At 47.6% G+C, this 57,679-nt stretch overlaps 1 protein-coding gene across 1 annotated transcript; it reads left to right on the top strand.

Annotated features, from left to right (window-relative positions):
• Positions 1-1,265: 1,265 nt before the first annotated feature.
• On the top strand, positions 1,266-43,349 carry LOC122899579 (non-compact myelin associated protein). Its single transcript, XM_044237444.1, has 4 exons — positions 1,266-1,296; positions 34,769-34,857; positions 37,774-37,858; positions 40,552-43,349. The coding sequence occupies exons 2-4, from the start codon at positions 34,776-34,778 to the stop codon at positions 40,691-40,693; spliced, it is 309 nt and encodes a 102-aa protein (XP_044093379.1). The 5' UTR covers positions 1,266-1,296; positions 34,769-34,775; the 3' UTR covers positions 40,694-43,349.
• The last annotated feature ends 14,330 nt before the right edge of the window (positions 43,350-57,679 follow it).

Genomic DNA, 57,679 nt, shown 5'->3' on the forward strand with positions numbered 1-57,679 from the left:
GAGTATGTTATCTTCATCCGACCAAAGGAAATGGAGTCTCAGAGAGGTTTAAAAAACCGATTCTGTCTTGCAATGGAGTCAGGATAGGAACCTGAGACCACTGACTGCTGAGCCTTGACCCCAAGCAGATTCCAGCAAGAGCTTCTAGTAGCATCTGGAAGTAGCCCCAGAGATTTCAGATCTCAGAGCCTGAGCGATCTCTCCCTGGGCTCCCCTCCTTTCTTCATGGCCCCTGCTTCATGGACAGGTCCACCTCTCCCATCACATGGAAAGCTATTTGAAGCCAAGGATTGTCTTATGTCTTTGGTGAGGAAGTAGAATCCCAGAATTACACTTCTTAATCTCTGTTAATAAATACTACCATGGAGTTTCCCGTGAAAACACGGTAGACTCTTCGTTCTCAGGCAACTTGGGAGGACACTGTCAAGGTATGGACAGCATCTCATAGGGGGCCCATGGCAACACATGGCCCAGAACCTTACACTTTCAGGAAATCACTTGAAAACAGAATGAGGAAATCTGACTGTGTTCCTGGTTCTGTTACTGACGTTCTGTGTGACTTTGGGCAACTCACCTCTGCTTCCCAGGCCTCAATTGCCCTGCTTATATAAGGATAGGGCTTGGGATTCTTCTAAGACCCCTTCCCTCTTTCTGTACATATTGGTTGAAGACCTATGATGTGCTGGCTTAGTGTGCGGGTGGGATGAGGGAGGGATGGGGGGTTGGGGTTTCAGGAGGAAATATACAGCAATGAACCACACAGTCCTATAGAGGAGATGGGCCTTGATTCCCCAGGGCAGAGTTTTTGACCCCTTTGAGCTATCAAACCTGGTGTAACACCTTGCAACAGGTCTAAACCCTAACCTGCCCCCAAATCTTTCAATCAGATTAACGAAGTCCCACTTTAAAGACACCTACCTCATCTGCCCTGGGGTATCTCCAAGGTCCTTTCTCCCTTTTGGCCCTTGAAGAAGTCTGACCTGGCATAAGTGGCCTGCGGGACGGAGCGTCCCCGTGGTGCCCCACCTGGGATCCCAAAAAGGACCCAGGTCCGGGAGAGGCTCGAGGACACCACGGGGAGGCGCCGCCACTCCAGTGTCCCGACCCTGGCGCCCCCGGGGCGGTCCCCAAGGCCCTGGGACCGAGGGGCGAGCTCGGCCTCTCCCCAGGATCACCTGCGCCGGGTGGGGCGGGGCCGGGGGCGGGATCCCCGGCGGGTAGAGCCTGGGCGGCCGCGGTGGCGCCGGCGGGAGGGCGAGCGGGCGGCTGCGCAGGGCGGGCGGCTGGCCCCGGCAGGTAAGAGGTCGCGGGACTCCGGGACGCCCGAGGCTGCAGGGAGCGCGGGCGGCTCGGCTTGGGCGCTGCTGCTCGAGGTCCACCTGCCGGCCGCGCCTGGTGCAGGAGAGCCCGGGCGTGGGGTATGAGGGCTCCCCGAGTTGCTCCACTTTCGTGGGAGGAAGGGCCAGCGGTGGGCACGCGATGGCAGCGATCGGAGCCGGTGGGAGGAAAGTTGATCATCTCGCGTTGGCACTCTGGAAACGCCTAAGGTGCCCAGAGTGCCGAACACGCTCAGCCAAGCGCGGAGAAGCGCCCCGAGAACTAACCTGCCTTTGGGGGGTTGATATTCCGGGTATCCAGTAGGCAGGTCATACCCTTGTCCCGCCCTCCTCCCCCACCAAGCCTCGGTCTGAGAGCTTGAGACTCCCCGGAAGAAAGGGGAGCTGACCTGGTCAGCAAGGAGGTAGAAGGGACTTGCAACCATTCAGGACCTGTGTTTGCTTCATCTGTGAAATGGGCGTCTTGATGGGTGGGCCTCATGGGGCGACCTCTTCCGGAGGAAGATCAGTGATTCTGTGAGATGAAAAGCCACACCAGGGGGAGGAACCCAAGGGCTGGGTCAGATCAGCAAATTGAGTAGACACGTTGGAGCAGCTGCTCCAGAGGAAAGACGTAGGGACAGCTACTATTCTGTGGTGTGGGTCCCTAATGGGACAAGGAGATGGGTGAGTTAAATACTAGGTCTCCTTTAGAGGGACCAAGGAAGTCCTCTAGTCTGGGAGGAGGATCTGGAAAGCTTCTTGGAGGAGATGGGATTGAGTGGAGCTGGGGAAAAAAAAAAAAAAAAAGCTCTGTGCTTAAGGAAGGGTGGTTTGGCATTAATCAACCTAGGCATTGGAATCTTGCCTTGCCCCTTAGCCTGTGGCTAACTTAACCTTTATTCCTCTATGGCCCCGTTTGATGTACTCCCTAAAAGAAGCAGTTTCTCTGAAAGGTTAAATCAGATAATCCGTGTAAAGTACTTAGTACAGAGTCTGTATGTAGTAGGCGCTCAACAAACATAAACTATTAATTTCCACTAGACTGTAGCTCCTTGGGGGCGGGGACAATGTCTGTTTGGTTCGCCATTAAATTCCCAGCACCAACCAGTATGGTGCCTGGCATATAGTAGGTCTCACTACATAGTTGTTGAATGAATGAACAAGTACTCAACAAATAAGTGAATTTAGAGATGGCTAGATGCTAACAGATGGATGTAGCTGACGGTGGTCCAGGTGGATGAGACAGTGTAAACGTAAGCCCAAAGTAACAGATCGGGGTACCTCTGTCGTATGGGGCAGAAGGCTAACAGGAGCATATCCAGAGCATAGAGGTAAGGAAGGGCACTCAAACTCCTGGGATCCTGAAGCCCAGCAGCCATACAGGGGTAGGGGAAGGAGCTGGAAGTACAGGTAGGTCAGATAGCCTTTGCACATCCTGTAAGTGTCCATCTCAAAGTTACATGGCTAAGGGGAGGATGGGGTGCTGGGTACCTGATGGGAGCAGAATATGACAAGAGAAGAGCCCCGGGCCCCCTTTGTGGGGGTGAGGCATTCCTCACCTTGTCCCTCCAGGTCTCCAGGCAGGGTCATGGTGAGGTGGCCGAAAGGGGCAGCATGGTGCCGCCAAGGGAGCCAGCCCCTGGGTGTGTGTGATGAGCCAGGCAGAGAATGAACCAGGTCAGAGGAAGGTGCTCCACATTTTGAGGAATCTGCTGTAATAGTTTTATATCACCAGCAAATCCTCATGGGGGGCTCCCGCACTCCCGATCCCACTATGGACTGTGGCCACTCCAGCCTCAGGCCACAAGCGAGCTGTGTGTTTGGGGGTAGAACCATCCTCTAAGCTAAGTGAGGGACCTTTCTCTTTTCTGAAGTCCCAGAAAGGCAGCGTGTGTTGGGTTTTTCTGTCCCCGGGGTGACCAGGAAGGTGTGAGGAGCAAAGACGTCAGGTGAAGGTGAGGGGTTGGGGGAACATATCCACAGAAGACAGGAGGCCTAGCCCTCAAAAAAGTCTGGCTCAAACTGTCTCCTCATGGCACTTCCCATAGTTGCTCATAATCGTTGGTTTAATTTGCCATTTGCCCTGGATCCGTCAGTGCCCTAGAGACCCTCGCGGCTCTGAAGAACGTCCCCGCTGATCCCCGTCCTCCTGCTCCTGGTGCACAGGGTCATAGGGTGTAAGGGCTACAGGGACCCTGGGCAGTAAGAGAGGGCACTCGCCGTTGACAGGTGCGGAATCGGGTGAGATGTGCTCAGCCGTGGAGCGTTGTGGGGCAGGGGAGGACCCCAAGTCTCCTGTTGTATGTGCTGTCTCGCTACAGAGGGCCCTGAAACTCTCTGGGAATTGACAATGCTGCCACACTTGCCTTCGTTTTCGGATCTTCCAATAAAATGGGATGAAAAGTTAGAAAAAAAGAAAGGTAAAGTGGATTTTAAGTGGCTCAGTGAAACCTTTTAGTTAAACAAGACGGAAAGTCACGTACGTTCACTTTGTCTTTTTAAAGATCCATATTGATCTTAAAGAGAAATCATTAGAATAGGGACCTCTCTATCCTAGGCTGAACTCTTGCTGTCAGAAGCGCCTGTGTCCAGATGCACACTCTGCAGGCCTCCCCAGAAAGGCCCCCAGAGGCCGCCTGGAGACAGTGACATGTTTAGTTGTCCTGGACAGCCACCAGGCCCCACGCAGCCTGTGCCCATCACCTTCCCCACCTGATGCAGTTGTCAGTCGTGGGCATCTTGGCTTCTGGCATCCAGCTCTTTGCTTTGGGATCCGGCAGGAGGGATCCCTCTTTGTTTTCTCTCGAACCAATGCCTTATCAGAATTCTAGATCCTAGGCAGCCAGGAGGAGGCAGGAAGAAAGGAAGGGGGGAAAGCGATCAGCTGTGGATTCCTGAGCAGGGCTGGGGTGTAGGTAAAGCTGGGGAATGTGGCCCTGGGGCTGGAACTTGTGTGGTTTGAACCTCCCCGGGGGTGGTGGCTGCAGTTGGGCCTAAGGAAGGAAAAGAGGGTGTGCCAGTCTCTAAGACAGAGCGGTCTGGTCTTCTGCCAGCGGGAAGGCTGGCTGCGGGGCCTCCTGTCTGGGCTGGCTGCCCCTGAGCTGCGGGGGCCCTCGGCGGGGCTGCTGGGTCCTGTGGTAGCCGCTGGGGGCCTTGAGGAGGTGGAGCAGGTGATGGTAGAGACCTGGCATCTCAAGGTCAGTGCTGACACCAGAGGACCAGTGGGCCCTGCCCCAGGGTAGCCTCGGGCAGAAGTCAGCAGCAAGCCTAGGCCAGGAGCAGGGACTTGGGCCTCTGCTTTGGACTTGTGGGATCTTGTTCAAGCCACAACACCTCTCTGGCCTCCGTTTTGTAATATATTAGAGAGGATACTAGCTATAGAAGCCACAGCAGTCATTTAATGGGTATTAGTTCCCCTTCCCCTTGAGAGAAGCTTGTGTCTTGGGAACTGTTGAGCCAACCTCTTGGGCAAACAGCATCAGAATTTTTTAATTCCTCTGCAAATCACACTTTATTCACTCATTCCGCTCAGGGCTAACACCTGCCCCTGGCCTGCGCTGGGGATTCAGACTTTGCTTTCTTTGCTGCTGGGTGCAAAGAGAGTTTGCAGCCCCCCAGCACGGCACCATGGGCTGGCTCCGAAGATTCCATCTGTGGCGGGCCCTGCAGTTGGCATGGAGGGAGACAAAGGATCACTCCTCTTTGCCAAGTGCTTGCTGGTGTGTATACACGCTGCTAAACGCTCCACATGCCTCGTGGCCTGTAACACCCACAGGATCCCAGGAAGACAGCAGTCATGTCCCCTAGTTCTGTGCCAAGGCTCAGAGACAGAAGTCACTCACTGGTTGTCACAGACACAACCAGGGTTGCATTCAGACTTTCCTGGGCCTGAGGCAACTTTGCCTTCAAGGGCCCCTTACTCCATAAAAAAATATTAAAAAGTTATATTTCTGGCTGCCTTGGTATATTAAAGCATTTTCTTTGGGGAGCCTGGATGGCTCAGTCGATTGAGCACCTGACTCACGTTCATGATCAGGTCTTGATCTCAGGGTCACCAGACTGAGCCCTTTGTGAGGAGCCACGCCCAGTAGGGGCGTCTGCTTGATATTCTCCCTCTCCCTCTGCCCCTTCCCCACTTGTGCTTGCTCTCTCTCTCTCGAATAAATAATTCTTTTTTTTTTTTTTAAATGATTTTCTTCAACCTTAAAGTTTCTTTTCTGATTTGGAAAAAAATGAAAAAATTTTCGTAGGCTCTGGGCATTTTGTCCCTTGTGCCTGATGGCAGCATGGGCCCGGGAGCTGGCAGGGCTGGGATTCCAGCAGAAGCCCGCTGCTGTGGGAATCCTAGTCTCCTCACTGCACTGCTGTTAGCAGCTTAGAAAAAAAGAAAGAGGGGCGCCTGGGTGGCTCAGTGGGTTGGGCCTCTGCCTTTGGCTCAGGTGGTCATCCCAGGGTCCTGGGATCGAGTGCCGCATCGGGCTCTCTGCTCAGCAGGGAGCCTGCTTCCTCCTTTCTCTCTGCCTGCCTCTCTGCCTACCTGTGATCTCTGTCTGTCAAATAAATAAATAAAATCTTAAAAAAAAAAAAAAAGAAAGGAAAGAAAGAAAAAAGGTTATTTGAAATCTTAGCACCTAGAGCGGCATTAATAGTTCTCTGTGGAAAAGGGAACTTGATTTGTTTATCTTCCCACTCTCTGCCTTGCTGTTTTTTGACGTAAACATTTGAAGGGTCAAAATCACTGGATCCTCTTTCTTCAAAGCTCTAGATGCTCCACACGGGCCATCTCTCTAATCACAGACCCTAAGGAGAACTTGTTTGCCCAGAAGACAAAGAGGATCCATTTATTTTTTTTAGAAATAGCTTCGGGTTCCTACCTGGTCCCCTGTATCAGTATCCTTGGCAAAAATAATAATAATAATTATTATTATTAATAATAATTAAATAATAAATTACTGTTGTTATTATTAACACATTTGCATCCTCTGAGGGTTTGGGGTTGGACACTGTGCCACTCCTTTGGCATGCACTGTCAGTATGAATAGATACTGTGATCATTTCCGTTTTGCAGATGAAGACACTGAGGCTTAGGAAGACACTGAGAGTCACCCAAGTGGCAGTGCCAGGATTGGGACTGGGGTCGGCTAGCTGATTGTCAGAGCCTAACCTCCATGAAGGCAGGGACCGTTTCCCACCATCCCGCCATCACCTGGCACAATGGCTTGGTAGGTATGAGCCTTCAAAGCAGAATGAATGAATGTTTGGCTGACCCCAGAGCCTGACCTCTTAAAAAATCTCCTCTGTCCTGCTCTTTAAGGAAGCTTACTGGCTTCCAGCCCTGCCCCAGCGGCAAAAATTGGCTGCTGCCCCCCAAGGTAGTCTGGGACAGCTCAGAGCTGGAGTGAGGAATTGGACAGGTGGAGGCCCAGGCATTCCCTGTCCCATCCACACCCCACCTACCACCCCCACCCCCAGCCTGTGGAGTCCCACTTGGAGAGTCCATCCCCTGCCCAGGCTGCTGCCCGTCTAGGAACTCGAAGGTGCAGCCTGATAGTCACAGACAGAGTGCCAGCCAGAAGGGGGTGGCCAAGGGTGTCTGTGTGGCTCTCCATCTTTTTCGTCTCTGGTTATGCCTTTGGCACCTCCCCAGGGTACAGTACAGTACCAGAGAGATAGCTGGTATCCCCAGAGGAACTTGAACTCACCTGACACTGTAATTAGACACCTAAGAAATATAGATACTGGGGCGCCTGGGTAGTTCAGTCGGTTGAGCATCTCCCTTCGGCTCAGGTCACGATCCCAGGGTCCAGGGGTAGAGCCCCGAGTTCGGCTTCCCGCTCAGCTGAGAATCTGCTTCTCCCTCTCCCTCCCCTCCTCCAAGATCATGCATGCTCTCGCTTGCTCTCGCTCACTCAAATGAGTGAATAAATCTTTAACAGAATATTTATCAGTTTATTTGAAACAGAAAATTTCCATCACTTCTGAATATAGAAACAAAACAATGTCAATTGCCGTCGACAGAAGATAACCAAAGAAGCAGATCGGTGTCATTAAATTCTAGCTAGACAGTTACCCCGCGTCTGAGCCCAAGGCTGGCCCTCTCTTGGTTGAAGAGATGAACAAGGGTGCTGCTAACACTGGAGCCAGATTCCAAGTTCCAAGATCACGCAGGGACAGCCAGTCAGCTTCCAGATCCTGATCACACAGTCCTGGCCACTGTGTTCTTAAATTTGACAGTTTGGAGCAGCTTCGGGATTCTCCCGCTTTCCTGATTTTGGCAGGTGCCATCCACAGCTCCCCAGTCTGGCCAGTTCTGCAGCGTTGTGGAATTCTCCAGCCTTTCTAGTACGATGTATAAACCAGGTGTATAAACCCCTTCATACCTCAACTGCCAAATACTGTTTTCCATGGCTTGCGTTGAGCCTTGCCTGAAATGCCCGTTTCCCTTAGTTCTTGCAATCTCCTAGATTTCTTTTATTGTCTAAGTATTTCCTCCAAGAGGATCTTCAGTGTGGGCCTGTGTCTTCGACCTTCTGCAGCTTTATTTGCCTCAGAATATTTTTATTATGGGAACTCTTGGAATGACACCGTGGCTGGCTTTAAGATGCTGGACTGAAAGTGTCTTCTTTTCAATTCTTAATTACTTTATGACTTCTTTTGTTACCCAGGAATAGAATGGCAGTCTGCTTCTTGTTCCTTTGTAAGGAATGTTACTATGTTACTTCTCTTTCTCCCTGCTCTTCCTCTCTGTCTTTCGTTGTCTCAATGTCACCCCGGATCCGTGTGGATTTTTCCCTTATTTCGACTTCTGGCTAGTCTAGGAGCCCCTTCAATCTGAGTCCATCCATGTTTGTTTAATTCTGGAACATTTGATCTCTAATGATTCATTCCTTATTTCCTCTCTCCAGCTCTCCAGTTTTATTTTCCTTTCCTTTTGGGATCCCTACTTGTGCCATCCCTCTCAGCTTTTCGTTCCTTTTTTTTTTTTTTATGATTTTATTTATTTAGTTGATAGAGAGAGATCACAAAGTAGGCAGAGAGGCAAGCGAAGGCCTGGGGGTGGGGGGTGGGGGGAGGGAGGAGGTTCCCCACTGAGCAGAGAGCCCGAGGAGGGACTTGATCCCAGGACCCTGGGATCATAACCTGAGCCCAAGGCAGAGGCTCTAACCCACTGAGCCACGTAGTCACTCCGCCTCTTGGCTTTTCTTTTTCCTTTTTTACCTCTTTATCTTTTCCTGCTTTGGGGGAACAGTCCTAATCTGACTTTGCACTAAACTAATGAATTCTTCAAGTGTATGCATCTTGATATTTACATAGCTGTTGTGCCCTTTATTTTAAATGTTCTGTTTTTCATAGCTCATGTTTTGACTTTGTTCTCACCTATGACTTCTTGTTCCTGCATTGTTTTACACTTGTTCGCTCTAATCTCCTTAATATGATTATCATGTTTTACTTTAAACTCTTGGTCCCCCTGGTTCAGTAATTTCACTTCAGATAGAATGTAGCTTGATTTATTGTCTTTCTTTTATAGTAGCTGCATTTCTTTTTTTTTTTTTTTAAGATTTTATTTATTTCAGAGAGTGAGTGGGAGAGAGAGAGAGAAGGATCAGGGGGAGGGGCAGAGGGAGAGGGAGAAGCAGACTCCCTGCTGAGTAGAGAGTCCGATGGGAGGCTCAATTCTAGGACCCTGGGATCATGACGGGAGCCAAAGGCAGATGCTTAACTGCCTGAGCCACCCAGGTACCCTATTTTTTTAGGTACTTCATTTTTTTTTTTTTTTAAGATTTTATTTACTTATTTGACAGAGAGAGATCACAAGTAGGCAGAGAGGCAGGCAGAGAGAGAGAGGAGGAAGCAGGCTCCCTGCCGAGCAGAGAGCCCGATGCGGGACTCGATCCCAGGACCCTGAGATCATGACCTGAGCCGAAGGCAGCGGCTTAACCCACTGAGCCACCCAGGCACCCAGGTACTTCATTTTTTAAAAGATTTATTTATTTGAGAGAGAGAGAGAAGGGAGAATAGGAGATAGTCTTGAGCAGACTCTGTGCTGAGCGTGGAGCCCGATGCAGGGCTGGATATCATGACTCGGAGATCACGACCTAAGCTGAAACCAAGAGTTGAGGCCTACCCAACTGGGCAACCCAGGTGCCTAAACTGATAAATATTTTTTTTTAAAGATTTTATTTATTTATTTGACAGGCAAAGATCACAAGTAGGCAGAGAGGCAGGCAGAGAGAGAGGAAGAAGCAGGCTCCCTACTGAGCAGAGAACCCGACATGGGGCTCGATCCCAGGACCCTGGGATCATGACCTGAGCCAAAGGCAGAGGCTTTAACCCACCGAGCCACCCAGGCGCCCCTAAACTGATAAATATTTTAAAGGAAAAGTGGGTCCAGGAATCTCAGTACAAAGTCATCATGATTGGTGCAAACAGTTATTAAAAGTGATCAGAGGGGTGCCTGGTTGGCCCAGTCCTTACGCGTCTGCCTTCAGCTCAGGTCGTGATCCCAGAGTTCCAGGATCAAACTCCACATCAGGCTCCCTGCTCAGCGGGAAGCCTGCTTCTCCCTTTCCCACTCCCCATGCTTGTGTTCCCCCTCTCCCTGTGTCTCTCTCTGTCAAATAAAAAAATACAATCTTAAAAAAAAAGTGATCTGAGGTGGCCGAGGTTACCTGGGGAGGAGGGGACAGTTAGGCCTCACGATCGAGGCAGGTTTAGCTTGGTAAAGGTGGGAACACAGTCTTGGAGTCATGGGCTGGTTCTGTGTTGCTGGGGACCCGACCACTCCAATCCTTAGGCGTTTCTAACAACCATTTATTATTTTTTGTTCATCGCTCTTTAGGTGGGCCAGGTTCAGCTGGGAGGTTCTCCCTTGGGGTCTCACCTGGTTTCAGTGACATATTCAGACACCTGAAGATGCAGCTGGCATCTGTCCTTGGGTGTCCAAGGTGGCTCACTCCCATGGCCGCCCACTGACACTGGTTGACAGCTGGAGCTGTCCACTAGAGCATCTACCTGTGGCCTCCCCACAGGTCTGGGGCTTCTCAGGGCATGGCAGCTGGGTTCCAAGAGGGAACTCTCTAGGAGCAAGCACCCAGGAAGCAGAAGCTGCCACTTAAGGGCTGTCCCCCAAATTCTGGTGAACCTAGCAGTCCAGCGTTCACCTAGATTCAAGGCAGTGAAGAAGTAGACACTGCCTCTTGGTGGGCGGAGTGACAGGGACACACCGCTGAGAATCACATGGGGGATGGAAGATTCTGTGCAGCCAGCTTCCCAGGAAGGGAAGCACTGGTGAGTTTGGGAGAAAGGAATTAGCTCCCTTTGCCTGGGATGGAAGGAAGGGAGGAGACAGGTATTGGTGAAGAAGACTAAGAAAAGTTCATGGAAGATATTGATTGCCAAGACCAAGTCAGGGAGAGATACCTAGCAGAAAATTAGGTCTTAGCGTCTCCATACTTAGAATTACTTTTGCAACAAGTGAGTCCCCAGGGAAGAGGCTGGTGGCTTCTGTCCCTTCACCATAGCATATCCCTACCCCACTTCCCCCAATCCACTGAGCCGTTGGACAGTTACTATATGCTGGGTGTGTGCCCAGGCCAGGTACCATGCAAGTAAGTCTACGGGAAGCCCCTGGAATACCCTAGAAATCCCAGAATTTCTTCCTTCCTTCTGATGCTGACAGGCCAGGTCTAGGGACCCGGAGGAGGTCGCACAGGACCAAGAGAGAGGGTCCTTGACTTCACAAAGGTTAGAAATAAAACACGAGCCAGTAGGAAGTGAAAACAGTTTCTGGAAGATGTAGAGAGAGCAGTTATAGACGGACTGTCTGGGAGACTCAGAAAAGAAAGGAGGGGGTCTCGTCTTTGTTCGGGGTCTGGGGGTTTTCACTGAGGACAGTGGTCTGGTGTATGTGTCCTGTCAGGCATCCGGGAACCTATTAGAACAAAGACAAGAGCCCAGGGGTTAACTCCTTGGAGCCAGAGGGTCTTGGCATCCAGATGTCTTCCAGCACCAGTGGTCTGGGATACGGACAAGAGCTTTTGTCTCCATCATTCTCACTTGGTCCTTCCTTATGTGTTGTCTCTTCTAGAATAATCCTTAACTCCTTGTCCCTTACAAGGAGGAAGTATGCTATTTGCATTACAAAATGTGTAAAGGGAGGTGGGATGCTGGTCCTAGCAAGAAAAGAAGCAGGAAGAGGAGTGAAAGCAGATTTTTAGGGAGTCTTTCAGTTTCCCCATCTCTGTGCGGTGGCTTCCAGATCCCCTCTTGGACTCTTCATGGCCCCCAAATATTTTGTGAGGCCAAGCATCCTGGGTTTTTTACTAGTAAAATCGGGTCCAAGTGGAAGCAGCGGAGGAAGAGCGTGGAGGTGAGCAGGGGCTCCGATCGCCATCTCTGGGGCTCAGGGAGCCAGAGTCTGGAGATTTCAGTGCACATTCAGAGCTGACCCATCCTTGGCATTTGCGTAAGCACCTCTCTTCCATGAAGCCTCCCTGTGCGCGCATACTCATTCATTGATTCATTCAGGTGTCTTCTTCCATGGCAGGCCCCCTCCCCAAGGGCTGAGTGCGGGCAGTATGGCTCCAAGGCAGGCTTTGTCCCCCAGGGAGCACCTAGAATAGAAGGGAACAGAGATCTGTCCACCATTTACACTTCGGTGTGCTGAGTGCTCTAACCCAGGTCTCTGTCAGAGGCCTCGAAGATTCTCAGAAGAGACCAACCTACTTGAGATCAATGGGGAGGCTTTGGGCTGGTCTCGGAGGATAAGGAAGCCAGTATCTCTGGTGCCCACTCTTCAGGCTCTCTGCTAGGGTTTGTGCACTGCTAAGTGACTTTTGTAGGCAGAACCCTTCCACAGGCCTGGTTTAATCAGCGAGGCTAAGTGATTGGCGTTTACTAGAAGCAGTTCTCATCCCCTAACATCCATGTCCTCTGAGGCAGAGCTGGGCTGGGCACAACGGTCTCCTGACTCCCAGCCCAGAGCTCGCTCCTCACCCGCCTTCCTCCATGGCTGTGGGGGCAGGCTGTGGTGTTTGCTCAGAACCTGAGCCCGGGGGCAGAGAGCACAGAAATATTTATTTATGTCACGGCCAACCCTGCCTCCTGGAGGCCCCTAATGGGTAGCTCACAGAGAGGTTCAGTTATATAATCCCCAGTTGACACAGCAGGAAGGAGAAGGAACTGCATTATAATTATTCCTTTTTTTCTCAGCACTGGACACATTCTGAAGCTGGATAGCTTGACCTTTTCCTCTCTGCTTCTTCCTTCCTCATCTTACTGACCTGGGATCTCCAGGGATCTTGGTGGTTCTAGATCATTCATTGGTTTTGGCCTCGATTCTGGTGAGACTGGAGGTGTGGGGAGATCTTCTGGAAGGTGGGGGGTGGGGAGAGAAGGGAATATATTCAAGGGCTGCTTCCTGCCACACACTACACCAGAGGCTTTATAGTCATGATCTCTCTCTTTTTATTTTATTTTTTTATTTTTTTTATTTATTTTTATTTTTTTTTCCAATTTATTTATTTTCAGAAAGATCTCTCTCTTTTTAATTTAAATTTTAATTAATATATAGTGCAATATTGATTTCTGGAGTAGAATTCAGGGTTTTCATCACTTAATATCCAATACCAATGCACATCACAAATGCTTTCTTTAATACCTATCCCCCATCGAGCCGTTCCCCCACCCACCTCCCTCCATCAACCCTCAGTTTATTCTGTCTCTGTTAAGAGTCTCTTACGGCCCGTTTCCCTGTCTCCTCTTTTTTCTTTTCTCCCTTCCCCATATGTGCACTGCTAAGTGACTTTTGTCTTCTTTCTTAATTTCCCCATATGTGTGAGATCATAGGGTAATTGTCTTTCTCTGACTTATTTCACTTAGCATAATACCCTCTAGCCTCATCCACGTCATTGCGAATGGCAAGATTTCATTTTTTCTAATGGCTGAGTAATATTCCATCCCACACACACACACACACACACATACACCATATCTTTTTTATCCATTCATAAGTCGATGGACATCTGGGCTCTCTACCCAAACAGCAACCCTAGAGGGAAGTTCCATTTATTACCTGGATTTTACAGAAAGGAATGGAGGTACAGAGAGGTTAAGTAACTTTCCCAAGGGCACCCAGCAGAGCCAGGTCGGCCTGGCTTTGGTGCTTCTAGTTTTCAGATGCCTCACTCTGATCTGTAGCAGGGATTCTTGAGAGAGCAGGGGTGCTGGCTTCTCCCTGTGGAGCAAGTTCCTCTGTCGCTGAGTCCCAGCCGTTCCCTCACATCTCATCTCCTCTCTGGCCTTCCCTAGACTCAGCTCCACTGCTCCGGGACCTTCACCATCCCATCCCCTCACCAAATCGTACACTTCCCTTCCTGAATGTGCTCATCCCCACCCCTGCCCGACCCCCATCTCCCCTCCTGCTGTTCCTCCCAGCTAGAATGTCACTCCTCCCTTCTTCACCTTACAAAATCCCAGTAAAATACAATAACAACAATAATAATGAAGCCCATTCATTGAGCAGGAGCAGAGAAGTGTGGTGGTTGACAGCAGACTTGGGGTGTTTTGCCAGGGCTCCACCCAGTCCCACCAGTTTTGTTGGCTGTGTGATCTCAGGCAAGTTACTTAACCCCTCTGGACCTCAGTTTATTCATGGGTAAGACCAGAGATGACAATACCCACCTCAGTAGGATTATGGCATGAAAGGAGTTACAAAAATAAAAACTACACGGGGCGCCTGGGTGGCTTCAGTCGGTTAAGCGTCTGCCTTCAGCTTCGGTCCTGATCCCAGGGTCCTGGGATCGAGCCCCATATCAGGCTCCCTGCTCAGCCCGGGGAAATCTGCTGCTGCTTCTGACCCTCCCCCCACCCCCTCTTTCTCTCTCTGTCTCAAATAAATAAATAAAATCTTTAAGAAAATTAAAATTTAAAAGTATACAAATAAAAACTTGCAAAGTTTTTAGAAAAATGCTTGGCTCCTAAGAAGTACTCATTATATGCTTATTCTTAACATCAAACCCTCAAAGTGTGGGGCAGACTCTAAGTCAGATTGCCTGGGTTCACATCCCATCTCAATCGGTCACCTTGGCCAATTTATTTACCCTCCATGGGCCTCAGTTTCTCTAACAAATTTAAAGGCTAGTATGCTTTCCACTTCAGGTGGATGGAGATAGTCCAGTAAACATAACAGTACTTAGTAGAGAGCCTGGCACTTAGAACCAGCATCAGCTATTACTGTATTCCTGGGATTCAGACCCAGGTCACTCTGCCCCTCCCACCCAAAAATTTAGTGACCCCATGATGCCACTCAGACTCCGCCCCCCACAGCCTGCCCTCCCCACCCCCAGTACCCACCTCTCACCCTCTCTGAGCTACACGGCACTCACTCCCCATCTTGTGTCTTTGTGTCTCATCTGCATCACCATGGCAGCCACATGTGGCGGGAAAGCATGAGCCACGTGATGTGCATGTGACCCTGGCTCAGGATGCAGCCTTTCAGGCGCAATTACTGAACCCCCTGGGGCTCATTCACTTAGCCAGTTTATTTCATTCAGCAACTGGGTGTTCATTCCTGCAATGTTCCAAATGGTTTTCAAAGCCCTAGAGATTCAAAAGGTAAATAAAAATGGACACAGCCCCTGGACTTGTAGACCTCAGTTTAGTACAGGACACAACCATCCGTCAAAGGGAAGATGCTTACTGACTTATGGGGAGACAGGGACACGGAGATGTGAGAGTGCACAGCACAGGGATTTAAAGTGATTCTTTCTTTCTTTCTTTCTTTCTCTTTCTTTCTTTTTTTTTTTCTTTTTTTGAAGCGATACTTGGGGTAAAGTATCAGACATGTCAGTAGGGCTCAGCCCATGCAAAGGCCCTGTGGCAGAGATGGGAAGGACTAACAGGGCTGAGCTCAGATGGAGAGGAGACTGGAGTGGTCTACAGGATCCGGATACTACACGGAAGACTTGACTGTTGTAAGTTCTAGTTTGGAGTAGACTTGAAATTTTTAGCAGTTGCTATGGCTGCATCACTAAGAATTGTGGGGGCCCAGGGCAGAGGGAGGCTGGGCCTGTTGGGAAGTTATGGCAGCATCCACAGAAGAAAACACAAGCCTGGGCCTGAGCAGGGAGGGGGATGAGGAGGGAGACAAGAAAGAAAATTTGTAAGAAATGACGATAAATTTGAAAGACTTGAGCGATGAAGGTGTTGGATGGGTAACAAGTTTAGGTTTCTGGCTTTGGAAGCTTCAGAGGTTGCTGGTATCATTCCCTGTGATAGGGAACCCCAGAAGAGACCAGCTTCTGTGACCAAGAGACTACCTGGGCCCTCATGAAGCCGGTTGCCTCGCCAGGGAAAGCTGCCAAGTCATCACGATGACGACAATAGCTAATTGAGTCACTTGACGGTGACTGTAAGCAGCTAATCGAGCGCAGAATTTGAACCCTGGTCATCCAGTGCCAGAGCCTCTATGGTACCACTGCCCACATGCCATTATCTTCGCCTCTCAGTGCCTCCCAGGTGCCAAGAACGGTGCCAGCCCAGCCCTGGGCTGTCAGCTCTGCATGAAAAAGACAAGCGCCCTGTTCTCACAGAGCTTGGGTCTGGGGAGGGGGTGGGTCACAAACAAGACAGTCTGAGCCCGCAAAGAGCATTAAAGAGGGTAAGTGAGATAATTCCTGAGGGTGGGGGAAAGGGAAAAAGCTTGGACAGACAGGTGATGTTTAAACTGACACAAGAACATAATTGCCTAGTCACATCATAGTTTAGAACTCCGGTGGGTCATAGGAGCAGGAGTGACAAGCTTCATAAAGTAGCAGTTTGGGGTTTTGGTGGGGGAAACATTTGACATACGTTCTGATGTATTAGAAGGTTTGGTTTTGAAGTATAAGTAGGAGTTTACCAGGCAGACAGGATCTGGAAGTCACCCCAGAGAGAAGCACAGGTAGGAACAGAGGCAAGTAACACTATAGGGTGCGTGTGTGTGTGCATGCGCGTGCACACCTGGGGCTTAACATTTCGGAAGTCCATAAGCTCCATGTTGGACGACCAGGCTCCAAGTCCCAGTACTTGATTAGCTAATACCATCATTGTCAAGGGACTCAGTTAACTATTATCATCATGGAAGTGTAGTCCATAAGCTCCATGTGGGCTCAGATGCTGGGGCTGTATTGTTTCCTTTTTGTCTCCACCGCCCAGCATCATCTCCGACAAACAGCACACGATGACTGAATATTTACCAGATGAATGAATGAGTGAACATGTGATTGACTTAGCGGTGGTAGGAGAGGCAGCAAAGAGAGGAGGACAGAGTGCGAATCAGTGTTGGCCACTGTGATGTTAGGTGTGCCACTTGGGTCATTTTAAATGTTCTAGGAGCTGCATTTAAAAAGAAGAAGAGGGACGCCTGGGTGGCTCAGTGGGTTAAGCCTCTGCCTTTAGCTCAGGTCATGACCTCAGGGTCCTGGGATTGAGTCCCGCGTTGGGCTCTCTGCTCAGCAGGGAACCTGCTTCCCCCTTTCTCTCTGCCTGCCTCTCTGCCTACTTGTGATCTCTGTCTGTCAAATAAATAAATAAAATCTTTAAAAAAAAAAAAGGTAAAAATAGGGGTGCCTCGGTGGCTCAGTCGGTTAAATGTCAGACTCTTAGTTTCGGCTCAGGCCATGATCTCAGGGTCATGGGATAGAGCCCTGCATCGGGCTCTGTGCTGGGTATGGAGCCTGCTTAAGATTCTCTCTCTCTCTCTCTCTTTCTCTCTCTCTCTCTCGTCCTCTCTAAAAGAAAATTTTTTAAAAAGTAAAAAGAAACAAGGTAAATAAGCTTTGAGAATGCATTTTATTGAACTCAGTATATCCCAAATATTCTCAAGGAGGTAATCAGTGTTACGACATTACTAACAAGATATTTTCCATTCTGTTATTTTGTGCTCGGTCTTCGAGGCCCCATGCGTGTTTTACAGGCACAACACATCTCAGGGCACGGCCGCCACATTCCCGGGACTCCGCAGGCACAGGGACCTGTGGCTCCCACATTGGAAAGCACGCATCTGTGTCGGTTGGTGAGAAACCTGCTAGGGAGTCAGGACTTGATTCCTCCAGGCTGATGAGAGGCCACTGGGGGGCCGGGCAGAGAAGAGCAAGGGCAGGTTTGTCACTCCCGAGGTCTCTCAGGTGACTGTGTCCTTGATGGCTTGTGAGAGCAGAGAGGCCCCTTCCATCTGCTGCACTGCAGGGGGAAAGTCACATTTGGGGTGAAGGGGGGGAGGGTCTCACTCCACCTGGCTGTGGGGTGACTGGGGAGGAGATGGGACTATGAGTCACCCCCTTGGTGAACTCTAGAGCCTGAGACCCCCGCCCTGCACCCCTCTTTCCCGAGGCCGTCCATGGCCCCTGAACCGGGAAGGCTTTGGCTGAGCCCGGCATCTGCTGTAATTCGTGGGTAAACAGACGAGGCTCTGGGCAGCTGGGCAAGGAAATGAAGCACCTCTGCGTGTTTAGCTACAGCCCCACCTGGCCCCGCTCCCTCGGGGCCGCCTGGGGACACACGGGCCCACGGAGGCCCACGCTCACACTCGCTGCCTGGCCTGGGCTGCTCAGCGCCCCCAGGAGTATGCAGGGGGGGCTCCCAGCTCACCCTTCCCCGCTTCCTACTCGTTTTCCTACTTCCTTGGACTTCAGACTCACACTGCCTTGCACTTTGCACACACCCTACATGTCTCTTCCATGTTCCCTCTGACTCTGGGGGGCGGGAGTGCTGGATGCTGGGAGGCTCCTGGGTGCTGGGAGGTCCCACCCCTGCTTTGGTAGCTCTGTGACTTTGGGTGGGTTACTGGGCCTCTCTGAGCCCCAGTTTCCTTGGGTGTAAAGCAGCAAGTGTGCAATGACGATTAATTGAGGTTGTGCACACAAAGCTAAAACACAATGCTGGGCACAGCGTAGGAGCCCAACAGAGGTGTCCTGCCTGCCTGCTAAGTATCCATGGCTCCCAGGGGCTCACAACACCCGGGGCCCTAGATTCTCCCAGGCTATCAGCCTCAGGACAGGGCTCACCCAGCACTGAGGGCCTGAGAGACAGGGCCGCCTGAGCTCAGCTCTGCAGGTGTGAGGTTCTAGGACTTTTCAGTTGCATGGCTGATTCTTCAGAGATGACACTGGGGGCCCCCAGGACGTTGAGGTGGCACCCGGGCCAGGTCAGCCCTGAGAGAACCCGGAAGCAGGACCAGGGCCAGCTTCCCCACTAGGCCCAGCAGTCACAAAACTTAAAAAACTCTTAAGAGGGGTTGTGGGGGGGGCCCTCCCCCCACAAGATTTTAACTTCTTTGGAAATCAGGGGAGAAGAAAACCAACTTTTAGAGAGGAAGAAAATGTTTTCCATTTTTTCCTCACATCACCTCATATTTCTTCACATTTTTCCCTCACAACTTTTTTCACATCGGGAAGAAAAATAAAATATTAAAGCCCATGAGAATTTATTCTGGGGGGAGCACAGAAGTCGCGATGTAGCCCTGACCAGTTCTTCATTCACTCAGATGCTTTTGTTGGCCAGGGCACTTTCTGTCAGTTCTCTTTTTTTTAAGACTTTATTTATTTATTTGACAGAGAGAGGGAGAGAGAGAGAGAGATCACAAGTAGGCAGAGAGGCAGGCAAAGGGGGAGGGGGAAGCAGGCTCCCCACTGAGCAAAGAACCCAATTCGGGACTCGATCCCAGGACCCCAGGACCATGACCTGAGCCGAAGGCAGAGGCTTTAACCCACTGAGCCACCCAGGCGCCCCTTTCTGTCAGTTCTTGTTCAAGCCTTACAGTCTGATCCACTGCACACATATCTTGGCTCCCTCTGATGGGGAAAACGAGACTCACGGGAGGTAAATCAGTGGCCCGCGACAGGGGGTTGAGAGGTGACCAAGGTGGGATTTGAGCTGGGGTCCCTCTGAGTCCAAATGCCTTCCTTTATCACAACACACTATGTGCAAATTCCTCATTTTATTTAATCTGGTCCTCAGGGCAGTGAGGGTGGCACAGTCATTCCCATTTTAAAGCTGAGGGAACTGAGGCCTGGATTAGAGGAGGAAGTCTCTTGCTCTCGGTGGCTTGCCTAGTCGGTAGGGGTGTCGGGGACTAGCCCTCTCCTCCTAAACGCTCCCTATGGCCCCCTGCAAGCACCCTCACCTGCCCACCCCCGACATGTGGACAAGGTGGGGCCTGGCCCTGCCGCCTTAGAGGGTGGGGAGCAAAGAGAGGCAGCGGGCCAAAGACCAGAGGGAAGGTTTAAAAGAAACCATGGGTTCCCCCAGACAAATGCCCCTCTGTAGCTCTAGGCCTGTTGTGACTGGCCAGGGGCCAGCTCTCACCGCGGCAGCTTAAACGGCTGGGGTGGTTTCCCCACCTCCTCTCCTCTCGGCAGGCCAGTGCCTGCCAGGCCCGGGCTTGGGCAGGAAAGGGCAGGGGTGTTCCCTCTGGAATGGAGGGTGTGGGAGGCCAGCAAGATTCGGGAAGGGCGAGGGGCCATGTCCTGAACCAAACTTGCGGCGGGGCATGTCACAAGATGGAAGGCGCATGAGACGGAGGTCACTGGGTCTCCGCTGTGTGTTTTGCAGGACAACATACCAAAGTCCAGACAGAACAAAGGACTTGCCCAAGGTCACACAGCAAGGACGTAGCAGAGATACTCCTAACTTCCAGCCCAGGGTGCTTACTTCCTGCACAGGCCTCCCTGCCTGTCTGTGTTGAATAGCTAAGATGGTGAGCTTCGCAGATCAGGCAAGAAGGTCACACGTTAAAATTACAAGAGTAAGGACTAGGTTTCTTAGAATTCCATGTACAAGGGCAGATACCCCAGACAGCATCTACATCCTAAACACGTTCATTACAAACACTTTGAGGTCAGCCAAGTGCTTGGAAAAGGCAGAGGGAGAGACAATAAAAGCGAGACCATTGGAAGGTTGGTTTTAGGGACGAATGCAGTTTACAGGAGTCTCTTAGAGGACAGTGGTCTTGGTTCTTAAAGGCAATGATGAGCCCCCCCAAAGCACTGGGGGGGTGGGGTACTTGGTTCTCGCAGGTCGCTGGTTCCCATTTGGGTTTGGTGTTTGCCCTGCTCTCCCACCCCCATTTTCCCCCCTAGAAGTTTACAGTTGCCCAGGTCCATGGGGTACCATACTCCGTTTCATCTATGTGTTCGTGCTCTGATGGACGACAGTTAGTAGCAGCTCAGAAACCCCAGTCTGTGCCTTCTAGAAACATCATGCCACGCAGCAAGTGGCACCTGAGCTGAGGGCAGTGTGAGAGCCTGGTGGGGTCTCCCGGATGGCCCACTAGCTCACTTCCTCTAGGTGTGGTTTGGTTCTTTCTTTTGTTGTCATTGATCTTGTTTCAGATCAATCAACAAGGAGTTCTCCAAACGGTACCAAATTAACTATCAATGAAACAACGTCTCTCCATACCCCCCGGGTGCCTCGCTGGCCCTCAGTTTCCCTCTGTGTAAGGAGAAAGGGCTATGGACTCTGTAGTTTTCAGACTGGCTCCCACGGAGTCCTGTGACCGCAGGGAGTTGCCTCCCAGGACCCCCACCACAGGGGTTGGTGAATGAGAAAATTGGGGTGAATGAGAAATTGGGTGGGGGGGGTGGTTCAAAGGGAGGTGTTTGGTTCCGTAAGGCTTTGGGGAAGCTTCCTTTTCTATCATAAATTCCTTCCCCAGACTTTTCCAGAGAAGAGTAGATCTCCTTTCAGTTTGGACCAACACATCGGAATATCGGCCAGTTTCCCGTTTTCTGGCCTCTGTTGTCCCCTGACTCAGACTGTGACCCCCCGCCCCGCCCGGGCTCCCCCCGAGTCCCTGGATCCCCTGTCCTTCCACACCTAGTTCGTTCCTCTGCTTTCGTGGGGCCTGTCCTCCAGGAGCTTCCCGGGGAAAGGTGCCTGGTGGGGGAGGGATTTTATTTTATTTTATTTCATTTTATTTTATTTATTTACTTTTTTCTTTTGGAGCTTCGCATGCCAGAAAACGTCCTTCTGCCTTTCCACTCAATGTTTAGTTTGGCTTCCTGTACACTTCTGGCTGGAAATTATTTTCCCTCAGAACTTTGGAGAGTTGTCTCAGAGCTCCTAGTGCTGCTGATAATTTCTCCTCTCATCTGATTGTGGGTCCTTTTATTTGCATTTGACCCTATTTAAAAAAAAAACCAAAAAAACCCTAGGGAGGTGTATGAGATATTTTCTTTATGCTCAATGTTCTGAAAAGACATAATGATGAGCCCTACTGTGGGTCGTCCTGGGGACTCAGAGGGTCCTTTCATTCTGGAAGCTCCTAGTCTACATTTCTGGGAAATTTTCCGGGATTCTTTGATAATGTCCTCTCTTCGATTTTCTCTTTTTTAATCATTTCTAGAATTCTTATTAAGAGGATGTGGGACCTCCAGGCGCAATCTGTTCTGACCTACTTTTATCTTTTTTGTTTCATTTTCTGAGAGATTTTCTCATCTTCCAACCCTTCTATTAAAGTTTCTGTTTGATCAGGCTTTTCTTATTTATTTCTTGGCACCCTTTCTTGTTTTCAGAATATTCTTTTCTTACAGCACCCTGATTTGCTTTATAGATGCGGGGTCTTACCTCTCTGAGAACAAGGACATTTTCTTCTGCCTTTTGTTTCGTCTGTTTGTTTTAAATGCCTCCAGCTGTTCATTTGTTTTGTTTGCTGTCTGTTCATTTGTTCGAGGCCCTTGGTCTATTGGCCCTTGGTTATCTTTTTGTTTAAGAGTAAGGCACTACAGGGGTACCTGGGTGGCTCAGTGGGTTAAAGTCTCTGCCTCTGGCTTGGGTCATGATCCCAGGATCCTGGGATAGAGCCGGGCATCAGGCTCCCTGCTCAGCGGGGAGCCTGCCTCCCCCTCTCTCTCTCTTTCTGCCGGCCTCTCTGCCTACTTGTGATCTCTGTCTGTCAAATAAATAAATAAATAGGGGCGCCTGGGTGGCTCAGTGGGTTAAAGCCTCTGCCTTCGGCTCAGGTCATGATCCCAGGGTCCTGGGATCGAGCCCCACATCGGGCTGTCTGCTCCGCGGAGAGCCTGCTTCCTCCTCTCTCTCTCTCTGCCTGCCTCTCTGCCTACTTGTGATCGCTGTCTGTCAAATAAATAAATAAAATCTTTTAAAAAATAAATAAATAAATAAATAAATAAAATTTCTAAATTATTTAAAAAAAAAGAGTAAGGCACTACAAAGCTCATTTATTTATTTTTTTAAAAGATTTTATTTATTTGAGAGAGAGAGTGAGAGCCTGTGCATGAGTGAGAAGGGAGATGCAGGCTCCCTGCTGAGCAGGGAGCTGGATGCGGGGCTCAATCCCAGGACCCCAAGATCATGACCTGAGCCAAAGGCAGACACCTAACTGACTGAGCCATCCAGTTGCCCCTAAAAAGCTTATTTATTTTTTTTTTAAGATTTTATTTATTTATTTGACAGAGAGAGATCACAGGTAAGCAGAGAGACTGGCAGAGAGAGAGAGAGAGAGAGGGAAGCAGGCTCCCTGCTGAGCAGAGAGCCCAATGTAGGACTCGATCCCGGGACCCTGAGATCATGACCCGAGCCGAAGGCAGCGGCTTAACCCAGTGAGCCACCCAGGCGCCCTAAAAAGCTTATTTAAAAAAAATGTTTCCTGAGGTGCTCTGGTTAGGGGGTGGGGCTTGTCAACTAGTAACCTCATTGGCTGATTGGTGAGAACCTGGTCCTTTCATGGAGGCTCCTGTAACTTCTGTCAGTATCTAGTCTGTTCTCTTTGGCTGGTCAGTCTCCCCAGCCCCTCTCTAATTTCCTGCTTAGAGGTTAAGCGTGGCTGCCTCAGTTCAGGCCCAAGGGGCTCAGGGGACAGGGTGAGCCCCTCACTGCATGATTTAGACTTTCCCTCAGCCCCATTCCCAGCCAGGAATGAACCCCCACCAGTGCTAGGTTTCTCTCAGAGATCGGAGTCCTGAAGTCAGCTGTGCCCTGAATCACTTGGGGATCTTGTACGAGGCTGATTCAGGTCCAGATTCTTGTCTAGTGTTCCTGACGTGGCCTGAGAGTCTGCATTGCTAACAAGATGCTCAGAGCTGCTGATGCTGCTGACCCAAGGGCCACATTTTGGACAGCCAGGGTCTAGAGCAGTGCAGGATGCATTCTAGAACTGCGCTGACCAATACGGGGCCACAGGCATGGGAAATAGCCCTTGAAATGTGGCTGGTGGAAGTAAGGCACTAAAATGTATTGTTTTATTTAACTTACTTTTCCCTTAAATGTAGGCGGCCATGTGTGGCTGTGATGTTGGACAGTGTAAGTCTAACTTCTGTTTCACTCTCTGTAGAGACGGATTTACCCGATCGTGCAGGATGAGGAGGCCTATGGCCAGGAGGACGAGGTCGGAGGCTGGCTGGGCTGGAGCCGAGCTGCTCCTCTTAAAGACTTATGTCTTCCTTTTTTCAGCCCCACATGGCACCTGTTGCCCCCCGTTCATGAGCTTTCCTGAGCTACTTCAACATGATCCACTTTTACAGGTTCCTCCCCCTATAGGTTTCGCTACGCCTCTGCCTTTTCCAGGCTGCAGAATCAATACGAAAGCATCAGCGTGTCCCGCTTTCAAACCTGGAATGGCCTCTCTCCAGTGTGGTTTCTTCTCTCCTTTCCCTTTGGCCATGAGGATGTATACACCTTGATTCCCCTACTGTCTTCTGCAGGGGTCTGGGGAGGATGCAGAAATGAATGCTTGTTGTCCCTCCGTCTACTGTGCGTAACCCTCTGCAATTTTGCTTTTAAAGATTTTATTGTTTTAAGTAATCACCCAAGTGGGGCTTGAACTCACGACCCCAAGATCAAGAGTCACAGGGTCCACTGATGAAACCAGCCAGGTGCCTTCCCTCTTTGCAGTTTTTAAAAAGATAAAAATGATTCTGGGGTGCCTGGGTGGCTCAATTGGTTGAGCATCTAACTCTTGATTTCAGTTCAGGTCATGATCTCAGGGTCAGGAGATCGAACCCCACATCTGCTAGGCATGGAATCAGCTTGAGAGTCTCTCCCTCTCCTCTGCGCCTCCCCCTCTTCATGCCCACAATCTCTTTTTCTTCTCTCTCTCAAATAAATAACTTAATTAAAAAAAAAAATAGTTCCCAAACTTTGTTTCTCCCGGGATGATGCAACACTGAATTTGTTCTTTCATCTGTCCTTTTCCTATGGGCCGGGATATTTGTCGTGCCCAGGAGCCTGGAGAAACCATCCCTAGGTCACTGCCGAGCCTGAGGGCCGCTGGAAGAAGTCAAAGGCTCTGCCTGGGGACTGGGTGCTCGGGCGGGGCTGGACCGCTGACCGCCTCCTCCCCCAGCAGAGCAGAGCAGGGAGAGCGTTTTTAAGACTGAAGACTTTCTAAGCCTTTGGCAGGGAGGAGATTTGGAAAGGGGAAATTGAGAATGGTTATCAGTTAACTAATAAATCACACAGATGGGTGGAGGCTGGGCTGAGCGGGCCCTTCAGGACAGAGGAACTACAGACGGATGTACTTGAAGCTTAGGTTGGAGGTAGATGCTAAGGCTTATGGGAAATAGCTTGCGTGGCAGTGGGGGTGGGGGAGAGTCAAGCCTGCCCAGTTGTCCCCTTGCCCCACACCCACTCCCACCCTCCACCCCCAGCTCACACGCACAGCTGTGCCCCAGCTAGCCGGCCCAGGGTCTCCGGGACCCTTTCTCTGCTCCTCTCACAGCACTTCTCCCATACTCCCTCCCGCTGGGTGCTGGTACCCACGGCTCCCTGGGTATGTGATCTACCTTCGAATCCCCCACAACAGAGGGATATGCCTTTTCAGGCTCGTTGGAGGAGGTAGGAGTGGATTGAGTACAAACCTTGGGGTCAGTGAGACCCGCTGGGGGCTGAGTGATGGCCCCCAGCAGTATCCACATCCTAATCCCCCAAACCTGGGACCCTGTCCCCTTAATGGCAAAGAGGAGTTTGCAGGTGTGATGAAATTAAGGGTTATGAGATGGGGAGATGATCCTGGGTTACCCAGGTACGGCCAATGTAATCACGAAAATCCCGTAGGGAGGCCAGAGAACCAGAGAGAAGGAGGCATCATGATGGAAGCAGAGGTCAGAGACACAGACACAGGAAGATGCTATACCGTGAGCTTGAAGGTCAAGGTGGACGATGGGGCCTTGGGCCAAGGAATGCCGGTGACCTGCCTGAGCTGAAACAGACAAGGAAACAGATTCTCTTCTAGAAGCTCCAAAAAGAACACAGCCCTGCCAACACCTCGATTTTAGCCCAATGATGCTGATTTTAGGCTTCTGACCTCTGAAACTCTAAGAAAAGCAACTTTTTTTGTTGTTTTTAGTTACTTCATGTGTGGTGATTTGTTATGCAGTCCTAGGAAATGAATGCCTCCTAGCTCTGCCTTATATGTATTAGCCCAGAGACCCCAGGCCAGTTACCTGCCCTCTCTGAGCCTCACTTCTCTCCTCGGGAAAATAGAGGTAACATGTGAAGAACTCAGCATGGTAGCAGGTACTCAGCAGGCCCTGGATGGACAGGCCATGGTCCTGTTTGCAGTCACCATCACCGTCCCCATCTCTGCCGACCTTCTGTTCACAGATGTGAGTACAGGCTAGACATTTTCTTTGTTGTCTAGACATTTTTTGGGTAGAAAAGATAGGGAACTGTTGACAGGCCTCTAGATCTTCTCCAGCCTGGGGCGATTTGCCTCCCTGAGGATACTCAGCACGTCTAGAGATGTGGGGGTGCTCTGGCAGCTCGTGGGTAGAAGGGGGGGATCCTGCCTTTCCCAGGGTGGTCCCCACAGCACAGAATTACAAAATATTGGGGAGCCTGAGTGGCTCAGTGCGTTAAAGCCTCTGCCTTCAGCTCAGGTCATGATCCCAGGGTCCTGGGATCAAGCCCCACATCGGGCTCTCTGCTCAGCAGGGAGCCTGCTTCCTCCTCTTTCCTCTCTCCTCTCTGCCTGCCTCTCTGCCTACTTGCAATCTCTGTCTGTCAAATAAATAAATAAAATCTTTAAAAAAAAAAAAAAGAATTCCATACAGGCTTCTTTAAAAAAAAAACAGAATTACGAAATGTGAACGGTGAACGGGGCCGTGGCCCAGGAACCCTGCCGCCCTCTGGATGTTTGTCGTACCTCTCGGGCTCACAACATCAACAAGCAGAAAGAGGGGTGAGCACAGTCCTGGCCCAGCAGGGTTGTGGACCCCCAGAGCATACCCAGGAATATTCCTTACCTCCTGGGAGGTTTGGCTGCTGTGAGCAATCTCAAGGTGGAAGGTCCAAGTTTGAGCCTCAGCTCCTGCCCTCTCTTGCTATGACACTTTGGGCAAATCACTTAACCTCTCTGAGCCTATTGTCTGTCAGCAAAGTGGCCATAAAACAACCTGCCTTGTGTTAAGAGCAACCGTGTCGAAGCCCAGTGCCTAGCGCTGTGTCGGCATCTCCTTAAACTGTCACTCCCCGTCCTGACTAGTGTGTCAAGGGAGAATTCTTTCCCTCCAACCTATTCATTAGGGGCATCAACTTTTTAACCTTTTAACCTTTGTCCCCCTTGGGGTCAGTGGGACACATGCAGGCTTACATGAGCCTTCAGGCGGAGTTTGAGGACTCGGGAGCTGGCTGTTGGCTTGCAAGGGCGAGACCCAGGGGCAAATGGAAGCCGCGGGTCACATTCCAGCTCTCGGTCAGTCTCTGCCACAACGCCCACAGGTCTTCTTCCTGCCGACTCCTGGCACAGCCTGTGCTGCCCTTGGCACCAGGCACAAATCTGCCTTGTGACTGCTTTCATCTGGGATTTCTATTTATATCTTTTGGTACAGGGAACTTATCAGGCTTGCATCTTGGCTGGAAGCTGTTTGGGGACACCTCTCGTTAGAATGTGGGCCCCAAAATCAGAAATAAAGGATGTTCAAGCCAGAATTTGACAGGGCAGGTCATTAAGACTTGATAGATATGGTGGACCTGAAACCTGGGATTCCAGATGCAAAGGCCCCTGCTTTTTCCAAAGGACTTCACTATGACATTGATCAGGCCCCTCAGTCATCAGTTCTGGGCTAGGCAGGGTTGGGGGGGCAGTGATCCCCACTCAGTATTGACTGGAGGAAAAATTTTTTTTTTATGATTTTTATTTATTTATTTGACAGACAGAGATCACAAGGAGGCAGAGAGGCAGGCAGAGAGGAAGGGAAGCAGCTTCCCACTGAGCAGAGTGGTGGATTGAGGGCTCTATCCCTGGACCCTGGGATCATGATCTGAGCTGAAGGCAGAGGCTTTAACCCACTGAGCCACCCAGGTGCCCCTGGAGGAAAGAATCTTAAAGGAAACAATTCCAGGGGTGCCTGGGTGGCTCAGTCAATTAAGCGCCTGCCTTCAGTTCAGGTCATAATCTGGGGTCCTGGAATCGAGCCCCATGTTGGGCTCCCTGTGAGAAGCCTGCTTCTCCCTCTGCCTCTGCCCCAGACCTCCCCACGACCCCCGCAACACTCACTTGCTCTCTCCCTCTGTCTCTCTCAAATTAAATCTTTTTTAAAAAATAAAACAATTCCATTCCAGTTAGGTATCTATGGCATGCTCTTGCCCTCTCCATCCAGCAAGCCCCGCAAGCCCCATGCTCTACCAAAAATCCCATGAGGATTTTTGCCTTCCTGGCAGAGGTTTTACTATTCCTCAGTGGAAATGGAAGAGAAGGTTGAACCCTCCAGAAATTCTAGTGAATCCCTCTTCAAATCCCCTCCTTGGGACATAGTTTCATGGTCTGATTCTCTGACCTCCATGTTCAAATAGAGTTTGACCATATCAGCAAACACTTGACCAGGTGGAGAACTGGGAGCTCAAGGTCCAAGGAGAGCAGGGAGAGCACAGACTGAGGACAGAAAAGAAAGAAGAGCAGCTAGGAACTGACCTTGACCATTCACCCACCATCCATCAGGCACCATGCTGGGTAATTATAGCTCCCTGATTGTCACAACCTTACAAGATACTGCGCTGTCCTTACAAATGAAAACACTGAAGCCTAAAAAGTGCCTCAGCTCATAGAGCTAGCTGGTCAGAGATGAGGTCAAGATCAAAACCCAGGTCTCCCTGACCCCAAAGCCTTCGCTGGGTCATGACCTCCTAGACAGCGTGCTCTGTCACAACACTACCAGGAGGTCTCGAGATCCACCCAGGAGGAGCTGGACTTTCTCTCCTGAGGGCCCATACCAATGAGGTCAAGGCTAACAGGGGCCAGTGCAAAGTCTTGCACTTAAGTTCAAAATGACATTTGCACAGGACCGTAATGGAGACCTGGTTACTGGGCAGCAGCTGATCGTAATATTGTCCTATCTCTAACACGACTGCTGTTGCCTTGTATTTCCAAAGCACTTTGAGGTTTAGAAAGCCCTTCCACTTACCGAACTCAGAGCTTTGATGGACCATAAACAAACATGAGAATAAGTCTGGAAAAGGTTTGGGAGAATACCAATAGGGTGTGTATGCTGTGACAGCCTGTAAGGGTAAAGAGCTATTTGTTTGCATTAATCCAGTATAATATCAGTAGACTTTGGGCTCAGCCACTGTGCTAAATGTATTACATGTTTGATCTCTGTTAATTCTCACAACAACCCATGTTGCACAGATCAGAAACCAAGACAGGAAGAAAGTCCGACCAAGGTCACAGAGCTAGAATTCAGACTTAGGTCTGAGAAGTATCAAGACAAACGTCCTTCTGGACATTTCAGGGCCCCGCTGGAGATAGGGGTCCCATTTGGGGTGCTGTATTTAAGGGGGACGTTAACACAGAGTAATGATCTCACAAAGGACAAGATCATTGTAAAGATTGTTTGAAGGAGCTTAGTATATTTGTCCTGGGGGAGAAAATGATCAGAGAACATATCATTGCTGTTTTCATGGGCGTAAAGCTCCTTTCTTTAGCAATAGGTTGGGTTCCCAGGAGGTGTACCAACCGTTTGAAACGGGATAAACTGTAGCCGGCTGCTGGCGCCACCTACTGGTGGGAGGTAAAATTGATGGGCTGATTGGGGCCGCTGTCGCTGTTCATCCCTGAAGTTTGGTTTCACCTTTCTTACACAAGTGCTCAAATCTGGTGGGTTGTGCATAAGACTCATCACATGTACCTTTATGGCAAGAGAATTAGGACCAATGGGTGAAAAATTATAAGGAAGGATATTTTGGTTTTGATATGAAGTTTAGTTTTCTGAAAAAAACTTCTACAAAACTCTAGGGGCTGATGGGGAGTAGCGAGGTTCATGTCTGTGGGAGAAACCAATTCATGCTGAATCTCCCAAGGTTTGGGCAATGGGGAGAAATCAATCCCAGTGTTTTGGTGGGTCTGGGGTCTTCCCGGGTTACCTACTCTGAGTTACAGTTGACCGTTTGAGTGGGGGTCTGCCAGTGTTGGTAGCATCTTTGTTGTCTTATCCAGGGAGGAACTTCTAGGGTTCCCAGGGGACCGAGCAGTGGGGGAGATACTTGGAAGGGGTGAGATTTGGGAATGTTTATCTTCCAGATACGGCTTGAACATTTGACCAAGGGATAGGCAGAGAGGAGTGACTCAGAGGGTAAATGGTCCTGACCTTCCATCACTTCCCAGACTGACCTCCCACACAGGACCATTTGTAAACAACCCAGGGGAACAACAGTTCCTTGTAGATTCTGTAAATGCGATTAAGGCTGAAGACAGAGGCTGAAGACAGAGGTTCAGAGTGTGGCTGAGAGCAGGGACCAGTCAGACAGGACTGGTCAGGGGTCTAGGGCAGAGCTGAGCCCCAGCCTGTGTGGGTTTTCTTATCAAAGCTTTGCGGATTCAGGGCCTGGGTGCCAGGCCATTTGTGTCTTGCACATTCCCCGGGAGGCGGTCCAGTGAGGATATGCGGAGAAGGGGCCACGGGGTAGGACAGACCCTGGCAAAAATCCTAGCATGACACTCCGTTAGCCTTGTGAGTCTAGGCTGATTACTTCTGTACTGTGAGCCTCAGCTTTTTCATCTGTGGAAGGGGCAGTGATTCCACCTTCCTTACCCGAGAGGTATGAGGATTTAATGAGACCTCCTTCATAGAGCACTGAGTACCATGTTGGCACATAATTTATTATTATTATTATTATTGTTATTATTTATTATTAAATTAACCTCTGTTAGTGAAAACCATTCCCACTCTCCCTGCCCCCTCCTTGCTTTTCTGTGGCCATGGATCTGGTGACAGACACATTGGATACTGAAAAGCCCTTGCTGGGCCTCACTTGGTTAACAGGAATGGCTGGGTCCCACACATGAAAACACCCACAGCCTTGGCCATCAATGTCCCACCGCCCTCCCTCCCACCTTCCCTGATGGGGCAGGAACAGAGATGTGATTGAGAGCCTTGGGGCCTGACATAAGGCAAGATATACTCTGAGATGACTCACTGTTCCCTCAGAAAGAATAGCCTGCCCGTCCGAAAGGAGGTCTGCACCCAGAACTAGGCCCTCTCGAGGTCACCTTGAAGGGTCTGCGGAGGAATCTGTGTCCTGGTGGCCTTGGGCAGCTGCGTTACTGGTCAGTGTGTGTGTGTGTGTGTGTGTGTGTGCGTGCTCATGCACATGCGCATTTTTCCATAGTAACCTGTCAGGAGCCCCTCTAGACACACAGGTGTGAGCAGCAGATTGGTGAAGTGGGCTTTGAAGTTTGCAGGCCCAGGTACATAGGCCAGCTCTGCATCTTCCAGACTGTGTAAGCGGGCAGAGAAAGCTTTAGAGCCCCAAACCTTGGGGTCCTCCTCTGATCCAGGGGAGGGGAAACCCTATTTTACATGGCCTTTGCTAATTAAATCAAGGCATGGATTAAAAAAGAAAATGCCTGGCCCACGGTCTTGGCACGGAGTGGGCACTTGGGTGATGGTGTCTATAATTTTTGTGCATGTTGGTCCAAAGGAGATGTGTCCCCCAGGCAGGGTTTATTTTAGCCTTTATCAGTGACGATGCCATGCCTCTCTCACTAAGTGACCCTGGATCAGTGGCTATTTGTCTCTCTTGTTCTGTTTTTTAAAGGAATTGAATTAAAAACAGTGTTTATGGGTCTTCTCAGATTGATATTGGTGTGGGTAGAAGCAGATGGTTTAGGCAAATGCATCATAAAACTCTTTACGATCAGATGGGGGAATGCTGGGCAGTGGGGGGCAGGTGCCTCTCCTTCTTGGGAGTAGCAGTGGGGGCAGGGGTTGGGGGAGACTTTCATTCCATATTGTCATATGGGTCCTAATTTATTTTTATAGAAAGAATATTTCCTTGTTTTGAGCTCCAGAGAGCCACCTGGCTCTGAGTTCAGCAAATATTTGCTATTATCCCCACCCCCACCCCCCAAATACTCAGAGCTGCCATTTATTGAGCACTGAAAGCACTTTCCATACTTAACCTTGAACCCTCAGCTCCCGTGGGAAAAGCCACCTCATTTTACAAATGAGCAAACCAAGCTGGGAGAAGTTCAGCCACTTGCTTCCGTACTTCTCCTGGCAGAGGTGGGAAGAACCGGCCAGTTTATCTGGGAGACGTAGGAGGAGGATACAAAAAAGACCCCAAACAGCCTCTACCCTCAAGGACCCGACAGTGAACATGGGAGGTTAACTGCCAGACAGAGCAACTGAGACACATGCTATGGTCATGCTTCTTTGCAGAGTTCTGCTGTGGGAGCGGAGAACCAAAGGCTAATTCTGGCTGGGGATGGGGGAGCCTTCCCAGGCATGGCTGGGCTCAGTCCTGAAGGATGTGTTCATTTTGGAGAGGCAGCCACCAGGGGAACATGGCCAGTGGGCCTGTTGAAGGAGGTCAGGAGATAAGAAGCCCAGCGAGGAAGAAAGGTTGACCAGTACAAAGAGTCAGGCAGAGCCACACAGGGCTCCTTGGGAGAGCCCAAGTCGTGGGAGTCCTGAGGATCTGGTGTTTGGGAGGAAGGGACAGACAAGGACTATGGGTTTTTAAGTAGTGCCCCATGGCTTAAAGGAGGGCAGAGAAAGTGAAGGCAGAGAGGGCCATTCTGAGGTTGAGGCACCCATGGGATGGGACAGGCCACAGCCACCAGAGGCCCCAGCCTGACCACCTGCCTCCAGTTCAGGTGCACTGACCCATTTCCATCAGGAGCTGGGGGAGTGGGGAGCTGCGGCCGGGAGGTGGGAACTCTCAGGAGATGTCCACTGTGGGAAGGGGGTTTGGGGGTGGGGGACGGAGCCTGGGCAGCAAGGCCCAGGAATGCCGGGGGAGGATGGAGTGGTCCCTTGTCAGGGCAATTTGGCAGAGGTTGGTGTGAGGAGCAGAGAGACTAGAGAGGCTGGAAACAGCCAGTGAAGTGCTTTCGCTGCCAGCTGTTCAAGTGTGGGCACTGGGAGACGATTATTGTTTTTTTGAGCCTGAGAACGCTCTGTCTCTCTCTCACTAGAATGTGAGCGTCTGGAGGCAAGGAGTCTACCTGGCCTTTCACCAGTGTGTTCCCAGCTCCTAGCACAGCGGCCGTCACTTAGTAGGTGCTCAGTTAGTATTTCTTTAGTAAATCTGTAGAACCACAGTCTGTATATGCGGACGTGGTAAACATTTTAAAACTTGGATAAGAAGAATACACACTAATGGTCAAGGTCGTGGTTACTTCGGGGGGAGGGAGGAAATGAGGTAGGAGTAGAAAAAGGATTTCAGCAGAGTCTCGCTTTTCTTCTTTAATAAAGAAGAACTGAAGAGAGTATGTTCGTGAGCATTCGTTCAGTCTGAGTGCTGGGTACATGCGCTCCTATGACATTATTATTTATAATTTTAAAATATGTATTTTAAGAAGAAAATGAATTGGGTGACTGGGTGGCTCAGTCAGTTGAGCATCTGCCTTCAGCTCAGGTCATGATCCTAGGGTCCTGGGATCAAGCCCCACGTCGTGCTCCCTGCTGGGGGAGGGGGTCTGCTTTCCCTCTCTCTCTCTACCCCTCCCCCTGCTTGTGCACACTCTCTCTCTCAAATACGTATATAAAATCTTTCTTAAAAAATGAAAAAATGCAGGGGCGCCTGGGTGGCTCAGTGGGTTAAGCCGCTGCCTTCGGCTCAGGTCATGATCTCAGGGTCCTGGGATCGAGTCCCGCATCGGGCTCTCTGCTCAGCGGGGAGCCTGCTTCCTCCTCTCTCTCTCTGCCTGTCTCTCTGCCTACTTGTGATCTCTCTCTGTCAAATAAATAAATAAATAATCTTTAAAAAAAAAAAAAAAGAAAAAATGCAAATTCGTGTACAAATATTGTGTTAGGTGTAAAGAGTATCTCTTCTCCGGAAGATGGAGTGACCGCCATGAAGCCCATGGCTTCTTAGCGTGACAAATAGGCCTGGATAATTCTTTCCTTGGTGGCGATCCTTCACAGGCCTCCAGACTGTCAGCAGCTACAGTGAAGTAGGAAACCCTCGTTCGTGTCCCTCCTCTTCTCAATGCCTGTCGTTCAGAGCACGTGTGGATCCTACCATAGACTCAGAATACACTTCTTGGGAGGATCTCAATACTCGTTCCTGGGGGTGTGACGTTGCATGAACGGCGTCCCTCCTTGCTCACTCCTTAAGTGTAAGATCGCAGGCTTGTGAATTTGGATTCCTGCCGCCGTCAGGGAAAGAAGCTATACTGCGCCCTCAGAGAGTCTGTTTGGGTCCAAGCTCTGTGTCTTCCTTACTGTGTGACTTTTGTCCCTTCACTCATCCACTCTGAGCCTCAGTTTGCTCAGCAGCAAAAGGTGATGACCGAGAAGATGATTAACAAGTGAGCTGATACAGGTGTGAAGCCTGTGACAGGGCCCGGTGCCTGGCGGGCGCCCAGCACACATGGCCTGTCCTCCCGCTGAGGGCTATGTGCAGCCTGGCCTTTGTTGTCCTGCCATCCCAAGCCATGTCTGTCCCTCAAGGCCCATGCAAATTTAGCTTTTCCTTGAAACTATTCTTCATAGCCAGGGACGGCTTATGTCCCTGACTTCTTGGTAGCATAGTTAAATTTTCCATCTGCTTGCTTATTGGTTTATTTATCTTGGCCTCCCTAGATTGCAAAGCTTCTGAAAGCAGGAGCATTGTTTTGGGCATCGTTACGAGATGCTGACCGCCTCACCCCATGTCCTGGGTTAAATGCAAACTTGGGGCTCCGTGAAGCCTTGGGGACTTCACTTTCATCAGGAAAATAACAATCATCGCCTCCCTCACACAGTTTCTAGAAGATGACTGTTTAGACATTCTGGGTATAACCTCATTTAGGAAAAATTTAATAAATATTGTTGAATTAATTTAAACAGCCATGTTTTTAATTCTCCACAGTAGACAGTGAAAGGCCTTGTATTTATTTACTTGCTGCTAAGAGAAACTGCCTGCTTGACTCTTCTCTGGTCATCCAGGTGAGGACCAAAGGAGGCATCACACAGGCATTGTAAGGCTCACCCTGGTGTTAAATGAAATTTTATCTTTGTTCTTCCCAGGATCGAGATGACCACAGCCACCCCTTTGGGGGGTACTACCTTCTTCTCCTTGAACGTGACCACCAGAGAAGAAGACTTTCTGTACAAGAGTAAGGTCAAGTTGGCTTAGCAGCCAGGGGAGGGATGGCGGGATGAGGACTGTGGTCAGCTCGTGGTGTTGAGGTCAAGAGTGTGGGTTCCGGAGATAGACTACCTGGGTCCCCAGTGGCACTTCTGCCATATGCCCGCCATGACCGTGAGCACGTGACCTCATAGCTTTGTGTCTGTTTCCTCGCCTGTAAGATGGGGATATTAATGAAGCTGCTCTTAGCATCACACACAGGAATGGTGCGAAGACTAAACCAGATGATCCACATAAGGAGCTTAGAATAGCCTCGAGTCACACAAACTACCTAATGAGTAGTAATGTATCATTCCTGCTGTGACTGCTGTTGTCATCAGGGAGTTTTGGGGTCTGGAGGGCAACGGACATGGACGCTCCTGTAAGAGGTCCCTCAATGAGTCACCTTAAAATGTAACTACTTTCATACTCTTCATACTGTTTTCACAAGGCAAAACCCATCGATTGACAAAGGAGTAAATGAGTGGAGGCGGGAGTGGTCCCAGGGACACATTTGGCGGGAACAAGGGATGCCCGGAAGGAAAAGCTTCACGACCACTCTATACCAGTTAATCATGTGAGGGGAAGTTGGGACTGTTTCCGTCTTTTCTGTTGGTCTGGCACGTACCCCCACACATGGAACAGGCTTCCCAACACACGTGGAGTGTTTCCCCAATGATGACAGCTCCAGACCATGGTCCTGGCAGGAAACCTATTTCTGGCAGGATGTGGGTCTTCCACAGAGACCCAGAAAGGGTCAGTCTTGGGACAGGGTCCCACGTGTCTGCCTGCTCCTGGCCAGGTGGGGACACCTACAGAGAGAGGCCTGTCGACGTAGCTCAAAACAGTTCTGAAAGGAAATGCAGGGTAGATTGAATCTCCATCAGCAAGATGGGAACGATTCTGCTCTTATGTAACTAAAAGCAGTGGTTCGCAACTAGATGATTCTGCCCCCTAGATGAGATGGCCAGAGTTCAAAAATAAGATACAGAATACCCAGTTACATTTGAATTGAAGAGTAACAATATTTTTGCACTATTAAGGACATGCCATGCAATAGGTGAGACATCGCAAAAATTACTCATTATTTGTCAGAAATTCTAATTTAAATAAGTACCTGGTACTTTATCTGGCCACTTTACTATCAGGGGACATTTGACAACGTTTGGACACTTTTGCCTGTCACAGCTGGCGAGGAGGAAGCAGTATTAATGACATTAGTGAGTGGAGGACAGAGATGCTGTTGAATATTGTACAGGGCACGGGAGGGTCCCCTCAGCAAAGGGTTATGCAGGCAACGTTGAAAAACCATGGATTAAAGTATTATCACAGAACTCACCAGAAAAGAGACAAAAAATTACTCCATAACAGAATCCCCACCCCAGTCCTTTTCTTTCTTTCCAGTCTTTCTTCCTGTGAATATTTGGACATAGTTTTGTTTTTGTTTTTATTTAGTAAAACTTTTCATAACAGCATTGCATACCTTTAAAAAAAAAAAAACCAAAAAATCACAAACCCTAAGTGCACAGCTGGGTGAATTTTCACAAAATGAACACGGTTAGGTCACCAGCCTGCAGATCAAGAAGAGGACCATCCATCACCAGGATCCCAGGCGTCCCAGCGCCCCTTGCCACCCTGTCCCCACCTGGTCAAGGGAACCTGCTATTCTGACTTCGCCCACTGGCCATTAGTTTGGAGCTTTATGGAAATGGAAGTATACCGTACACACCCTTTTATTTCTGGCTTCTTTTACTCATCATTATGTTTTTATGCACATATTTTAGTGGTTGCAACATAATGTGTATATGTGGGTGTGTACAAAATACCATATACTCTTCTCCACATGTCATTCAGATTATAGTATAATATATCATGAGCTAGGCATGCCATACCTTATTGAATCATTCCCGTATTTAGAATATAAATGATGTAATTAGCATATTGATTTATGCAGCTTTTTCTGTATATAGGATTCTTCCCTAAGATAAACTCCCCAGAATCAAATAGATTGGCTTAAAATGTGCCCCCCCCCACTTTATGGTTTTTTTTTTTTTTTGTATTTTCAGTTTCAGTTCACACAGGGACGTTGATTCTGAACGTGAAATGAGAGGTGGCCATGGGAACTGGTTGCTGATACTGAAATTAGACGCTATTAAGCCACAAGGACATTCATTAGAGCCTTGTTTTTCATGGTATAAAATTGAAAACAGCATAAATATCCTCAGTACAGCATTGGTAAACAAATTATGGCACATCTAAACAATGGAGGTCTACACAGCCATCAAAATCATGAAAAACAATGTAATTACACGGAAAGATGATTAGGTTATGGTTGTAAAACTGTGTACGGAACATGGTTCATTTTTATCAAGTGCTATTTTTCCACTTTTATTTCCTTGAGGTGGGTTTTCAGACAGGATTAATCAGTTACTCAAAAAATGTTGGGTAATATTTAATATGCGTACCTGCATATACGTGATGGCATTGGTGCATGTATGCATGTGTAGGTGATCCGTGGCTCCTGGGGCAATGAGTTCCCTTTTGGGCTTGTATTTTTAGTTTCAAAATTAACTACAGAAATAATGCTTTTGTATTATCAAAAAGAGGGAAGGGTGTTTTGCTTGCCTGTTTCACAAAGGACGTTGGATGCTATGTTAGGACTGACGACAACAGGATGGCTTGAGATAGGATTTTGGCAGATAAAGCTCTTTGGGGGGAGGGGTGCACTGCTGCTCTGGGTATGTCTCTGCCCTGGGGTCAGTAGTCGGGGTGCCAGGACAGCACATTCTCTCCCTGCCTGATCCAGTGAGGATGCAAGGTGCCGGGTGGAGGTCCCCCTCTTAGTCTCTGAATGCTTCCCTTTTTTCAGGTTGCACATTTGCCATTTCCATGTTTCTCCTCTTAGGTTCTGGAGCCATTGTTGCTGCCATTGTGGTAGTTGTCATCATCATCTTCACTGTGGTTCTGATCCTGCTGAAGATGTACAACAGGTACGCGATGCCTTGGGCTCTGATGGTCTTGTCCCTTCCGTGATGTCAGAGTGAACGGGAGCTAACGCTTGTAGGTGCCAGCTGTGTGCCACGAGGTACCCATGAGTCCTTCGTCAAATGCTCTAACTCTTTGTGGGCCCTTTTTTGACATCTGTTCTCCTGTAGGAGCTTCATGGTAACCAAATATTTTGGTACCTGCAGAAATATTTGTTAAATATAATAATCATCATGACAATGCTAATGGCCTTGAATACTGCAGTAAGGTAACTTACAGTAATGGAATAATATTATTCAGTCTTTTTCTCTCAGAGAGCCCTCTGCTAGGTTGTGTTGAACAGATCACGTGAGTATTTAAGGTGACAAATACTGGAATGCCTGTACCCCTAGCTCCACTTTCTGGGACCCAATAGGAGTAAAGAACATCATGTGATTGCCTAAAGACTCAGTGTTGTGTAATCACCTTTAAGTCCCAGCTTGGCTAGAAGGTTATTTTTCCCAGGCAAGAAATCAATATAGACTATAAACACAACCACATCATAGAAGACTTGGAAGCCATTGGAAAAAAAAAAAAAGATACTGTAGAAGTGTGTTTATTGATGAGGAAAGCTGTTTACAATATATTGGCAACGTTTACAAAGATAATATGTACGTTATAGTTATACATGTGGGTTACACACACAAAACCAAGGAGGATTCAAATTCTGCAGGGCCGGATGTTAATATCCAGTGTGTCCGCATAATGGGATTGCTGGTTGGCTGGTTTTTGCAGGGGGAGGGGGGACACATCTTTATTTTGAGGAGGTGCCAACATGCATTGTTTTTATAATAATGTTATTTATAAAATATATGTTTTATATTATATATTAGATGTGTATAAAATGTATATATAATGTACGCATATATGGTATACGTATATTGATCTCTTACGATGTGCAAAGCATGATTCTAAGCTCCCTGTATGTATTACCTCCTGTATGTATTAACTCATTAGGATCCTCACTACAACCCTACCAGGTGGGTAATTCTATGTCCCCCAATTTTGTAGGTGTGAAACACGCACTGGGAAATGAGCCAACAAGCCCACGTTTACTCAGCCTCACTGGCAGAGTTAGGATTTTTTTTTTTAAAGATTTTATTTATTTATTCGACAGAGAGAGATCACAAGCAGGCAGAGAGGCAGGCAGAGAGAGAGAGGAGGAAGCAGGCTCCCCGCCAAGGAGAGAGCCCGATGCAGGGTTCAATCCCAGGACCCTGGGATCATGACCTGAGCTGAAGGCAGAGGCCTTAACCCTCTGAGCCACCCAGGCGCCCCTGGGATTTTTTTTTTTTTAAGATTTTATTTATTTATTTGAGAGAGACAGAATGAGAGAGCATGAGAGGGGGAAGAGTCAGAGGGAGAAGCAGACTCCCCGCTGACCTGGGTGGCAGATGTGGGACTCGATCCCCCAACTCCAAGATCATGATCTGAGCCGAAGGCAGCTGCTTAGCCAACTGAGTCCCCCAGGTGCCCCAGAGTTGGGATTTTAAACCCAGTACATGTGGTTTCAAAGAAAATACTCCCACCATGATATGTAATAATAATAACAATAATAACACTTAATAAGTTATTTTTAAATTTTTGAGGGTATTACAGTTTGGATCCATCCCAGATCAGGAAGTGGCATCCAACCACAGTGTCTGCCTTTCTCATTCCTGGCCATCACTGCTGGCGCTCTGAGCCCCTTTTCTGGTTGTAATCTGGGGAGAGATCTACCCACCCCACCCAGTTCACAACGATGCCGAGGCTGCAACTCAGACACTGGAGCTCAGTCTTTGGTCTCTCAAAGGCAGGCAAGTCATTTAACCTTCCAGAGCCTTGATTGTGCCATCTTTAAAATGGAAGCCTCTCCAAGTGGGACAGCTGAGTTTCGGTTACATGGAGAATGCCTTTGTTTTGAGAAGTAGTTAGGGATGACGTGGCATGACATCTGCAACGGACTCAAATAGTTCAGGATTTTTAAAAAAAACTCTTTGTGTATATATGTGTGTCCACATGCGTAAATGAGAGAGACAAAGGTAAATGTGGCAAACTGCTGGTAATCAGTGAATTGTTCCATGAAGGGGACACAGGTATGAATTGTACTATTTGCGCAAGTTTCCTGAGCATTTGAAATTTAAAAAAAAAAAAAAAAAAGGTTAGGTTGTTAGGTCATCTTGTTAGGTCAATAAGATGAAATTTCATGTAGACGTTTGAATTAATGATTGTTGTAGTCATTGAATTTTCTGACATGTGAAATGAAAGATTGGATATACATTTTAAGTCCATTCTCTTCTCAATTATGCAAAAAGTTCTTAAATATTTCTAACAGTCGACTTGGCAAATGTAATGAAACTGCAAAATTTAACTCCTGCCACAACTTGGAATAGAAAAAAAATCATAGTATTTTCATTTTGTCTTTAATATGATCTTAATATAGGGCACTCATTCCTTAACAGGAGAAAAAGCATTTTCAATATCTAATCTAAGTTACGGACAAAATGGAAGGGTCAGGCTAGCTGATCTCTAAGGCCCCTTCCGGTTAGTTGTACAACTCTGTGGTTGGCAATCAAGCAACGTGATTTAATGATGATCTATGTTAATGTCCTTGCCAGAATCAAAATCACAGGGTATAGGAGGTGAAAGACTCAAGCATTGCATGCGTATCTCATTCCAGGAAGATGAGGACCAGGCGGGAGCTGGAGCCCAAGGGGCCCAAGCCAGCCTCCCCATCTGTCTTGGGCTCAAACAACAACAGCAGCCAACACCCTCCTACTGTGACCTTCAGTCCTGTTGACGTCCACGTGGAGACTCGATGACTGCCCCCTACCACCATGGTGCTATCTTGGCCACCGTCCAAAGAGCCTTCTCCATTCAAGACCCAGAAGCACATTTCTCCTCCGGCAGCTTCACTGAGTTCCTTCCCGTTCCGGTTGGGTCGACAAAGGGCATCTCACGCAAGTCCAGACGCTCAGGCAGCCCCCCAACCCCGCCCTGCCCCACCCTAGCTGCTCCACTTCCCTGCTGCCACCCTTTCAGAAAGCTGTGGAACATTCTTTTGTGCTCTGATGAGGAACGGCTGTGCTGGGAATCCACTCCAGTGGGTGTAGCTGTCTTCCCCACCGTTGCTAGACAGACAGCCCAAGGGTCTTCTGGTCTAGAGTCGGAGGACCAAGCATGCTCCCAAGTATATCACCAAAGGGTCTGCTCTTGAGGTCTGGTCATAATAAGTGCTGTAGCCACAGCTTTGCAGAGCAAAATATTCCATGCCGTTCATCAGGCACAGGGGAACTAACTTGGGCCAACTAACCAAAAAACTAACTTGTTAATCTATAACTTGCTCCAGTACTAGATGACTGCTAGCTAGCTCATGACAGCCAGTTAGCCGAATTCTCCGTCTTTAAGAAAGGTAATGGGAAAGACAGTTCTTCTCGGAAGTTTCTGCTTAATCGTAGAGACTCAGAAAAGGAATTGGATGACCTTGAGGAAAGATGGCCTCTAGGCCAAAAGCTTAGTATAGTGTCTGTGGGCCTGAATGAACCAAGAGCGGGTCAGAACCTCTCCTCTCCCTTTGGGGCTGGATTAAGCCTGACTCAGTCTCATTTCTTGGCTTCCCTCTGTTTGGATTCTGAGCAATCCTCTTTCTCTCCGGCCATACCTTCCCTCCAGCAACCAGTATTAGAGACTGGTAAGACTACAACCCTGTTTATGTGACCTGTGTCCATCCCAGTCACCCTCGAAGCCCCAAATTTGAAAAGTGTTTCTCTGTACGGAGCTGATCTCTTTGACTCTTAGCCCAGAGAACAATCCATTAAGAGGGAAAAGCATTTTGAAACTAAGACTTGCCTTCCAAGCCCTACTTCCTGGTCGTATGGCCTTGAAAGAGTCACATGAAATCTCCATATTGGGCTGGCTAACCATAAGACTCACAGACTGACTTTAATTAGTGAAGGACTTGGTAGAGCCACTCAGGTGGTCCCTGGCACTCAGCAGACACTTAATAAAGGAGAGCCAGCATTATTGTTACAGTATTTCTTCAACTGTAAGACATATTTGTTCACATGCTAATGATTCTGAAATCAGAATATGTCTTTAAATTGATGGGTCCATGAATGTAGTGTTTTTTTTCTCTCTCCAAAAGCTGTTTTTTTTATTCAGTTGTGCACCGTACAATTGAAGGCATCTTGGAAGCGAGGTAATAAATATTGAATCCGTTGCAGAAAGTGACACCGTCTGACCTTTCACCTTAAATTCTAGGGGTCTCTTCCTCTTGGAGTCAGAAATCTCTTCTGAGGGGAAATTGAAGGTCAGGAAGGTATGAAGGCTGACCCAAGGTCACGGAGTCATGTAATCCCACTATAAAAATGCTCGCTTGGATGTGTCCGAAAAAATACTGGCAAATTCCTCCTCCCCAAACATTTTTCCTCCCGACTGTGTTTAAATATCCACCAAGTACCAGGTACTTGGCAAGATGTTTTCACATAAACTATCCCATTGGATTTATTTTTTCCCAATAACCCTGGGAGGAATTATTTGTTCTGTTTGCAGGTGAGAATTGCAGACTCCAAGAGAAAGGTACTTGTCCCCAGTCAGACAGGTAGTTAAGTTGCAAAGATAAGACACAAACCCACATCTTTGACTCCAAAGTGTCTCTCTCTGTCAAACCACTTTCTTCCCTAACATCCTGGCTCAAAGAACATGGATTCTTTTATGGGCCAAACAGGAGAAGGACAGGCTTGTCCATGTGTCTGAGCAGAGGTCAGGAGTCTGGCCTCCAAACTAACACTAGGAGCAAAGCCACTTTGGTAGCCTCCTTTGGGCTCCCAGGATTGGAGCCAAAGGACCCCTTTCTGAGCCCATCAAAGCTCTTAGGATTCCTGTTTCATATCCCATAACCCTTATACTCAAGGAGCAAGGGATGGAATGCCATCCAACCAGGGAAAGGCATTTCCTAAAGGACTCAAGCCCCAAATAGATACTTTTTCCCAAAAGTGTTCTGCTTTAAAAAAAAAAATTTTGTTTGTTTGTTTGTTTGTTTGGAATGCTCCAGCCCTAAAAGCAAACTCTTCTGCTCATACTGGACTCTTCCTGGAATTACTAGAGGAATCATCCCTTGTTATATGTTCTTTTGGTAAATGAAAGCTTGGAAGTGGAGGAGGGGGAGAGGCTGAGAGGTAAGGGGAGGCCAAGAAAGGGGTTTTAATATTTTGCTTTTAACTAATGAAGATAACTCAATAAGCATCCTTTAAGGGTTCCTATGTGTAAGTTGAGGTGCTACTAAACACATTGTTCCGGTCCCCACTCTCAAGGAGTCTGCCACCGGTCTCCTGGGACAGGGAGCTTGCAACACAGTGGAGTGTTTCATTTCTGTCAGGTGCCTTTCCTAACTGATGCCACCTTATTTGGCCGCTGAATCAATAAAAGATATTAAACATCTAAAGAAAAATGTCTAAAAATAAAGAGACTTAAATCAAACATTTGTTGAGTTGACGTCAATCTATGTTAGAGTTAATGAATACCTTTTCTAAGAATTTCCTTTCCCTAACCATGTAAATACGGTCCTGCGGGAAAGCCTGAGCGGTTGCAAATTGTACTCTTCCTGCTAACAGGTGATGGGGAAGCTGGGCTGCCAGCAACCGGCCTTTCCATGAGTGAGAAAACTTGTTAGCTTGATTAATTAATTAATTATTAGTTAGTTAATAATAGCTTGATTGTTACAAAAGGAATCCCATTTCAGAGCCTGCTGTTAAACACCAGATGCTCTGATACGTTGAGGTTTAGGGACCCTTGGGAGTGAAGTAGACCTTAGAATGCAACCCAAGTCATCAATGAAGGATTTTCCAGTTAACTGAGCTTCTGGTGTGTTCTAGGTACATGATGGGTCTTGGATACCTACCAGCTCCTCTAACCGTTACAATCCCCATGTGTAGGAACCATCGCTATTTTTACTCTGGGGACACAGGAACAGGAAGGCCACATGTCCTTGGGTGATGCAATGGACAGATGGCATTCTTGTGGTGACCGTTTCTTGTGTTTGGGGAGTCTGCTACTTTAAGAAGCAAGACCACCTCCTGCTGTCAATGCTGAAAAGGACAGTCATCTTCCTGGAGTCCCTTGCTGCTAGGGTGAGGGCCAGGGACAGAGGCCCTGCTGATCAAGTGCCCCCACAGTGGACTTTGAAGCCAGAAGTTGGTAACATCAAAGGTCAGGGACCATGCAAAATATGCTCTCTCGTGGCAGGTAGGTTGGCTTGTTGCCTTTCAAAAGTTAGCAACAGTAGCAGCTTGAACAGCATAACAGGCCCATTCATAAGTCCAGCCCTGTAGCTGCGGAGCTGTCTGGGTGAGCTCAGTTTGACAGGAACAGCCGTGGTGTCTACCAAATGGGCTCTTTAGTGTGATTTTAAGCCCCATACCTGATAGCATTCCGCTGAGACCAGTTGTAGCCTTCTGGAAATTCCAGCAACTACCTTGTTCCATTTTCTGCTTCAACCAGCAGCCACTTCCTGCTGCTAGTGTGGCTGCTAGGGTGGGGGCAGGGGACAGGCTGGCTCACGGCCACCCCCCTCGGAAGTGGCTGCACCAGAACCCAGGTCTCCGAAGCTCTCGCTCTTACACGTGCTTCCAGTGGGCGCTAAGTGATCGAGGGATCCACGATGTGCTATGGAGTCATGGAGAAGGTAGAGTTGCCTCCAATGACATGTATCTCAGAGACTTCGTTAGGGAGGAAGTGTTTTTTTTTTTTTTTTTTGAAAGATTTTGTTCATTTATTTGACAGAGATCACAAGTAGGCAGAAGCAGGCAGAGAGAGAGAGGGGGAAGCAGACTCCCCGCTCAGCAGAGATCTCGATGTGGGGCTCGATCCCAGGACCCTAAGACCATGACCCAAGCCAAAGCCGAAAGCTTAACCCACTGAGCCACCCAGGCACCCCAAGGAGGAAGTATTTCAAAAAGGACCTGAAAGAATGGAGAGGACTTCTTTTTTTAAGTAAAGTTTTTTATTTTATTGAAATACAACACACACACTCATACACACGTACACACACGTATGTGTGCAGCTCGTAAGATGTTCACAAACCTAGCTCACTTGTGTAACCAGCATCCAGGAAGCTCCCATCCTCTGCCTACCTGCCTCACGTCCCACAAAAGTTAACCAGCATCCTTACTGCTACCCGCCCTAGAACAATTTTGTCCGAAAGTAGAATCACAGTGTAAACTTTTGTTTCTGGCTTCATTCGCACAACATGGCATCTGTCACATTTGTTCATTGTGTCACATGGAGCTGAAGGTCGTTGGCGCTCACTGTGGTCACCTTCATTAAGGGACGCATTTGGTTTATTCACTCTATTGTTCGGTGCACAGAAAAGTTGTTCCCAGTTTGGGTCTGTAACGAGGAGGACTGCTAAGAACAGTTTTGGTCATGTACGTATTTCTGTGGGGAATATTTCCAGTTGAGTATTATACAGGGTAGAGACATATTGAGCCTTCGTCAGCAGTGCCAAACAGAGTTGCACCAACTCTGGGGAGTTCCTCTTCCTCCACATCCTTTGCTAACACTAGGATATTTTCAGAATCTTGCATTTCAGTCATTCCTATGTGCCCACAGTGGTATCTCAGGATGGTTTTTTTTTTTTTTTCATTTTAGAGAAAATTTAATTATTCATGTTTTTTTTCTTTTTTTAAATTTTTTTATTTATTTTTTATTTTTTATAAACATATAATATATTTTTATCCCCAGAGGTACAGGTCTGTGAATCGCCAGGTTTACACATTTCACAGCACTCACCAGAGCACATACCCTCCCCAAGGTCCATAACCCCACCCCCCTTCTCTTGACCCCCTCCCCCCAGCAACCCTCAGTTTGTTTTGTGAGATTAAGAGTCACTTATGGTTTGTCTCATGATGGTTTTAATTGAATTCCCTGATGATTGGTGGAACTAGATCTTTTTTTGTTTTTTGTTTTGTTTTTTTAAAAATATTTTATTTATTTATTTGAGAGAGAGAGAGAAAAAGAGCATGACCTGGGGGCGGGGGGGGGCGGGAGGGCAAAGAGAGAAAGAGAGAAGCAGACTTTCAGCAGAGCAGGGAGCACTACACAGGGCTCAATCGCAGGACCCTGAGATCATGACCTGAGCTAAAGGCCGACACTGAACCGACTGAACCACCCGGGTGCACACCCCCCCAGCATTTTTGTATGTTTATTGGCCCTGTAGACTTCATCGTTTGTGAAGTTACTTTTCCATTTGTCCCTTTTTTGGGTTTTGGCTGTCTTCGTTTTTCATTATTGACTTGCAGGAGTTTTATGGATATTATGGATATGTCTTTCATCTTTGTTATCCTGTGGCTTACCTTTATTTTTATTTATTTATTTTTAAAGATTTTATTTATTTATTTGACAGAGAGAAAGAGATCACAAGTAGGCAGAGAGGCAGAGAAAGAGAGGAGGGGGAAGTAGGCTCCCTGCTGAGCAGAGAATCCAGTGCAGGGCTGGATCCCAGGACCCTGAGATCATGACCTAAGCCGAAGGCAGAGGCTTAACCCACTGAGCCACCCAGGTGCCCCAAGGATTGTTAATTTTATTAATTATTATAAAGAACCAGCTTTGGTTTCATTAATTTTCTCTATTATTTCTCTATTGTGTCTGCCTTTCTAAGTCTATTAATGGTATTCTTTAATGAAAAGAACTTTTTAACCTGAATGGTAATTTACCAATGTTCTCCTTTGTAATTAGTGCTTTTTGTATCCTGTTTAAGAAATCTTTGTCTACCTTAAGGTTTTGGGGTTTTTTGTTTTGTTTTTTTTTAAAGATTTTTTAAATTTATTTATTTGACAGAGAGAGATCACAAGTAGGCAGAGAGGCAAGCAGAGAGAGAGAGGAGGAAGCAGGCTCCCTGCTGAGCAGAGAGCCCGATGTGGGACTCGATTCCAGGACCCTGAGATCATGACCTGAGCTGAAGGCAGCGGCTTAACCCACTGAGCCACCCAGGCGCCCTACCTCAAGGTTTTGAAGATTTTTCTCATAAGTTTTTTTTCCAAAAGTCTTATTTTACTTTTCAGATTTAAATATACAATATACAATCCAGGGCATTTTTTAAAAAAGATTTTTATTTATTTGTTTGACAGATCACAAGTAAGCAGAGAGGCAAGCAGAGAGAGAGAGGAGGAAGCAGGCTCCTCACTGAGCAGAGAGCCCAATGATGCAGGGCTCGATCCTAAGACCCTGAGATCATGACCTGAGCCGACGGCAGAGGCCTTAACCCAGTGAGCCACCCAGGCGCCCCCAGAACCATTTTTTTGAAAAGGCCATTCTCTCCTGCAGTGTCAACTTTCTTATGAATCCAGTGACTGAGTATGTGTAGTTTGGGTAGAAATTTTGTAGACCAAGAATGGTGGCAAAGACTGGTCAAGTGGGGGAAAAGAAAAGCAAGAATAAAACTTGGGAGTCTAGGCCAGTTGTTCAGTTCACTTGCTCTTCCTTGCTTGCCTGCATTCACGAGGGCATCCCAGGCCCTGGAGAGACAGTACTGAGTGAGATGGCTATGATCCCTGACCTCAGAGAACTTACTGTGTAGCTTGGAAGACAGTTAAACCAACAACTACAATTCACAGCAATTACGTTTGTGATAGAAGGAACATCAGAGTTTTGTACTCTTGCTGGAGTGCCTAGTTTGCCCAGAGCTTGGTAGGTAGGAAAAGAGCTCCCCAGAAGAAATAGTAATAAACTGAGAGTGGAAAGAGTGAATTGGAGTGAATCCGGGGAAGAGTAAGAGGACAGGACAAGAAATCAAGAGAATCCCGCCGGTGAGAGAAGCTTTAGTCTAGCACATGTCCAAGGGAGCAGTGGGAGATGAGGGGCGAGGGGGAAGGAAGAGAAGAAAGATTCCAGTATCAAGGATCTTCAATGCTTGGTTATTTTATTTTATTTTTAATTTATTTATGTGAGAGAGAGCAGGAGAGCTAAAAAGATCAGAGGGAGAAGCAGTCTCCCCATGGAGCCGGGAGACTGATGCAGGACTCCATCCTAGGACTCCGAGATCATGACCTGAGCCAAAGGCAGAGGCTTAACCCACTGAGCCTCCCAGGTACCCCTGCTTGGTTATTTTAAAGGCAGTGGGGAGCCATTGAAGGTGCTTGAGCATCGAAGTGACAAGTTCAGATCTGTGCTTTCAGATTAATCCTGCTGCAGTGTGCAGAATGGACTGGCGTGGGAGAGACTGGAGGCAGGGAGAACAATTCAGGGTCCGTTGCAAGAAGTAACATGCACATCTGTTATCTGTTAGTTTTTAAATGCCTTTTCTAAATAGCCCTCTAATTGCAAAGTTTTGTTCTTTCCCCTTTTTTAAGTAGCTAATTGTGGGTGTGCAGTAACCCAACAAAAATGTCTCCAGGAATTGCCTCAGGCCCACTGGATGGGAGCACACAGCAGGGGCATTGTATCAACTCTGTAGCCTTTTGTCCCCCCAACACCCATTCCCTGCCCAGAAAATTTCCTGGCAAAGAAGCAGACCGCTGCAGTTCAACACATGCTGCTGTCCCAGACTCTTGACCGTCAGCCCACGCTTGGGAGAAGCAGGTAGAAACAAGACTGACCTTCAGGTCTCTAGTGAAGTGAAGCCCTCTGTCTGATGACAGCCCAGGTGTGAGCAGAGAGGGTCCCTTCCCTGCTCAAAACCCTTGAATGAATTTTGCCGTGGCCCCTCGGGCTCTTAAAAATGCTGTGATGCCTTAATCAACCTCAAAGACATGTAACAGCCAATTTATTCATTCTTTCCCCCTTTCCAGTTCTTGCCTTGGGAGGCACATGGGAGTAAAAGAGATGGAAAAAATGTAAATGTGCGAGCATTCACAACTTGGTGTGGGTTCGGGTTTTTTTGGTTTGTTTTTTAAAGGTTTTATTATTAAGGAATCTCTATACCCAGCATGGAGCTTGAACTCACAACCCCAAGATCAAGAGCCGTATGCTCCAAGACAGAGCCAGCCAGGCACCCCAAGTATTCTTGACTTTGAATGGAGCAGTTTGCTCTGCATAGTAAAGATCAGAGGAGAGAAGAGGGTAATGTTTGTTTTGTTCTGTTTGCGTCTCCCCTCTGGCTGGCCCCCTGCAGAAATCATTCTACCATTCTCTTCAATTCATAGCACGCTGTCATCTTTGCGCTCAGAGACCACACTCATTTCGTCTTCCCCACTTCACCCTGAATCCCTACTGCCACTTTTCTTCTTGCCGTAGACACTTCTCTTAATTTATCTAATTTGTCTCATATTAAAGTCAAACACAGGTAAGCTTTTCATTGACCACATAGGCCCCTTCAGGTACTGTACTGTGCCACCTCTCTGTTTTCCTGGAGAGCAAAACTCTTCCAAAGTGCTTTCTCGGGAATGGCATTGGGAACAACGTGGTTGGGGACAGAATGGAGTGGAGGAGCAGCCCATAGTCGTGGACAGAGGGCATGAGTGGAGAGAAGCAGATCCCACAGAGGGATAGTCAAATGAAGTCACTGTCTCCTTCCCTCTGGTCAGCTGGATGGCTAGAGGCCTGGGGACCACCCCCCCAGGACTGCTGACCTGGGTGGCCCTTGGGGTGATGGTGACCAGAGACAGGGGTCATGGTGACCTGCACGAGCACTTCTATGGCCATTGTCATGGGTACTTATGATGGATTTTCACCAAGAATACAGCCACCCATGGCCATGGCCATAGTCATGAAATATCCATAGCTGCAACCATGGACATTCACATGAGGATTTGCACCATGGCCACAGCCATGGCCACTCCTACTGTAGCCCTACCATGGCCCTGAGCACAGTCATAGAAGCCATAGGGAGTCTACCGCTCCAGGCATCAAGCTGGACACTGTGGCTGTCTGGACCTGTGGGGCCACAGTGCCCATGTCCACAACTCCTCCTCCTTGTCCCAGAGCAGTCCATGTTCCTGGAGCCACGCTCCCCTCCAGATCTAGTTCTGCTTTGCCTAGGGTGAATTCCTGGCAGATGCCTTCTTGCTCCTCATCCCTCCCTATTCTCTCTGGAGCATCGTGGGAGGGCCCTGTTTGTCTGTGGGACTGTGGGCAGTCGGAGGAATCGTCACCTCTCTTGTGGTAGAGAAATTCATAAGATACATAACAGGAAGATATGCACATATTCAGGGTTACAGGTGGAAGTCTGGGTTGGAAGACAGGAGCATCCTTAAAAGGAGAAGCAAAGCTCAGAGGAACAAGAAAAAAGGAAGTGGGATACAAGAGAGGGGGGAGTGGGGAGGGGATATCACCACTGCGGTCACCTTCTGGAGGTGCTGGGGCTCCTGGGGCAAGTTGTCATAATGGTGCCCCAAACCTCCAGCCTCTGACCTCCAGGTCAGAGGTGTGTCGAGGCCGTGCAGGGACATCTGCCAAAAGAAGCAGTTATATACCAGGGAAGGGGTGACTTCGGCACAGGGACCATCCACGTTGGGCAGTCTTACAGGGGCTTTACGGATGAGAATGAGGGGTCAGAAGGACCATGTTGTTGTGTTTGGGGGGCAAGGGACCATGAAGAGGTGGGAGAGAGAGGGGTGCTAGAGGTACACCCCGTGTCCCCACCCCCCTGCTCTCAGAGGACCAAGCTGCCACTCACAGACATCCCCTATCCCACTGGTTGGTGGGGCTTCCAGGAAGACCGGGGCCCTGGCCAGAGCGGGGAGCAGGAGGAGGAAGGATAAACATCAGTTAAACATCAACCATGGTCCTGATTTGGGAGCGATGGGGAGGAGGGGAGTTAGTTGCTAATCTCACAGCCTGATTTTGTTGTACAGCTTCTGTGTTTCAGATCTCTAGTTGGATCAAGAGAGTGGCCAGTAGAAATCAAATCCACAGATCTTCTGCCCACAAAACATTTAAACAAAACAAAAAAGTGCTGTCTCTCCTTGCTCTCACTTCTCTTCCTGATCTCTCTAGAACCTTCTCCAGAGACATCTTCAACCCCATCACTGCACGAAATTATCCATTCTGGATCAACTCCTTCCTCCTTGCACATCGTACCACGTACAGCAGATCAGGGCATGGCCTACCACTCCTTCCTGCTGGCCCTCAGGACCCCAGCCTTTCCTGGTTCTCTTCTGACCTCAGTGACCATTCCTTCTGGGCCCCCTTTGGTAGCTCCTCATCACCTTCCCTACTCCTAAATAATGAACCTCTCAGGGTTTGGTCTCAGACTTCTTGGCCATCGGTGCTCATTCTCCTGGTGACTTTATCTAATTCCATGATTTAAGCACTATCCATATGCTACAACTCCTAAATGAGTATCATCGGAATTCTCCCCAACTTGTAGACCTAAATGGCCAACAGACCACCTATAGCTCCGCTTGGGTGTGTAATCCGCATCTCAAATAGCCCAAAGCACACTCTTGCTTTTTCCACCTGAAGTTTTTCCTCCCCAGTCTTTCCCACCCAGCAACAAGGACCTCTGTTCTCCCCGTTGTTCAGGCTCAAACCCTCAGCCATCCTTGAGTCTTTTATTTCTCTCACACCCACCCATGAGTAAATTGTCTGTGCTATTTTTTTTTAAGATTTTATTTATTTATTAGAGAGAGAGAGAGAGCACAAGCAGGGGGAGCGGCAGGCAGGGGGAGAGGGAAAAGCAGACTCCCCACAGAGAGCCTGATGCGGGGCTCCATCCCAGGACCCTACAATCATGACCTTAGCCAAAGGCAGACACTTGACTGGATGAGCACCCAAGTGCCCCAGTCTGCTCTATTTTTAAATTGTGTATCTTTTCTCACTTTGCAACTTGTCTTTTTCCTCTCTTTGTGGTATCTTTTGAGGAACAAAGTGCAGTCAAATGTATCAACTTCTTTTTTTATTTTTTTTATGGTTAGTGCTTTAAAAAAAAAATATCTTGTCTAAAGAAGTATTCCCTATCCCTAGTCCTTAAAGATTTTTTCCTGAAGCTTGTGTTTTGTTTTGTTTCATTTTTCTCTTTTGGCCTTTGACACTTTTCCACAATATTCTACAGCACCATCACGTGCTCTCCCAGCTTCTAGTCTTGGCTCTGCACAGTAACCCAGGCAATCCTTTAAAAAGAAGCCAGATCATTTCACTCCCCTGCTAAAAGGCCTCTAATGGAATCTCATTTCATTCCAAGCAGAATCTCGGCCATCAGAGCCTCTCTCACTTCCTCCAGCTCCCTCTCTCACTCCACTCTAGCCCCATACTGATCTCCTTAATATTCCTAAAGTAGGCCAAACACATGCCCACCTCAGGACCTTTGCACCTACTGGTCTCTTTGCCTGGAATTCTCCACATAGCCACAGTCTTGCTCCTCCTCTTTAAAAGTAGGTTCAAAGGTCACCTTATCAGATAGGACTTCCATGGCCACCCTTTGTAAAACAGCACATCTGGCTTATCAACAATCTCCATTTTGTGCTCCTCATTTTGTGTTTCATTTTCTGTCTTCTTCTAACAGAATGTAAGTTCCACAAAAATCAGAATTCTCCTTTGTTTGCTGCTGTATTCCTGATGTCAAGAGTGGTGCCTCGCATAATAAATAATGAAAAAATTCTCAATGGATACATGATTGAATGAATGAATGTGTCTTGAAAAACACACAATCTTCTTTAAGGATAAATATTTTGAATTTATGTAAGTTTTATGTAAATGTGATATAGATATTCTGTTTCTTTTATCATTAGGTGTATTTTGTTTAAGATCTAGTTATACTGCTGAATATAAATCCAGTTTATTATTTCTGCTGACCACATAGTGTTTATCACATGCCATATTCTTCTCGCCCATCTACTTAATGGCAGATACAGTTTGCCTCCAGCTCCGACTACATACACAAAATGAAAGCAACTCTCAAGGGATGCCCGGGTGGCTCACCCATTTAAACGGCTGCCTTCGGTTCAGGTCATGATCCTAACTTCCTGGGATCGAGTCCCATTGGGCTCCTTGCTCAGTGGGGAGCCTGTTTCTCTCTCTGCCTACCACGCACCCTGCTTGTGCTCACTCTCTCTCTGATTAAAAAAAAAGAAGAAGAGGAAGAAGAAAGATAGAAAGAAAAGGGGGCTGCTGGGTGGCTCAGTGGGTTAAGCATCTGCCTTCCACTCAGGTCCTAATCTCAGGGTCCTAGAATCAAGCCCTACATCAGGCTCCCTGTTTGGCAGGGAGTCTCCTGCTCCCCCTTGATCGTGCTCACTCTCTCCCCTTCTATCAAAATAAATAAATAAAATCTTTTAAAGAAAGAAAGAAATTCTCAAATATATACCCTTGCTGATAGGTGTGTGAGGTCTTTGTGGTATTTCGGACGGGGATGAGGAGGAAGGTTTATAGGCCCTGGAGTATAAGAGCTCAGTCATAGGACATAGATAACAGCTAATTTGACTAAGTACAGCCGAAAGCCCTTTCAGGGAAAAAACACACATCATTTATACCTCTATCAGCAATTAGTAGAAAATCCTGTTTCCTCCATATCCTTACTGCCCTTTGAGTTACCTTGAGTTTCTAATTTTTGGCAATATGATGGATATAAAATATTATCTAACTGTTGCTTGAGTTTGGATTTCTCTGATTGCCAAGAAGGAACACTTACAGTTTTAGTACTAGAATCTGTAATATTTCAGGGGTCTTGGTGGGGGGAGGGTAAATCACAATTTTTTAGACATCAGTAAAATTTATTAAGTCATTTATTGACCTTTACCTTCATATTTCATTGCTTTCTTCTGAGTTCAGTTCCCTTCTTTAGGAGTGATTTCAAAGAAGGTCTTTATGTGGCAGTACTTCTGAGGCTTTGAATAAATACTTACTTTACTCTAGCATTTAAATGACAGTGTAACTAGAGATAAAATTCTGGTTTCAAAGTTCTTTTCCTGCAACACTTTGGAGTGTCTTTCTGTGTACTGGCCATTAAGAAGTTCTTTTGTCTACAATCTAACTATATTGCCAGGAGTTTTTCTTTCCCCTCATACTGTGTTATATTTGTAAAATACCAAATAAAATATGTCACATTTTAAAAAATGGCTCGGCACATACTCCACTGAACTCAAGAGCTGGAGCATTACCAATCCTGTTTAATAATTTACTTCTGTGCTCTTTCCCTAGCTCAACCCCCTTCCGATCCCCAGGGGGAACCACTTTTCTGAACGTCCCTCACTGTAAAAATAATTTTGTCATTAGTGCATACTTCCCTAAAACAATACATTGTTGAATTTTGCTAAGTTTTTTTTTCCAGTTTTTTATAAATGAGCTCATCCTGTGCACAGCCTTCCGCAACTTGCTTTTTTTCACTCAATTTTAAAGTTTTATATTTTCTGGCATTCAGCTATACTCGATTCCGTGTCCTTTAAAACTCCATTTTTAAACTTATTTACTTATTTATGTCTTAAGATTTTACTTATTTATTAGAGAGAGAGCGCGCAAGTGGAGGAGGAACAGAGGGAGAGAGACAAGCAGACTCCATGTTGAGCACGGGGTCCCATTCGGGGCTGATCCCAGATCCCAGGGATCATGACCCAAGATGAAATCAAGAATCAGATGCTCAACTGACTGAGCCACTCAGGTGCCCCTAAAATTCCATTTTAAAAACATAGTGCAATCTATTCATGATTCAGATGATAGACATTTAGGTTATGTCCAGTTTTTCCCAGTAAGAAGAATTCTGCAATGAATATTTTATACATGGCTCTTAGCACACATATGCATTGTTTGGAGTGGAAATGCTGGGCCCTAAGGTTTTCACATTTTACATTTTATTTGATAATGACAAATTGTTTTTCCAAGGTGTTGGCACCAATTTACTCTCTCGCCAGTAAAATATGAGAGTTCTGGTTAATCTACATCTTCAGTAACACTCTGAATTACCAGACTTCCTACTTTGGAATAGTCTAATAGATATAAATTGGTATCTTATGATCTTAATTTGCATTTCCCAGATCGCTAAGGAGGTTGATAGGTTCTTGTGTAGAATGCTGGTTTAAGACTTTGCCCATCTGTCCATTGGGTTGTCAATTTTATTCTTACTTGTATGTGATAGTTTTGAAAGAGTATGTTCTAGATACTAATCTTTTCTCAGTTATAGTAACATTGTCACAAATTATCTTCTCCCAGTTTGCAAGTTGTCTTTTTTACTCTCTCTGTGGTATCTTTTGAGAAGCAAACACTTTTAATTTAACGTAGTCAAATTTAATAATTTTTTTCTTTTATGGTTAGCACTTTATATCTTGTCTAAGGAAGTCTTCCTCATCCCTAGGCCTTGAAGATACTCTCTTAAAGCTTGCTTTCTTTCATCTTTCTTTCTTTCTTTTTTTCTTCCTTTCTTTCTCTCCTTCCTTTTCCTTCCTTCTTCCTTTCCTTTCCTTCCCTTCTCCTTTCTTTCTTTCTCTTTCTTTCAAGTTTCACCTTTCACTTGCAAGGGTTTCATCATTGGAAATGGACTTGTGGGTAGAGTGAGGTATGGCTCCAATTTCTTTTTCCCCCAGATGCATGACGAATTGTCTCAGTCCCACTCCCCAGGATCTGTGATGCCACCTCTATCTTATACCAAGTTTTCAGATACATGTGGGTCTTTTTCTACGGTGTTGTACTTCTTTGATGAGTTTATCAATCGCTGCACAGATAACTACATTTTCTTAATTAATACAGTGGGGACAGGCCTCCTATCCTAAATTTCTCCTTAGGAGTATCTTGGCTATTCTTGGATATTTGTCTTTATAAAAATTATTGCATCAGACTGCAAGTTCCTCAAAAATTCCTTTTGAGGGACGCCTGGGTGGCTCAGTTGGTTGGACGACTGCCTTCGGCTCAGGGCGTGATCCTGGAGTCCCGGGATCGAGTCCCACATCAGGCTCCCAGCTCCATGGGGAGTCTGCTTCGCTCTCTGACCTTCTCCTCGCTCATGCTCTCTCTCACTGTCTCTCTCTCTCAAATAAATAAATAAAATCTTTTAAAAAAAAATTCCTTTTGAATTTTTATTGGAATTTAATGGGAGATGAAAATAAATCTCAAGTAGATAAAAATACATCTTGCCATTTGCAACAAACGCCAACCTTCCCTTTTGGGTGGGTGGTGGTTGTTTTTACCACGAAACAAAACTTTTATTAACATTTTGAACAGCTGTTGAGAAAACCAGCAATTCAGTTATTACTGAAGCTAGTAATTTCTAAACTTAAATTGGGGCAAAGGGCTAGAGCGCAGCACAATGCCATCATTGGGCACTAGAGGGTATAATGCTTACGTGAAGAGTCAGAGAAATACAGACACCATATGATTTCACTTATATGTGGGATATAAGAAACATAACAAATGAACAAAGAAAAAGAGAAACAATCTGAAAAACAGACTCTCCCTTCTTAAAAGATTTTATTTATTTATTTGTTTGAGCGGGCAAGAGAGAGAGAGAGAGAGATCACGTGCGCGCACAAGTGCACAAGGGGGAGAGGGGTAGAGGGAGAGAGAATCTCAAGCAGTCTCCCTGCTGAGCCCAGAGCCAAAGCAGGGCTCCATCCCAGGACCCCAAGATCATGACCCAAGCCAAAATCAAGAGTCAGATGTTTAATCGACTGTGCCATCCAGGTGCCCCTGAAAAACAGACTCTCAACTATAGAGAGCACACTGGCAGTTACCAGAGGGGAGACAGGTGGGGGGTGAGGGAAATAGTTGAAGGGGATCCAGAACACTTATCATGATGAGCACTGAGAAATGTACAGAATGGTTGAATGACTATATTGTACACCTAAAGCTAATATAACACGGTATGTTAACTCTACTGGAATTTAAAATAACTTCCATTTGGAGAAGATTGACGTGTCCACAAGGGCACTATTCCATCCATGTACACTGTTACTGTCCTTTGTGCCATAATTAGCACATATATTACATCTACATATCTTAAAAAGACCCCAAATTACATTGTTATTATTTTTGCTCTAAAGTCAATTGACATTGGGGTGCCTAGGCGACTCACTGCGTTGAGTGTCCTACTCTTGATTGATTTTGGCTCAGGTCATGACCTTGGGGTCTTGAGATGAGCCCCACATGGGTCTCTGTGCTCAGTGGGAAGTCTGGTTGAGATTCTCTCTCTCCTTCTCCCTCTGTGCCCTCCCCCGGATCTCTCTCCCCCACCCTGCCTAGAATAAATAAGTAAATCTTTAAAAAAAAAAAAAAAAAAAGTCAACTGACATGTAAAGATTTAGGAAAAGAACCGAAAGTTGGCTTTTTAAGTATTTATCACTTATTTACCATTCCCAGTCTTCTTCCTTTTGTCCTATAGATCCAAATATCTAAATGCTATAATTTCCTTTCAGCCTACAGAACTCTCTTCAGAGTTCCTTGGGGTGAGGGTCTGCTGGTGACAAGTCACAATTCATATATTCACACACTTTACAACTCACCTACTCACCTAAGGATCTTTTTCTCGTGCTCACAGGCTACTGAGCGACAGTCCCTCAGTAATTCCACGGGGCCACAAAAGGAAAGTATGTGAACCAAATTTTATGTTTGCTGACTGGTTCCCATCTGGTCTCTAGCCAGCTAGACAATGTCTGTAGTTTTACAAGACAAGGTCATAAGGACCCTGCCCAGCTAGGGAATTTGGGTGTGGAAGATAGACAAAAAGATCATTTAGAATAACAAAAGTTGTTGCTTATTTTTAAATGAAGTCAAGAATGATTTGAATCACGAATGACTTATGGCTACTGTTGCCAGAATGGTCCTGGGCCCCAGTTAAAGAAAACTCACCCAAGCCCCTCTCGCTGTCCCTTTCTTTCACCTGTACTTGGGCATAGACTGGAAGGCATTTGCTGACCAGAGTAAGGAAGTCTTTTTTTTTTTAAGATTTTATT

Source organism: Neovison vison, chromosome 2 (assembly GCF_020171115.1).
Source record: "Neovison vison isolate M4711 chromosome 2, ASM_NN_V1, whole genome shotgun sequence".
NCBI lineage: Eukaryota > Metazoa > Chordata > Mammalia > Carnivora > Mustelidae > Neogale > Neogale vison.

What these genes read in the sequence shown, in the direction of transcription:
- LOC122899579 (XM_044237444.1), top strand. Translation starts at nt 34,776, where the DNA reads ATGACCACAGCCACCCCTTTGGGGGGTACTACCTTCTTCTCCTTGAAC. An exon ending in AGAAGACTTTCTGTACAAGA is followed by an intron (nt 34,858 to 37,773) that starts GTAAGGTCAAGT and finishes TTCTCCTCTTAG; the next exon opens with GTTCTGGAGCCATTGTTGCT. An exon ending in CTGCTGAAGATGTACAACAG is followed by an intron (nt 37,859 to 40,551) that starts GTACGCGATGCC and finishes ATCTCATTCCAG; the next exon opens with GAAGATGAGGACCAGGCGGG.